At 48.2% G+C, this 72,089-nt stretch overlaps 1 long non-coding RNA gene across 1 annotated transcript; it reads right to left on the bottom strand.

Moving 5' to 3' along the window:
- Window positions 1-21,697: 21,697 nt before the first annotated feature.
- LOC142310317 (uncharacterized) lies at window positions 21,698-44,393 on the bottom strand. Its single transcript, XR_012754126.1, has 4 exons — window positions 44,259-44,393; window positions 39,906-40,229; window positions 39,637-39,778; window positions 21,698-21,776 (listed from the first exon to the last, which is right to left on the bottom strand). It is a non-coding gene; the product is annotated as an uncharacterized LOC142310317 (long non-coding RNA).
- Window positions 44,394-72,089: the final 27,696 nt, after the last annotated feature.

Below are 72,089 nucleotides of genomic sequence, written 5' to 3'. Positions count from 1 at the left end.
CCCGGGGCCCAGTGATGAGGTGGAGGATGAGGGATGGCAGGCCCGGTGCAGGGCTTGGTGAGGTGCAGGGTCGCGGGGGCAGCGCTGTGCCTCACGGCACGGTGGTACTCACTCAGCCTGAGATGATGACACAGTTCTCGGTAAAACACACGGCTGGAAAGACGGTTCCCACGGACGGCTGCTGTTGCTTTTCCCTGGTAGTTAACGGTGACTGTCTCTTTCCCTGCACCTATGTTCAATGTTGGTAGCGATGGATTCCCAGCGGTAACCCGCTCCCCGACTTGGATATGGGCCGGAGGAGCCCCTCTTTGCCCGCAGGCGCTGGCCCTGAGAAACTGGTGCCTTGGCGGTGGCGGTGTCTCTCTCATACGGTTGGACTGTTGCCTTCAATCGGGACTTAGTTGTTTGGAGACCCGGAGGTCCCCTTCACTGACGGATTTGGCAAATTCACGGCGACTCCTAGCCTTGCCGGGATCCGAAAGGCCCCTGCCAATGGTGCTGGCTTCTCCTTGTGTACCGGTCCGGTACCGCCGGGCCACCACCCGTCCGCGGTCCTTACGGTAACTCCGATCAGCCTCCACTGCAGACGGTCACCACCATCTGCCAACCTTGCTGTCTCGGTCCGGGGCACACACCCGGACCAACTTCAGGCTTTCAAACTGTCACTTTCCTCTTTCTACTTTCACCTCACAACTCCTCTCCTTCCTTTCCAAAACTCAACTCTAACTCATCTGCCTGGTTTTCCCGCCTCCAGGACTGTGAACTCCTTGGTGGGTGGAGCCAACCGCCTGGCCCACCCCCTGGTGTGGACATCAGCCCCTGGAGGAAGGCAACAAGGATTTCAGGTCTAGCTTAGGTGTACCTAACCGGGGTGTAGGGTGTGGTGATGTCATTACCTGTGACCCCTGGCTTGCCCAGGGCGTCACATAAGTACCCCAGCCCCGTTCTTCACTGGGCCCCATCAGTAAGGATGAAGGCCCTGGCAGCAGGTGCCAGTGTCAGGACCCATCCTCCGATTCCGCGGTGGCCAGTTTGATCCTGGCTGCGACTAGTCACAGCCCCCATTAGCATCTCATAAACAAACTTTAGAAATACTATTCTAAAGATCTCCTTATGTATGCTATTATAGGCTGGGAAAGTCAGGCAGGAATCCTATTTATGTACTCAGAACTGTGCGTGGTTCTAGGTGCACTGGTGACCTGACAGGTTCCCTTTAACTGCTCACAATACAAGTAATTTTGACCAGGGGTGCCCAAACTTTTTGCATGCCACTCTATTTCACATGACGGATCAGATGTTTTATCTGCTGCTGGGATATCTGTCGCTGAGCCAACCAGATACACTTCATACCAGGAATGTGTCTGTCGCGGGCGGAGGACAGATCACAACCGGGGGGCCGCTGGAGGCACTCGAATCCGGGTGGTGGCTGTGGCTCGAGTGGCAGCTGGATCCGGGGCTCGCGCAGCTGTCCGTCGCCCACGAGTGAAAAGGGGTTATTTACAGGAGATAGAGTCTTTGTCAGTGACGCCACCCGTGGGTTGCAGTGAGATATGGTGACACCGCCGCTGCCTGGTGATGGGGCGCCTGGGGCTGATGGAGCGGGGCAGCAAGGTGGGATCCCCTCCACGGGTAGGGGAGGTGTAGTCCCGGGGCCCAGGGTATTGTGAGGGATTGCAGGGAGCAGGAAACTCACAGTTCGGTTGTCGTGGTGCTGGATGAGGTTGTACTCATGTGGAGGGTCAGTAAACACAGAGGCCTTTTGTAAACCAAACTGCCAATGGCCGGTCACCTTTTGGCGGGTGTCTTCGGGTCCCACACCCAGATATACAGCCAGGGGCCCTTTATTCCACACTCTCTGTCTGTCTCTTTCTTGTCTGGACTAGTCTGCTTGAACGGCCTCCGGATCGGGTCCCCTCTCTCGGCACCGGCAGGCTACAACCCTGTCCTGATCGGCCTCAGGTTCCCTGCGACTGGATCTCTGTGCCTGTGGTCCTCACTGCCACCTAGTCCGCTAGTCCAGGGCTCCAACCCCGACTACCACCTTCTCCAGGGAGCTCCAGCGCCCTCCTGTCAGCTCTTCACTGACTACAGCTCAACTCAAACTAAACTCTGCTTTGTCACTTCTCAAGCTCTCCTCCCTCCCTCCCATTTTCCTGGGGAGGGAGTGAGTAGGGCCTGATTGTCTGGTGTATATCTGTGTTGGGACTGTGTTGGTGCCAAGGAGGATTAACTCTTTTGTGACTACCTGGTTTTGCCAGGGCATCACACTCCTCCTTGGTTGAACACAGCCCGTCCGCGGGCTTTCCGGCCTCTGACGTTTTTATTTTTAACTGCTTCTGAAAAGCAAAAACGAAGATTACATGTAAAACATTACATTCCCCAGAGGGAAGGCACATCACTTTAAACGTTACGAAACTGTCCTGTCACCATCCACCTGCGGATCCAGATGGCCTCCTCCTGGAACATGAGGATGTTCAACAAGGGTGCAGTCCTTAAACAGTCATTCTTTAAACCTTCAACTTGCGGGTAGCCGTCCATGTTCCGCTACCACTGCTGCCGCTCCCAGTATGGGGCACGGGTTCCGTGCTCTGCCTCCTGCTCAGGAGTCAGGTCCACTTGGATGCCCTCGGCGCCGGCTACGACCGGCCTCTCATACTGCCGTGGGCCCCATCGCTCAGTGACCTGCTCCTCCTCTCTGCAGGTGCACTCCGGCTTCTCCACAGCCGGGACGGGGTACCTGGGAGCATCTGGTGCCGCATCTGGGGCAGACTTCTGGTCAGGTGCCGCCTCCGTTGTGGCCGGGCGGACCGCCGGAGCCGCCGTCATCACCGTTGCGACCGGGCGGACTGTCGGAGCCGACGTCATCACTGCTGCGGCCAGGCGTACTGCCGGAGACGACGTCATCACCGTTGCGGCCGGGCGGACTGCCGGAGCCGACGTCATCACCGTTGCGGCCGTGCTCGGGGCCGGGGGAGATGTCTTCAGGGTTGCAGCCTGACTCGGGGCCGGACGGGATGTCATCGGGGTTGCAGCCTGCTGTGACATCTTGCCCCTCTTGTGTGCAGGAACAGAATTTTGCAGAGTCCTGGCATCCCTGCACTTTACAGTTCTGTATACATTATGTTCTGGATGACGCTGTTGTTGTTTTGGCGCCAAAGATGGTGGCGGGCAAGATGGCGGCAGTCCAAAAAACGGTTCACGGTTCAAAAGAAGGCGCACGTCATCCAGGTCACGGATGGGGTAAGAATCCTGTTCGTGACGCCAAATTGTCGCAGGCGGGGGACAGATCAAAACCGGGGGGCCGCTCGAGGCACTAGGATCCAGGCGGTGGCTGTGGCTCGAGTGGCAGCCGGATCCGGGCTCGCGCAGCCGTCCGTCGCCCACGAGTGAAAAGGGGTTGTTTACAGGGGATAGAGTCTTTGTCAGTGACGCCACCCGTGGGTTGCGGTGAGAGATGGTGACACCGCCGCTGCCTGGTGATTGGGCGCCCGGGGCTGATGGAGCGGGGCAGCAAGGTGGGATCCCCTCCAAGGGTAGGGGAGGTGTAGTCCCAAGGCCCAGAGTATTGTGAGGGATTGCAGGGAGCAGGAAACTCACAGTTCGGTTGTCGTGGTGCTGGATGAGGCTGTACTCATGTGGAGGGTCAGTAAACACAGAGTCCTTTTGTAAACCAAACTGCCAATGGCCGGTCACCTTTGGCGGGTGTCTTCGGGTCCCACATCCAGATATACAGCCATGGGCCCTTTCTTCCACACTCTCAGTTTGTCTCTTTCTTGTCTGGACTTGTCCACTTGAACGGCCCCCGGACCAGATCCCTTCTCTCGGCACCGGCGGGCTACAACCATGTTCCGGTCGGCCTCAGGTTCCCCGCGACTGGATTTCCGTGCCTGTGGCCCTCACTGCCACCTAGTCCAGTAGTCCAGGGCTCCAACCCTGACTACCACCTTCTCCAGGGAGCTCCAACTCCCTCCTGTCAGCTCTTCACTGACTACAGCTCAAACTGAAACTAAACTCTGCTTTGTCACTCCTTAAGCTCTCCTCCCTCCCTCCCAATTTCCTGGGGTGGGGGTGAGTAGGGCCTTATTGGCTGGTGTATATCTGTGTAGGAACTGTGTTGGTGCCAAGGAGGATTAACTCTTTTGTGACTACCTGGTTTTGCCAGGGCATCACATGTTCTTCCTCTGGCAGGTAGCATGTGCCTCGATATCATAGACTTCTGGGTCAGCAGATTGGACCGGTGGCAAGAACTGGCCCAATTTGACATGGGAATCATGTCTTCTCCAATCTCCAGTATAATTTCAGTGTATGAACAAAGCCAGCGACCGTGCTGGCTTTGTTCATATTCTCCAATCTCCAGTATAATTTCAGTGTATGAACAAAGCCAGCGACCGTGCTGGCTTTGTTCATATACACCAACCGACCCGGCCATCAATTAGCCATTTTCTGTCTGACCGGGATGACTCTTTGCACATGCAGGCTGCAGTTTGCGATGCATAGGCCTCAGTTTGTGATGCATAGGCTGCCATTGTTCTCAGAAGCACAAATCCTCTGTACACACAGCAATGTGCAGCCGAGAACGATGATCTTTTCTGTAGCTCATAATATAATTTCCCCCAATGACAAGTGTTTTACTTATTCACTGGGTGATTAGCAGCCTGATGATACAGCCCTAGGAGACTTCAGAGTGTTACACACATCTCTTCCCCACAGTTGGAGGCTTTGAGGTATTGGGATTTGACATCTATGGATTTGCTGCAAACAATTCGTTTTGAAAAATATTACGAAACTGGTGAATTCCAACGTTAAACTAATACAGACCTATAAAATATGGATGTGTGATAATAGAATGTGCGGCTGAACCGGTTTTCATTTTATTGGTTTGTCGCGGGCGGAGGAGGGGACGCTGCGCTCTCCCACGGCTCGGGTCCGGTTGCCGCTGCTGCTGCGGCCACTGCTGCTCGGTGGCTCGAGCGATGGGCCGGATCCCGGGGACTCGAGCGGCGCTCCTCGCCCGTGAGTGAAAAGGGGAATTGTTTTGGGGAATTATTGTCCATGACGCCACCCACGGTTGTTGTGATTGTGTGGACACCACTGCTGCTCTGAGCGGGGATCCCGGGAGCGGTGACAGGGAGCAGCTGAGTTGTTATTTCTCCCCTCCGTGGGTAGGGGGTTGATTGTCCCGGGGCCCGGTGATGGGGTAGGTAGGGAGGACAGCAGGCGGGTTGCGGGGCCTGATGAGGTGCAGGGTCGCAGGGGCAGCGCTGTGCCGCACGGCACGGAGGTACTCACTCAGCCCAATGATGATGACACAGTTCACGGTAAAACAAGCAGCTGGATGGACGGGTCCCTCGGACGGCTGCTGTTGCTTCTTCCCTGTAGGTTGGTGATGACTGTCTCTCCCTGCACCTAAGTTCAATGTTGGTAGCGATGGGTTCCCACCGGTAACCCGCTCCCCGACTTGGATGTAGGCCAGAGGAGCCCCTTTTGCCTGCAGGCGCTGGCCCTGGGAAACGGTTGCCTTTGGCGGTGGCGGTGTCTCCCCTTCACGGTTGGACGGTTGCCTTCTATCGGGACTTGGCTGTTTGGAAACCCGGAGGTCCCCTTCACTAACGGATTTGGCAAATTCACGGCGACTCCAAGACTTGCCGGGATCCGAAAGGATCCGAAAAGGCAATGGTGCTGGCTTCTCTTTGTATGCCGGTCCGGTACTGCCGAGTCACCACCCGTCCACGGTCCTTACGGCAGACTCCAATCGGCCTCCACTGCAGGCGGTCACCACCGTCTGCCAACCTTGCTGCTCTGTCCGGGCCACACACCCGGACTCACTTCAGTCTGCTCTCTTGCCACTTCACTCCTGCTCACTTTCACTCCTTCCACTTCCACTGTCCAAACTAGACTCCTCACTCCTTCACTTCCCTAGCTTAACTCTAACTGCCTGTGTTTTCCCTCCTCCAGGACTGTGAACTCTTCGGTGGGTGGAGACCAACCGCCTGGCTCCACCCCCTGGTGTGGACAACAGCCCCTGGGGAAGGCAACAAGGATTTTGTGTTCTGACCTCGATGTGCCTACAGGGAGTGTGGGGTGTGGTGGTGTTGTGCTCTGTGGCCCCTGGCTTGTCCAGGGCGACACAGGTTAATAATGATTACTTTTCTAATTGACAAATTATTGTAATGTTTTATATTTTTGTAATAGAAGATCTACAGGATGTTACTCAGGATCAGTACAGGATATGAAATGTAATGTATGTAGAAAGTGACTCCACCAGCAGAATAGTGAGTGCAGCTCTGCAGTATAATACAGGATGTAACTCAGGATCAGTACAGGCTTAAAAATGTAATGTATGTACAGAGTGACTCCACCAGCAAAATAGTGAGTGCAGCTCTGAAGTATAATACAGGGGGTAAATCAGGATCAGTACAGGATAAGAAATGTAATGTATGTACACAGTGACTCCACAAGCAGAATAGTGAGTGCAGCTCTGAAGTATAATACAGGGTGTAACTCAGAATCAGTACAGGATAAGAAATGTAATGTATGTACACAGCGACTCTACCAGCAAAATAGTGAGTGCAGCTCTGGAGAATAATACAGGATGTAAATCAGGATCAGTACAGGATAAGTAATGTAAGGTATATACACAGTGACTGCACCAGCATAATAGTGAGTGCAGCTCTGTAGAATAATACAGAATTTAATTCAGGATTAGTTCAGGATTAGAAATCTAATGTATGTACACAGTGACTCCACCAGCAGAATAGTGAGTACAGCTCTGGAGTGTAATACAGGATGTAACTCAGGATCAGTACAGGATTAGTAATGTAATGTATGTACACAATGACTCCACCAGCAGAATAGTGAGTGCAGCTCTGAAGTATAATACAGGATGTAACTCAGGATCAGTACAGGATAAGTAATGTAATGTATGTACACAATGACTCCACCAGCAGAATAGTGAGTGCAGCTCTGAAGTATAATACAGGATGTAACTCAGGATCAGTACAGGATAAGTAATGTAATGTATGTACACAATGACTCCACCAGCAGAATAGTGAGCACAGCTCTGGAGTGTAATACAGGATAACATTCAGGATCGGTACAGGATAAGTAATGTAACGTATGTACACAGTGACTCCACCAGCAGAAAAGTGAGTGCATAGTGAGTGCAGCTCTAGAGTATCACACTGGTAAAATAAATGGATATTTGCTGTATTAGGATTGTAATATGTGATGTTTTATACATTTTGTTCCGTTATTAATAAAAAATATGAACAAGCGGAAACTTGCAAAGAAATATTAATCATAAGTGGAATGTATTGCTTAGACTCCTCTACATGAGGATGAGAACATTCAGTATTTATTACTTCCTTGGCCATAATAAACACTATCCCGGGTTCTTCATTCTGCCCAATGGGATCCCATAAACCCTGCGCCCGGTCACAGCACCACACATGGGCTTCTTTTTATGACTGCTATAAAGAGAGGACGGAGCATTGCCCCCCCCCCCCACCCCGGGGCATTTGCGGAGGCCGGCATGACCCCTGATTGGTGGGGAGGTCAGGGTGTCATGGGTGGGGGAGGGGGAGTGAGCCCGTTTTGAAAGGATTGGATGGCCAAAGGGGAGGAGCGGCACTTTCCCGCTCCCCTGGCTGAAGGAAGAGTCGCAGCCACCTTACCTGCGACTATGGAGTCTGTGGAGGAAATCCTGGAGCGGCTGAGAGCGGCGGCGGGCGACCGTCCTCCAGGCTGGCTGCAGGCGTCTGTGCAGGGACTCATCGGAGGGAGTCTGGAGGCGGTGGGGGCTTCCCCCCCACGTGAGCGGCGCCTCCGTAAATCCAGACCGCCGGAGCGGTTATCCCCTGAGGTGACTCCCCGGGCCCAGCGACGCACCAGAAGCCCCTCCGGGGACCCTCCAGGCCGGGCGCCATGTGCTAAAAAGTCCAGCAGGCCCCGGTCTGGGAGGAATTCTAAAGCGCGGCCGGGTCCAGCGGCGGTGAGCAGGCCTCTGCTGGAGTTGGGGGCGGGGCCTGCTCCCACTGTGTCAACGGTGGATGTCGGAGCTGCGGCGGGGCGCTCTGGTGTTGTGCCTGCCGAGCGCCCTGAGCCCTGTCTGCAGCGGAGGACGGATGAGGGGGCGGGCCCCAGCGGAGGGGGCGGATCAAGACGGCTGGGATCAGTAGTGCACCGGGCCTGGCGCGCAGGGCCTTCATCAGCAGAGGCCCGGAATGAATGGGGGGCCCCGTGGAGTGGGATGGGGGAGCTGCGACGGCAGGATCTGGATGACCGCAGACAGCCCCCTGTTGCAGCCGGCTGGGGGGGCGGACATCAGCTGCAGGATCAGCTCCTGGAGGGATCTTCCGGCCCTGCAGCAGCAGGGGCCAACGGCGGCGAAGCGGAAGTGAGGAGCCGTGAGTCTACAGAGCAGCCGGAGGGACGTCAGGAGTCCGGTGGTCCGGCTGGCGGGGCCTCTACCCTCGTGCAGCCCGGTGAGTATGCCTCTATGTCTTGTTTGTCTGCTCAGTATTGTCAGGTCCAGAATGCAAGGGGGGAGGTAGGTCACCCAGGGTTTAGTCAGGGGGTACCCGCGGGGGGTGGAGGATATGTGTCAGGAAGGGGGAAGCTGGGAGAGCTTATTGGTTGTGTGCGTACGTTGCTGGAGCGGATTGGGGGGGCACGGGAACACTCAGGGCCAGTGGGGGCTTGGATTAATCCACCTGTCCTGGGCATTAGTGAAACGCCGGTTGTAGGTATTTCTTCCCCGGTGTCGGTGTCGGTTCAGACGGAAAAGAATAAGGAGGACAGGATTCATTTAGATGATCGGGCGCGTGGCGAGGTTTTCGTCTGTTTTGAGGGCCCCTTGGGTTCCCATCTTAAGAAAGAGGTGAGGGAGAAGATCTGGAAGGATGAATACGTCGAGATCTTCTCCCTTCTGCCGTTGGCAAAATTTAATTTGGACAAAGGGAAAAAGGATGATAGCAAGAAAGAAGATGAGGAGAAGCGGCGATGGCGCTTGATCCCTCAGACGTTTAGTAATTGGTTACAGGCTTTTGCTATTTTGTTGAGTGTGATAGGCGAAAAGGCGCCGGAGAACTGCTCACATTTGTTTTGCTACATGGATTCAATTGGGGAGGCGTACAGGGTGTATGGGGGGCAGACGTGGCTTCGGTATGACGAACAGTTTCGTCAGCGGAAGGCCGTTCGACCTTCTATTAGATGGGACCAAAAGGACATCGGGTTGTGGTTGCGGGTTATGGCGCCGTCGAGGTAAGGCCAGCCCTTTCAGGGCGGGGCCGGGTCGGCCGGCCAGTCGGGAACACAGGGTGCCGGTAGTCAACAAGGTCAGGGGGGATCGCAAAAGCCCGGCGTGTGTTGGCAATTCAATGAGGGGCAATGCAAGTTTGGGGCCACCTGCCGTTTCAAACACCTCTGTACCCATTGTAATGGGACCTCACATGGAGCGGCAAAGTGCTTTAAGAAAGGCAAATCCAAGCCCGGAACAACTCATACCCAAGGGTCGGACGCCGGTGAGCTTAGCCGCGATGCTTCCGTACCTAAATAGGTACCCTGATAAGGAGAAAGCTGAAGTTTTGCGGTTGGGATTTGGGGAGGGTTTCAGAATTCCGGCTCCTGATTTTGTTGTTCCGGCGGCAACAAAGAACCTCTTGTCAGCTTACCAGCATTCGGCGGTCGTGGCGGAAAAATTAGGCAAGGAAGTGGCTTTGGGGAGGATGGCGGGGCCGTTCCAGGCCCCTCCTTTTCACGATCTGGTGGTCTCGCCGTTGGGGGTGGTGCCAAAAAAGGAGCCGGGAAAATTTCGGCTGATTCACCATCTGTCGTACCCCAGAGGTAGGTTGGTAAACGACGGGATACCGGCTGAACTGTGTTCGGTGGTATATACGTCATTTGATGAGGCCACAAGGTGGGTAAAAAAATGTGGAAAGGGGGCGCTTATGGCTAAGAGAGATATTGAATCAGCTTTTCGGCTCTTGCCAGTGCATTCTGATTGTGTCCGGTTGTTGGGTTGTTTTTGGGGGGGGGCTTATTTTGTAGATCGCTGTTTGCCCATGGGGTGCTCAATCTCATGCGCATTTTTCGAAACGTTTAGTTGCTTTTTGGAGTGGGTTGTTCGGGACATTTCGGGCTTGTCAGCAGTGGTACATTACCTCAATGACTTTTTGTGTGTAGGTCCTGCCGATTCGGCGCAGTGTGCCGGGATCTTGGCAACTGTGGAGTGGGTTGCGAACCGCTTTGGGGTGCCATTGGCTCCTGAAAAAACTGTGGGGCCAACTACTAGCTTAAGTTTTCTGGGCATTGTAATCGATTCAGTGGCTTGGGAAGTCCGGCTTCCTGAGGACAAGGTTGCTGCTATGAGGGACGAGGTGGCAAGGGCACGGCGGGTAAAGAAGTTGCAGTTAAGGGAGGTGCAGTCCCTACTGGGAAAACTTAACTTTGCATGTCGGGTGATGCCAATGGGCCAGATTTTTTCGCGACAACTTGCTAGGGCCACGGCGGGCGTGCTTGCTCCGCACCATTACGTTCGGCTATCGGCAGAACACAAAGCGGACTTAGCAGTGTGGGGACAGTTTTTGGAGCACTACAACGGTCGTTCCCTGCTCATGGAGGATGTAGTGGACAATTTTGATTTGGAGTTGTTTACGGATGCGGCGGGCAGTTCAGGTTTCGGAGCTTTTTTCCAGGGTCAATGGTGTGTGGGTCGGTGGCCGGACAACTGGACGGCTGAAGGCCTGACAAAGAATGTGGCGCTATTGGAAATTTTTCCAATAATGGTGGCACTTCATCTTTGGAGAGACCAGTTGGCAAACAGGAAGATTCGTTTTAACTGTGACAACATGGGGGTGGTGCTGGCGATTAATCAGTTTTCGGCGTCCTCTCCTCCGGTAGTTCGGGTGTTACGGGAATTGGTATTGGTTTGTCTGCAAATTAATGCATGTATTACGGCGGCTCATGTGCCTGGTGTTCAGAACCTAATAGCTGATTCCCTCTCTCGTTTTCAGTGGGATCGGTTCCGGGTTTCCGCACCAGAGGCAGAGGCCAGCGGGTTGGAGTGCCCAGCACACCTTTGGAACGTGGTCTTCGGGCAGCGGGACCGCTAATTCGGGCGTCATTATCGGGTACCACGTGGACAGCATATCAGGCAACATGGGGGCTTTGGGAGCAATGGTTGCAGGGTGGGGATTTTTCTGAAGAAGATCAGTTGGGAATATTGTTGGAAAAGTTGGGGGAAGTGGCGGTTGCAGGGTGGTCAGTTGCGAAGGCAAATCGTTTTATGGCGGGGTTAGCATTTGGTTTCCGGTTGCGAGGGTTACGGGATTTAACGAAGTGTTTTTTGGTTGTCCAGGCGTTGAAGGGTTTTCGTAGAGGACGAAAGGTGCTGGATGGTAGACGGCCAGTGTCATTCGGCTTATTGGAACGGCTGGGTGGGGTGTTGGGCGAGGTCTGTACATCTCCGTTTGAGGCACATTTGTTTAGGTTGGCGTTTTCCTTGGCGTTTTTTGGAGCCCTGCGGGTGGGGGAACTGGTATCTCCCAGTAAGTTGTCCCCTGGGGGTTTGAGTCGTGGTGACATTATGGCGGTGGACAGGGGAATTGAATTTTGGATAAGAAAATCTAAAACTGATCAACAGGGGACAGGGAGGCAAGTGTGTTTGGGAGCGGTTGGGGGATCGGATATGTGCCCGTTGAGGTGTTTCAAAAATTTTGAACAGATACGTCCAAAGGTGGACGGCCCGCTGTTATGTCATGACGATGGGTCTTTCTTATCACGATACCAGTTTGTGAGTGTTTTCAGGGCGTGTTTGAAGTCGCTGGGGTTAGATCCTAAGTCTTTCGGATCGCATTCTTTTCGCATAGGGGCGGCAACAGAGGCATCCATGTGCGGTTTGTCTGAGGACACAGTTAAGCAGATTGGTAGGTGGAAGTCGGGGCGTTTTAAGTTATACGTCCTCCCTCAGGCGGTGGTCGGAAACTGAGTAGGGAGTCTTACAGTGAATGGGGGGGGGGGTGGCCGGGGTGTTGGTGTTTCGATTTGAGGGTATAAGGCACTAAAATAGTTGTTTGTTTGTGCTTTTGTATTGCAGAAACACCCCTTCCACCCCCCCCCGCTGGTCTGGATCCTGGGCCATTCTTACGTGTATTGGGGAGCCCGGCGAGCGGATGCGAGAAGGAACGGGAGACAGTTAGGCTTTGCCAGGGACGTGGCTCTCGTACGATGGCTCGGGGTTCGGGGGTTAGGGTGGAGTAGGGTGTTACAAGAGGTGCATAAACATGCCCGATTAGACAGGCCTCCTGAAGTTTTGGTCTTACACGTTGGGGGGAACGATCTAGGGGAAAGGCCTTTTAGAATCTTAATAAAAGACATCAAGCACGACTTGTTACGGCTATGGATGTCCTTTCCAGGGATTACGTTGGTTTGGTCTGAGATGGTGGCGAGAAGGAGTTGGCGGAAAGCGCGGTCTGTTGATAGGCTGAACAAGGCGCGAGCAAAGGTTAATAGGGCGATTTCAAAGTTTGTTAGTCGGAATGGGGGTGTTTGTATCCGGCATGTGGAGTTGGAAAGGACGGAAGAGGAATTTTGGTTGGCTGACGGGGTACATTTAAATGCGGTTGGATCGATTTGTGGGCCCTCGGCTTGCAGGGTGGTATTGAAAGGGCCCTGAGGTTGAGGGGGGTCTCGGGCACTTGAAGGTTATCAAGGTGCCTTCGTTGTGGCGTGTTATTGGTGGGTCCTTGAAGTTGGTTTAAAATTGTTCGGGGAATCCATACGGGTGTGGATCCCCTCATTGGCACAATTGCTGGTCACCTGGTGATTTGGAGGGGAATCCCGACGGGGAAGTCGGGACCCCTGTGGGTGTGTTGGGGTTAACGAAGGATTAACCCTTACAGTGTGGTGCGCCTGAGCCAGTGTGGGTAACGGCTGGGAGCAAGTTGGTTTTATGGTTCGGTTTATGGGAATCACCAGGGTTGTAGCTTCAAGGACCTTACCATATTGCAATTTTATTGGTTATGTATTTATGTTAATAAATGGCTGCTATGGCCAGAATTATCCAAAGATATTCGGTGTCTGTGTAGTCATTTTAGATAAGAAGGGGAATGGAGGGAGGAGATGTGAGGAAGACCGGAGTCAGCAATTCCAGGGTCATGGTAAGTAACTTTGTAAATAAATTGCATAATTTTGTCTTATTGATCTTGTGTTACATTGTGTTAGGCAGTGAAAAAAAGAGATTGTTACTGAGTGCAATCAATATTGTTGTCTCTAGTCACCCCTAAAGCTGCAGTTCTGGAACATAGGAAATGTGCATAGAGCTGAACTCTAATGATCTGGGATTCCAGGTATAGGAAATCAGGAGAATTTTGAGCGCAGCTCTGGATGTCATAGAACTTTCCCATCATATCTCAGTGGAGGTTTTCATACTTTGCACATTCCGGCAGTGAAGGAGTTACCTCCAACATCTTCATCCTTTCAGGAACAGTTTGTTGTGTCATATGTTTATCTGGGGATGAACATATTTGTTTCTGGGAGATGCGGAGGATGCAGATGACATGGCACATCCAATCAATGTTCTGTTTTGTGTCTCCAGCAAAGCGCCATGTGCATAATTAGAGGACAATAGTGCGCTGCTCCGAAAACTAAGAGCAGCTGAAAGTCAGTGCACCCCAAACCTATAGTCACCCAGTTATTTGCTGCAAACACACCCATAAGTGCAACAGTCACCAATCCAACCTTAAGTAACAAACAGTTAAAGACATCCACAGTGTCCTCATAAGAGTGAAAGCCATACTACCCCATAATACTGAAAGCGACAGTGCCTCCATAATAATGACATCTGCAGTGCCCCATGATTCTGAAGGGCACAGTGCTTCCCTCTACAGTGACAGCCATATATTTTCATAATAGTCACAGCACCCCCATAATAGGGACAGCCACAGCTTCCCCATAACAGTGATATTCACAGCCCACCATAACAGTGATAGTCACAGCACCCCCATAACAGTGATAGTCACAGCTCCCCCATAACAGTGATAGTCACAGCGCCCCCATAACAGTGGTAGTCACAATGCCCCATAACAGTGATGGTCACAGCGCCCCATAACAGTGATGGTCACAGTGCACCCATAACAGTGATAGTCACAGCTCCCCCATAACAGTGATAGTCACAGCGCCCCCATAACAGTGGTAGTCACAATGCCCCATAACAGTGATGGTCACAGCGCCCCATAACAGTGATAGTCACAGCGCCCCATAACAGTGATGGTCACAGCGCCCCATAACAGTGATGGTCACAGCTCCCCCATAACAGTGATAGTCACAGCTCCCCCATAACAGTGATAGTCACAGCGCCCCCATAACAGTGGTAGTCACAGCACCCATAACAGTGATAGTCACAGCTCCCCCATAACAGTGATAGTCACAGCGCCCCCATAACAGTGATAGTCACAGCTCCCCCATAACAGTGATAGTCACAGCGCCCCCATAACAGTGGTAGTCACAATGCCCCATAACAGTGATGGTCACAGCGCCCCATAACAGTGAGGGTCACAGTGCACCCATAACAGTGATAGTCACAGCTCCCCCATAACAGTGATAGTCACAGCGCCCCCATAACAGTGGTAGTCACAATGCCCCATAACAGTGATGGTCACAGCGCCCCATAACAGTGATGGTCACAGCGCCCCATAACAGTGATAGTCACAGCGCCCCATAACAGTGATGGTCACAGCGCCCCATAACAGTGATGGTCACAGCTCCCCCATAACAGTGATAGTCACAGCTCCCCCATAACAGTGATAGTCACAGCGCCCCCATAACAGTGGTAGTCACAGCACCCATAACAGTGATAGTCACAGCTCCCCCATAACAGTGATAGTCACAGCGCCCCCATAACAGTGATAGTCACAGCTCCCCCACAACAGTGATAGTCACAGCGCCCCCATAACAGTGGTAGTCACAATGCCCCATAACAGTGATGGTCACAGCGCCCCATAACAGTGATGGTCACAGTGCACCCATAACAGTGATAGTCACAGCTCCCCCATAACAGTGATAGTCACAGCTCCCCCATAACAGTGATAGTCACAGCGCCCCCATAACAGTGGTAGTCACAATGCCCCATAACAGTGATGGTCACAGCGCCCCATAACAGTGATGGTCACAGCGCCCCATAACAGTGATAGTCACAGCGCCCCATAACAGTGATGGTCTCAGCGCCCCCATAACAGTGGTAGTCACAGCACCCATAACAGTGATAGTCACTGCACCCCATAACAGTGATAGTCACAGCTCCCCATAACAGTGATAGTCACAGCTCCCCCATAACAGTGATAGTCACAGCTCCCCCATAACAGTGATAGTCACAGCTCCCCCATAACAGTGATAGTCACAGTGCCCCATAACAGTGATGGTCACAGTGCCCCATAACAGTGATGGTCACAGTGCCCCATAGCAGTTATAGTCACAGCGCCCCATAACAGTGATGGTCACAGCGCCCATAACAGTGATAGTCACTGCACCCCATAACAGTGATAGTCACAGCGCCCCCATAACAGTGATAGTCACAGTGCCCCATAGCAGTTATAGTCACAGCGCCCCCATAGCAGTGATAGTCACAGTGCCCCATAGCAGTTATAGTCACAGCGCCCCATAACAGTGATAGTCACAGTGCCCCATAGCAGTTATAGTCACAGCGCCCCATAACAGTGATGGTCACAGCGCCCATAACAGTGATAGTCACTGCACCCCATAACAGTGATAGTCACAGCTCCCCATAACAGTGATAGTCACAGCTCCCCCATAACAGTGATAGTCACAGCTCCCCCATAACAGTGATAGTCACAGTGCCCCATAACAGTGGTGGTCACAGTGCCCCATAACAGTGATGGTCACAGTGCCCCATAGCAGTTATAGTCACAGCGCCCCATAACAGTGATGGTCACAGCGCCCATAACAGTGATAGTCACTGCACCCCATAACAGTGATAGTCACAGCGCCCCCATAGCAGTGATAGTCACAGTGCCCCATAGCAGTTATAGTCACAGCGCCCCCATAGCAGTGATAGTCACAGTGCCCCATAGCAGTTATAGTCACAGCGCCCCATAACAGTGATAGTCACAGTGCCCCATAGCAGTTATAGTCACAGCGCCCCATAACAGTGATGGTCACAGCGCCCATAACAGTGATAGTCACTGCACCCCATAACAGTGATAGTCACAGCTCCCCATAACAGTGATAGTCACAGCTCCCCCATAACAGTGATAGTCACAGCTCCCCCATAACAGTGATAGTCACAGTGCCCCATAACAGTGATGGTCACAGTGCCCCATAACAGTGATGGTCACAGTGCCCCATAGCAGTTATAGTCACAGCGCCCCATAACAGTGATGGTCACAGCGCCCATAACAGTGATAGTCACTGCACCCCATAACAGTGATAGTCACAGCGCCCCCATAGCAGTGATAGTCACAGTGCCCCATAGCAGTTATAGTCACAGCGCCCCCATAGCAGTGATAGTCACAGTGCCCCATAGCAGTTATAGTCACAGCGCCCCATAACAGTGATAGTCACAGCGCCCCCCATAGTAGTGATAGTCACGGCGCCCCATAACAATCCCAGCTGCGGTTCCCCTATATACAGCACTAGGCCCATGCTTCATAATGAGGACTGCTATGATAGTTTGCCCTTAACAATGACAGGATCCCTGAAAATGAAAGCTGTAGACAGTGTCCCCTGCGCAGATTCTGGGGCCCCTGCGGTGACTCCATTACTATATAATACAGCCTCAGGATACCAAGAAACTGAGGCTGAAGAACCTCCTTGGAGCCTGAATGTCTTATCCGTCTGGCTATGAAGCAATTGGACCAGGGGCTGTCGGCAATACATAAAGAATCAGATATTTACATTTTGAAATCCTGAAAAGAAGATGGACTTTTTATTTTAACTCTTTCATTGCTAGCAGGAGTAAGGTTCCCACCTGGCACAGTAAGAGTTAATAGCGCGGAGAATACATGTGTGTGCTGGGCTGCAGCGCCAATATTTGGACATCACACCAATGAACAGATGGGGGGAAAGACTGTTCTTTATTTCAAAATCCACATCATGGGCCAAGTTGGTTCCTCTTGGACTAGGACTGAATTGGCAGACGTGGCGCGTTGGAACTTCTGTCTTTGGAGAAAACGAGGACATAGAGATGACAACTGGCACACGAGCCGCACGGCCGCAGAGAGCAGTGACATTCATGGCTCCTGACTTTGATTTTAGGAGAATATGTAACCTCAGCGTAGCGAGTATTTCACTGCTGCTTAATCCAAGATCTCCATGAATACGAAGTTTCCCATTCCTTTCTTGTAGGACACCTGTCCAGAAACAGCAAGAGAGAAGCTGTGTTACTAGTATGGGGGCACCCACAAAGCAGAGTGCTGAGCCTACAGTTTAGGATCAGGGGATATGACGGTGCAGAATACTCACTTCTCCAGCCCTTATGCTCCTCACCATCGTCTGTCTGGTCCTCGTTGAATTTTCTGACCACTACTGCTCGCGTTGAAATCCGCAAGGGCGTGAACAGTCATGGTGCCGTAATGTCACAGCGTGCATCGTGACCTTATCACTGTCTCATCGGAGCCATAAGATGCAGCTCAGCATTAGAGGAGCAGAGAATTCAGCTCAAGCAGTGGGGATCAGAAGAAGCAATGAGGAGCGGACAGATGATGATGAGGTGTGAAGGGGCCAGAGAAGGGAGTGGTAAGGTGGGTATAAGGCTATGTGTCCACGAGAGAATGTAGCATCAAAATCCGCAGCTTTACCGCAAAATCCGCACCTTTTCAAAGGTGCGGATTTACTGCGGATTTGCCGCGGATTTGATGCGGATTTTGGTGCGTTTTTTTTGTTTTTTTTCCCCCAATTTTAAAGCCAAAATACGGATCAAAATCCGCAACAATAATTGACATGTTGCAGATTTTTCCGGATCAAAATCCGCACCAAATCCGCTGCGGAAAAATACGCAACATGGGCACAGCATTTCCAAAATGCCATAGAAATGGCTGGGAAGTGCTACTGCTGCAGATTTTCGGGAAATCCGCGGCTTTTCCGCGAGAAATCCGCGGCAAAATCCGCGCATTTTCCGCAGCGTGGGCACATGGCCTTAGGTTGTTTTTCTCAAAGTTCAAAAAAATGGTGAACAGGGAACACCCTTTTTTTGAATCTGCATAGAATCGAGTAACAAAAAATTCTGCAACTTGGTGAAGGTGGATTTCAATAAAACTCAAGTAGAATTCAATTCCACTCAAATTTATTTGCTCATCTCTAGTGACAATCTGTTTTGAGCCATATTTTTGGTCATGCAGCAGAGATATTAGTGAGAGGGCCAACGCAATATCAGGTTGTAGAAGGTTAGAAAATCAAGGCTGCTCTCTGTCAAGAATGGCACGAGACCAGTCCATAGGTTGTAATTAGTCATGAGTGAGCACCACCATACTCAGGTGCTTGGTTCTTGAAAAGAGGAGGTCAGACGGGTGCAACTCGAGTACAGAACATAATGAAAGTCAATTGAAAACTTGCCCATGTTTCCGGAAGATCTTCCGGAAAAATGCTTGAGTTTCCCTATGACTTCCATTATACTCAATAGACGCTGTCTGAGCGTCCAACCTGTTCGTTTTCAGTACCGAGCTCTGAGGATGGTAGAGCTTGGTCATCACTAGTTGTAATTCTTATTGCAGTGAACACGTCTTAATCATTGAATTCAGGTTTTTCATTCAGTCTTATGGTCCCTTTACACGCAACGACATCGCTAACGAGATGTCATTGGGGTCACGGAATTCGTGACGCACATCCAGCCTCGTTAGCGACGTCATTGTGTATGAAACGCAGGAACGACTGTTAACGATCAAAAATACTCACCATATCGTTGATCGTTGACACGTCGTTCGAATCACAAATATCGTTGCTGCTGCAGGTACGATGTTGTTCGTCGTTCCTGCGGCAGCACACAACTATGTGTGACACCGCAGGAACAAGGAACATCATCGTCTCTGCGGCCGCCGGCGATGAGGAAGGAAGGAGGTGGGCGGGATTTTACGGCCGCTCATCTCCGCCCCTCCGCTTCAATTGGGCGGCCGCTTAGTGACGCCGCACGGACCGCCGCCTTAGAAAGGAGGCGGTTCGCCGGCAACAGCGACGTTGCTAGGCAGGTAAGTTCGTGTGACGGCTGTTAGCGATGTTGTGCGTCACGGGCAGCGATTTGCCCATGACGCACAACCAACGAGGGCAGGTGCTTTCACCAGCGACATCACTAGCGATGTCGCTGTGTGTAAAGTGCCCTTTAATGTCCCACCAGAAACTTACCAAGTAATTTGCCTTTATAAACATGCGACAGAACGCCTGGTGGTAAATATCTCCCTGATTCCCACACGGTCCTGTAAAATGAGCCACCGGTGTAACAAGTCCATTCATGAATTTTTTTCCCTCCTAAATATTTCCCCACCACCTTTGAATGATAATATTGAGAAAGTGGAAGGAACTGCAGCAAGTCAGGCATGAAGTGGAGACCACATAATGTTACAGAGTGGGGTCACCGAGTGCTGACTCCATAACTGCAGAGTCAAGACCTGCTTTGACATTAACATCAGCAGAAAAACTTTGCACCAGGAGCTGCATGACTTGGGTTTCCATGACTGAGCTGCTGCATGTAGCCTTACGTCACCAAGCAGGGTACCAAAGCACCAAATGGAGTGATGCCACCATCACTGGACTTTGGGGAAAGCATGTTCTGTAGAGTGATGGATCATGCTTATCTATCTGGCATCTGATGGACGAGTCTGAGCTTGGTGAATGCTGGAAGAACGTTACCTGCCTGACTGCAGTGTGTCAGATGTAAAGTTTGGTGAAGGAGTGATAATGACATGGGCTTGTGACTCAGGTGTTGACCTCATCTCCTCAGGTTCAATGAAGAAAATATTAATAGTTGAGCTTACAAGACATTTTGGACAAATGTAGTGTTCTCCTTTGTGGGAACAATTTGGAAAAAGCCATTTTATGTTCCCCTTGACTGTGACCAGTGGACAAGGCCCATAAAGACAAGATTGGGAGATTGGTGTGGTAGACCATGACCCCCTTCACGGAGCCCAGAACTAAACCTCATCCAACACCTTTGGGATGAACTAAAACAGAATTTGTGAGCCCGGCATCTCCTCCAACATCAACATCTGACTTCACAAATCCTCTTCTGGATGAATGGGCAAAAATTCCCACGGACACCATCAGAATCCTTTAGAAAAACTTCCCAGGAGAGTTGGGGCTATTATCTTGGCATAAGGTAATCCAGATCTCCCTATTCACACCGTATTAATGCCTATGGATTTTGAACGGGATCTCAAATCTCCAGTCAGATGTAGCGTAGGTGGCCTACTACTTTAGCTCCAAAGGATTCATTGAACGTTTGAGACTCGAAAAATAAACAAAATAATGAAAAAAAATCCTAAAACGATGGAGAGACAAAGACTAAGGCTACTTTCACACATCCGGTTTGAGCTGTGCGGCTCAATCCGGCTGTGAAACCTATGCAACGGATGCAGCGAAAACACCGCATCCTTTGCATAAGTTTTTACATGCGGCCCGTCCGTTCTTTTCCGGTTGCGGCATGCTACTGAGCATGCGCAGTGGAAGAAACCGCATGCGGCGGCCGGATGCGTTTATTTCCGCATCGCGCCACATCCGGCGTCCATAGGCATGCATTGAAAAATACGCCGCAGCGACCGGATGCGGCGCAATGCGTTTTTTTTGCTGGATCAAAAAACGTTGAAGGCAACGTTCCATCCAGCCGCGGCATCGGCTAAATCTGCTGCATGCGGCAAAAACCGGACCGAACGCAAGCCCATGCGGCAAAATACGGCACTAATGTAAGTCTATGCAAAAAAAACCGCAACCGGCGGAAAAAAAAACGGTTGCGGTTTTTCTGCAGAGCGCCGTATTGTGCCGCAGAGCAAAAACCGGATGTGTGAAAGTAGCCTAACAATCCCCCTAAAGAATTAAAATGTCATCTCCCTGACCAAAAATAACAATCCAATCCCTCCCCCCCAAAGAATTCACATCTTGCCATAAAAATAATGACCCCATCACCTAAAAAAAATAATCTGCAGAAGAAGCTGATAAAGAGAACATAATGATTACTAATCAGATTTCTTCTAATCTGCTTCTAATGAAAGTGAGAACTGGTTCACGTCAGCGATTAATTCACCCCTGTGTTGATTTGTCTCTTATGCACAACAAACAGCCATATGTCATCAGCCTAAAGAAAGTACGCCCCTCCCCGCTGTGTAAGTGACCACGCCATGGTCCCCAGGTGCCAGCGCTCACTGAAAAGGCTGCTCGGAGGGGCTCACATATATGTCGTGGGGGTGGTGTAGCCATACTTTACAATTAATCACTGATGGATAAACTAAAGAGGGAATATTTAAATATAATACAAATGAGTATTTTTTCCTTAAGTACATACAATGCAAAAATATTCAAAAATTAAAGAAACAACCATAAAGAAAAACGAATAAATTAACAAAATGATTAAAGCCTTCAAATAAAGCATTAACTATTAAAATGATAAAGTAATAAACCCCCCCATAAATTTAGTAAAATATAATGCATAATTTGAAATAATAGAATGTAGACTAAAAGCCATAATAATAGTATTTCCTAATGCCACAGCCTGAGTTTCTGTTCCTAATGTTTCATGGTATTGTTTTGTCTGCCGTTTGTTCATTGCCTTCGCCATTTCTTGCCTGAAAAACAAATTATCAAAACATTTGAGATTTGAAACCACTAACAACGTTCTGCGCTGCGAGTCACTTTCCAAAATAGACAATTTATTCAGCGTCTGGAAAGTTTTGAGCTTCCTTTAATACTAGGTACAATGTATTCATGTGAATCTGTTAATTAGCTCATTGCACATCCCCCTTCTTCCTCTTCCTCATTCACCTCCCCCCACCACCACCTTCATTTGTTACTGGGTTAGGCTACTTTCACACATCAGTTTTTTCCCATCAGGTACAATCCGGAAAAAAACGGGTAAAACGGATCTGGTACCGCATCCGTTTTATCCCCATAGATTTGCATTGTTACCGGATTGTACCTGATGGCTTTGCGTTGCATCCATTTTTTTCCGGATGCGGCAAAATTTATCAAAGCGGCGGCCGGAGGCAACGTGTCTTGCAACGTTTTTTTGTCCGGCAAAAAAAACCGCATCGCGCCGCATCCGGCAGCTGCGGCGCATTTTCAATGCATGCCTATGGACGCCGGATGCGGCGCGATGCGGAAAAAAACGCATCCGGACGACGCATGCGGTTTCTTCCACTGCGCATGCTCAGTAGCATGCCGCAACCGGAAAAAAACGGCCCGGCCGCATGTAAAAACTTATGCAAAGGATGCGGTGTTTTCACCGCATCCGTTGCATAGGTTTCACAGCCGGATTGAGCCGCACTGCTCAAACCGGATGTGTGAAAGTAGCCTTATTGACCAGTAATGTACAAAAGTTGTTTGGGATATAATCATTAGAAGGAAAAACAGGGAGGGAAACAAATCCAGCACCGTTGTCTTTAAAAATCTTGAAGTTTATTGGGTCACATTAAAAAAATGTTAGTGGATAAACAAAATCTCTCCATATGCCTTTCCACGCCTTACGCGTTTCAGAGAAACAACTCCTTAATCATAGGCATTTGCCGTCTGTACCCCAAGAGCATCATAGGCTATGTTGTGAGGCGAAATTTTAACCCCACGCATTCCAATTTACCAATCAATTTTGCCCCTATCTACATAATGGGGAAAAAGTGAAACGAAAAGTGTATCCACACCGTCGTATTTACAATCACGAACTTTTGCACAGACACCTCATGTGACCCAGGGAACGTCGTAGACTATGTTTTGACAGGAAAATGTAACCCCGTGTTTTACAGTTACTCTCCAAAAAACATGCCTCCATTAAAGTAAATGGAGCCTGGAACTACAGGATATTAGTAGGAGCTGTGATTGGTTGCTATAGGAACAAAAGACATTCATAGTATAAGAAGCTTATATGTGAGGTAATAAGATGTTGGTGGGGAGAGGGATAGAGAGACAGACAGAGAGACAGACGGGGAAAGAGACAGACGGGGAAAGAGACAGACGGGGAAAGAGACAGACGGGGAAAGAGACAGATGGAGAAAGAGACAGACGGAGCACATTACTTGGCCAATTTAGTTAAATCTGTGTGGAATATCTGTGGTGTTGAAATACATGTTGTGAAATGCTTCTATTAGCTTAGTTTTTACCTTTTAATAATTATATTTCCATCTATTTGTTTTGTGGTTTTTGTGTGCAGAATTAATTTTTGTTAATACATTCTATTTTGTTAACAACAGTTATTACCCCGGGCAAATCCGGGTAGTACAGTTAGTATATATATATATATATATATATATATATATATATATATATATATATATATAAAGAAATAATGTGCTGCCTCCAATAATGTAGTAATGTCCCCCATCCATCCTGGGTCTCGTTCTGGTATATATGTCCCCTGTTCTGCTGCCTTTTAACACAGAAACAAAGAAAAAATAACAATTTTCTCCTTACTTTTCTCTGCTCTCACGACACACGGGACCCTCTTCTGTAGCTGATGCAGAGGCTGGCATCTGACACTGTTGTGGCTGCTATGGGTGACGCGTGATGGCACTGTCATGTGGCGCCAAAGTCTGGCATGCCGATGATAGCTGCCGACCCCTGATTGGCTGGCATGGTGTATTTTGGTGCAGGTACCCAAGGGGTCTCTGCACTGCAATACACTTCAGCTGAAAATGTATCCAAGAAAGCACATCGAATTGAAATAGACACAGGTGTGCCCCCTTATAAAATGAAATGACATTTCTTGTATGCTATCACTTTACATTGTATTTCATATTCAGCTACATTATATTGTTTATTACATTGTGCTATGTGATATTATATTGTGCTATGACAAGGGTTTGTGTTATTGCAGGTTTGCATCATTGATACGTTTTAGGTAACCAATTATATAACAACCCAAACCTGCCATAACACCTTTTTGTTTATTTGCAGCACCCTGAACCTCCGTCTATTATCCTGGGAAATATTAACCAAGATGGACGTCCCAACAGATGTCTTTACATCAAGTCAGTTTCATGAATGTCGCTGAGCTGAAATTAGGTCACCCATTGTCACAGGAAGCCAAATATTCCCTCTGCTTAAAACCCCCTCATATCTGTAGAGAATTCACTGCCGACCCTGGATGTTGAAGAGATCGTGATTAGACACCTTTACAGTATTGCATCAGTGACAGCCACATATCAGAGATTGCACACCAATAGCTAATAAAATGCTGGAGGTTCATTTTTTTAATTTAATCTTTTTTTGTGAGTTTATATTTTACGCTTTTTTACGCTTTAGGTGCATTAAAACCTGGAAAATCCAAATCATGCCATGTTTATTAATGAGGAACAGCCCTTTGCCCTGTAACCCATGGGTTACATCTGTGCCGCTCCCTCGTCAGCAGCCTGCCGCCGCTGCTCGGATCCAGATCCGCGGTGGCTCGAGAGGTCTCCGGACCCGGGGGTCGGGGTCGCGCGGCCACTCGGAATAAAAGAGGGGATATTTACAAGGGAGGATGTGGAAAGTTCGTGACGCCACCCGTGGTGTGTGGTGAGGTGGAGTACCACTGCTGCAGTTGGGAGTACCTGATGGCGATGGTGTGGACAGCCAGGTGTTTAACCCCTCCACGGGTAGGGGGGATGCCCCGGGACTCGATGAGGGTAACGGGGAGATGCCATTGGGCTGGTAGGGGTCATTTATGTACTTACTCAGTCCAATAACGCTGAAACAGACAACTATGGTAAATCAAAGTTCTTGACACCGCTGCCGCTTGGAGGGAGCACACCTGATCCCGTGCCCCTTGGTGTTGCTTGTTAGCCTTTTGACCTTTTCCTTGGCACCTTTTCTTCTAACTGGTCCCTTTAGCATAAAACTAGTCGGGTCCCGCTCACCAATGTGGCTAACTAGGTGAGCTTGCCCTCAGGGTTCACGCTGGGGATTTTCTGGACTATGTAGTGGGAAAGTCCTATCTCCCTCGTTGCGCTAGTACCCCGATTTTGGAGCGGGTGGAGAACGGATTTTGAAGGCTCCGTCCTCGTCGGGTAAATTACCAGGATGCCTGAAGCTACTTCCCGGTGTAGGGTCCACGTACCCACTCGTGCCCTGGCCCCTGCCCGGTGATGGCACAAGGCCATTGGCTGTCCTCCTCGACAGTCCGTGCCCCTTGTCACGATTCCATGTGAGCGGGGTCCAGCTCCTACCTGGCCAGGCCAACGTCTGCCACCTAGTAGTCTCAAGGAGCACAGCTCCTGACCTCTCCTCTCGATAGTCACTACTCAACTGCACTGCTCCTTACACTCCTGACCTCGCCTTAACCAACCCCCCAAGTGGGCGACCCTATTCCCTTCAGGTCCGCCACTGGTGTGTCTGGTGGGTGTGGTGCAGAGTGTTCCTAGGATTTTGATTAGCTTGTTCTTGGCAACACCAAAGGTCAGGGACTCGAAACCAAAAAGGATGTGGATATTGTACAGAAGGGCAGATTGCACAATACCCTGTGACGGCCTGATAGGCCAGGGCGTCACACATCCACATGGATTTTGGCATCTAATTTGTACCAAAATCTACAAGAGAAAGAGCCACAAAGTGGTTTACACAGATTCCATCAGAAGCCGTGGTGGACAGCCGCACACAGTTTCCACCAGAAGCCGTGGTGGGCAGCCACACACAGATTCCACCACAAGCCGTGGTGAGCAGCCACACACAGATTCCACCACAAGCCGTGGTGAGCAGCCACACACAGATTCAACCACAAGCCGTGGTGAGCAGCCACACACAGATTCCACCACAAGGCGTGGTGGGCAGCCACACACAGATTCCACCACAAGCCATGGTGGGCAGCCACACATAGATTCCACTAGAGGCCATGGTGGGCAGCTGCACAAAGATTCCACCAGAAGCCGAGGTGGGCAGCCACACACAGATTCCACCAGAAGCCGTGGTGGGCAGCCACACACAGATTCCACCACAAGCCGTGGTGAGCAGCCACACACAGATTCCACCACAAGCCGTGGTGAGCAGCCACACACAGATTCAACCACAAGCCGTGGTGAGCAGCCACACACAGATTCCACCACAAGGCGTGGTGGGCAGCCACACACAGATTCCACCACAAGCCATGGTGGGCAGCCACACATAGATTCCACTAGAGGCCATGGTGGGCAGCTGCACAAAGATTCCACCAGAAGCCGAGGTGGGCAGCCACACACAGATTCCACCACAAGCCAAGGTGAGCAGACACACACAGATTCCACCAAAAGCCGTTGTGCGCAGCCACACACAGGTTCTACCAGAGGCCATGGTGGACAGCCTTACACAGATCCCACCAGAAGCCATGGTGGACAGCTATACACAGATTCCACCAGAAGCCGTGGTGGGCAGCCACACACTGATTCCACCAGAAGCCATGGTGGGAAGCCACACACAGATTCCACCAGAAGCCGTGGTGTGCTGCCACACACAGATTCCACCAGAAGCTGTTGGGGGCAGCCACACACAGGTTCCACCAGAGACCATGGTGGACAGCCACACACTGATCCCACCAGAAGCCGTGGTGGACAGCCACACACAGATTCCACCAGAAGCCGTGGTGGGCAGCCACACACAGATTCCACCACAAGCCATGGTGGGCAGCCACACATAGATTCCACTAGAGGCCATGGTGGGCAGCTGCACAAAGATTCCACCAGAAGCCGAGGTGGGCAGCCGCACACAGATTCCACCACAAGCCAAGGTGAGCAGACACACACAGATTCCACCAAAAGCCGTTGTGGGCAGCCACACACAGGTTCTACCAGAGGCCATGGTGGACAGCCTTACACAGATCCCACCAGAAGCCATGGTGGACAGCTATACACAGATTCCACCAGAAGCCATGGTGGGCAGCCACACACAGATTCCACCAGAAGCTGTTGGGGGCAGCCACACACAGGTTCCACCAGAGACCATGGTGGACAGCCACACACTGATCCCACCAGAAGCCGTGGTGGACAGCCACACACAGATTCCACCAGAAGCCGTGTTGGGCAGCCACACAAGTTCCACCAGAGGCCATGGTGGGCAGCCGCATACAGGTTCCACCTGAGGCTGTGGTGGGCAGCTGCATAGATTCTATGCCAGTTCAAATACAATTCTGGAGCAGAAATCTGCAGGATTCAGTTGCAAATACACAGGATCCTTCCCCATAGAAAAATCTGATCCTAATGGCTTTATGGGATTTGCTGCAGACTTCATTCCATGCATTGCCAAACAAGAGACTTCCACTTTGATAATCTGCAGCATAAATTGACTTAATATCTGCAATGTAGGTTAATTTACGCTTTGCCATTTTTTTACTCGGCGTGTAGATGAGATTTAAAAAACTTCCACCCACTTTACTGGTAACTTGTTGTGCTACAGATTATCTGCCAACAAGATCCAGATGGAAAATATGTCATTTTTTTCCTAGAGGTGTGATCATAATGTGGCGCCCCTGACCTGGTCAGGCACCACAAAGTATTGCACCCATTCTGGGGCAGTGCTTCCAGGTAATCTCCAAAGGCCAGGATGAGGTGTGCACATACAAACACTTAGCAACCAGGTCTCCCACACCATTAGGAGGGACCTTGGGTAGCCCTGTAGGGGTTAACTTTCAATTCCCTGCAAGGGGTGTAAAGGAGGGGCTGGAAGATGCAGGAGAGACAGGAAGAGGAGGAGGAGTCTGGAGCAGAGTGTTCAGGAGTGTGGAAGGGAGCAGACGTACACCCCTGCTAGCCAGACCCTGGAGAGTGTGGTAGCTGGAAACGGGGAAGAACGGGTACCTGTGGGTCAGCCTGAAAGACACCTACAGAGAGATGGCCCAGTACAGGGACCGCTGGTATTCCAGCACGCACGGGGATACAGGTCCCCAGAGCAGAAACCCAATCTGATTGTCTGGAGTTGCTTAACCTGAAGGTGGGGGTAATTTATGCCTTAACCACCATAACACAGAGTCCGAGCCCAAGCAGCAACAAGGGGACTCACAAGGGGACGGGGCCAGAAGCCATCTCACCAAGGTCTACGCTGCCGGCAGAAGGGCCAGAGAGGGGAGCGGGGTCAGAAACAGCTTCCCTGGAGGAACCCCACCATACTTTAAGTGAGGGGTCCTCCCAAACAAAACAAGAGTGCAAGGAGGGCGAGTGGACAGCTGCCCTCAGAACGGTCTTCTGGAATTCCTGGTTCCACCTGGTTATCACTGCCGCCTGGGCATCTCACCGAAACAACTAAAAAGTGAGTAAACACGTTAAAAGGCTATCTGGACTGTGTTTGAGTCATTCTGCGACCGGTGGTCCCACGCATAGACACTCGAGCCCCTGGGGTCAGCCTCACTCTCGGGAGGCCACACCACCCATCTGCACACAACACCAGCCCCAGGCATCCCCTAACCTGCAGCTGCGGTCTCCTGACCGCAATACCGAGAGTGGCGTCTCGAAACTCCTAAAGAAGCAACCTACCTGTGACCAGACCGTCACGTGGAGTCCTTGAAGGTAATGCACCGCTACACCTGTGGGGCTTCACATCTGGCGTCACGAACAGGATAAGGACTAGACCTGTTAGGCAGGTGACCGTGCGCATCGGAGGTCCGGTCGCGAAATTTGAACGGCCGCCATATTGCCATCATCAAAATTGTGCGCTGCAGCCTGCGCAAAAGAGAGGCGGCCCATGAAGAGGTGTGGCCGCCCCAGAATCCCCGGAGCGCTCTGACCCCGGAAGAGGAGGAAGTGCATAAATTCAAGAAAAGAAGCGGGACGGAGAGGAAAGATGGACGCCGCGAGAGCTATTGCCCCCAGCCAGGGCGATGCCGCCCAAGCGATGCCAGGCCCCGGCACGGATGAACGCAGCAGCGCCTGGTGCCGGTGCCGCGGTCGCAGCTGCACCGGCCGAAGTCTCCCCGTTCATGCCAATTTCCTTACCGTACGTCCCAGGGGCGCACTGGCTGCCCCAATATGCCGGTAAAGTAGACACACTGACCGGATTCAAGAAGATTAGCACCCTGCTGGACATGTATGCAATGACCGGTAAGCAGAGGGCCGTGGTAACTGGGGCAATTGACTGGAGCAGCAGAACTGGAGGCTGAAGCCTGGACCAGTGATAACCGGGGCTCTGTAGAAGACATTTTTGCCAAACTAAAAGCTGCTTTTGAGAACCGCACTGAGGCAGAGCTGAGAAAGGGCTTCTATAACTGCCGCCAGAAGCCCCAAGATAGCATAAGGGACTATGCCCTCAGGCTGCAAGCTGCACTACGGGCTCTCAAGCTTGTGGATCCTGTCTGTGATCAGGAAGGAAACCGGATGATGAAAGAACAATTCTTGCAGGGCCTGCACTCCCCTGAGGATAGAAAACAGATGAAGCTGTGGTCCCTGGAACACCTTGATGTGGACTTTGCCAATCTGAAAGACAGGGCAGTGAAAGCACTCCAAACCCTGATGGACGCAGACCCCATCTCGCCAGCAAAAGGACTCAACACGCCAGCAGAGGCCATAAATACACTATCCTCCCAGGTGCAGCAGCTCAGCAAGGACGTCGCCCGGCTCCTGAAAGCCGTGCAACTGCCCTCAGAATCCAAGGCCCCTCATCGGATCCTGCTAGCTGACAGCCCAGAGGACGTCCCTTGGATGCGAGGAAGAGGTCCTACAGCCCGAGGGAGGAGCAGTGATCGCTATGACTCGTCTGGACAACCAATCTGTCGTCATTGCCAGGAGGCAGGCCATTATGCACGGGCCTGTCCTTTAAATGGGCCAAGCCTGGGGCCGAGGGCCAGTCCTCAGGATTCGGACCAGTTCACTGCCATGATCAGTACGTGGGTGGACGTTTGGTCCTGTCCATCGTCCTGGATGGGATCCCTACCCCGGCATTATTGGAGTCCGGTTCTCAGGTAACCACAATCCTGTATGTCCTTTATCGTAGGTTTTGGTCAGACGACGACCTCCGACCACCGGACCCTGACCTCACCATCTATGCAGCCAATGGACAACCTATAGACCAGATTGGGGTCAAGGAGGTAACCATACAGGTAGGAAGGCAGGAAATGAAGGGACAAGGACTGATTGTTGTGGATAATGATGTTAGAGAAAGGATCCCACAAGTGATTTTAGGCACTAATGTCATAGAAAATTGCCTAGGGGAAGTGTTGTTGTTGCTTCACCAGATTGCTGAAGGTGCAGAGGGTGGACCGCGGAGAGCCTTGCAAAAAAAGATCCGAGTCATTCTGAGGAAGCAGCAGGTAAACCAGACTTGCGGTGAAATTGGTAGTGTACGGGTGATGGATGCTAACCCCATTGTGATACCCCCACGGAGTGAAATGATGATGTGGTGTAGAGCACCGATAGGTCTCAGAGGACACTGGCCCACGATTCTGACAGCCAGGGGGGTAGTAGATGTACACAAGGGACGAGTACCTGTACGAGTGCTGAACTGTGGGGAGGAGGAAGCCACACTACCGAGATACGCTACCATAGCCAAACTGTTTACTTGTCCAAATGACGCTATAACACCTGTAGGTCCCCTGACACAAGCTGACTCAAAAGAAGACAAGACCTCTCAAAAGCAGTTAGAGGACTGGTACTAAAAACTCTATGTGGGGACTGACTCTACACCCATCTACCAGAAACACGGGGTTCACAGGGTCGTGCAGGATTACGAGCAGGTCTTTAGTAAGAACCCAGTAGACTTTGGTAGAATCAAAGGGGTGCAGCATCACATACCCATGGGCAGTCATCCACCCATTAAGGAAAGACATAGGCCTATACTACCAGCCCATTACCAGCGCACAAAGGACATGTTGAAGGACATGAAAGAGGCAGGAGTCATAAGGGACAGTTGCAGCCTCTGGGCAGCTCCCCTGGTCCTGGTGAAGAAGAAGGATGGCACAATGAGGATGTGTGTAGACTACAGACGGATAAATCAGATAACACACAAGGATGCCTACCCTTTTCCACGGATAGAGGAATCTCTTGCTTCCTTAAAAGCTTCTAACTACTTTTCTACCCTAGATCTCACTAGTGGCTACTGGCAAGTATCTGTAGCAGAGGAAGATCGGGAGAAGACGGCCTTCACCACCCCGATGGGCGTTTGTGAGTTCAACAGCATGCCATTTGGACTCTGCAACGCCCCCGGGACCTTCCAGAGGCTGATGGAGTGCTGCCTGGGGCACCTCAACTTTGAAACCGTCCTGCTCTACCTGGATGACGTCATGGTGTATTCCAAGACCTATGAGGACCACCTGAAATACCTGGCTGAAGTCTTTGAAGCACTATCTCGATATGGGATGAAGCTGAAGCCATCCAAGTGTCATTTACTAAAGCCAAAGGTCCAGTGCCTGGGTCATGTGGTCAGTGCAGAAGGAGTAGCGCCAGACCCAGAGAAGGTCACAGTCATCCAGGAATGGCCCACACCCACCACCGTCCGGGAGGTATGTCAGTTCCTTGGCTTGGTAGGCTACTACAGAAGGTTCGTCAAGGGCTACACGAGGATGGTAGCGCCTTTACAAGAGCTTTTAGTAGGCCAAGCAAAGAAGGGGAAAACCTCCGGTCCACTATTTCACTGGGGAGAAGCGGAAGAACACTCCTTCAGACAAATGAAAGGGGCCTTGACGGGTGAAGAGATCCTAGCCTACCCTGATTACAACCTACCATTCGTACTATATACAGATGCCAGTAATGTGGGACTGGGAGCAGTGCTTTCACAGGTACAGGAAGGCAAGGAACGTGTGATTGCTTACGCTAGCAGGAAGCTCAGGCCTACTGAAAGAAACCCAGAAAATTATAGCTCATTTAAGCTAGAGTTTCTGGCCATGGTCTGGGCTATCACAGAGCGATTCAAGCACTACCTGGCAGTCGCCAAATTCACCGTCTTCACGGATAACAACCCCCACTTGGATACTGCTAAATTCGGTGCCATGGAGCAACGTTGGGTAGCCCGGCTGGCAAATTATGATTTCACTGTCAAGTATCGAGCTGGCCGCAAGAATGGCAACGCAGATGCTCTGTCCAGGATGCCTCACCTAGCAGACGAGGGTGAAAATGTAGATGACCTTGAAGAGATTGAGCTGCCAGCGTTCCATCGCCAAGGAGCCAAACAGTGTCGGCAGTCACGTACCAGCCACCAAGAGGTGACCCTGAATCCGCTACCTCACTACAACTGGAGGGAGATACAGGAAATTGATCCAGCGGTAGGCTTGGTAAAGACGCTGATCACCCAACCTGGCGCCAGCCTTGACCCAGGAGCCCCACTTGAGGCACAGTACCTATGGAAAGAGAGGGGTCGATTATTAATCTACCAGGACAAACTCTACAGGAGCATCATTGACCCGAGGACGCATGAGAAGGTGTGGCAGGTGATTGTACCACAGAAAGATATACGGAGGGTGCTGGAAGCCTATCACAATGGTGCAGGACACTTTGGTTGGAAGAAACTGGAGGCACTACTTAAAGTAACATTCTACTGGGTGGGCATGAGATCTGCCCTAGAGAAGAGGTGTCAAAACTGTGGGCCCTGCAATCTTAGAAGAAAAGACCATCACAGCCAGAAAGCACCGCTCCAGCCAATCCAAACCAAACGACCCCTGGAGATCGTGGCCCTGGCAGACAAGGCTACAACTACGCTCTCACTATGGTTGATCATTACTCCAGATTCCTGGTGGTAGTACCAGTCAAGGACTTGACAGGTCAGACTGCAGCCAGAGCTTTCCAGACACATTTCTGTCGACCACATGGCTACGCAGATCAAGTGCTCACTGACCAAGGCCCAGCCTTTGAAGCTGAGGTGTTTAAGGAGTTTTGTAACCTTTACGGCTGTAAGAAGATCCGTACCATGCCTTACCATCCTCAGACCAATGGCATGTGCGAAAAGATGAATTGTTCTCGACCTCCTGAAAACTCTCCCACTAGAAGAAAGGAGCCACTGGCCTGAAAAGCTGCCTGACCTGGTGGACATGTATAACAACATTCCTGTGAGTTCCACGAACTTCCCCTGGCATACCTGATGAGGGCCAAACCTGGAAGACTGCCAGTGGATCTGGAAAAGGGAATTGAGACCCCTGAAGACCCTCTACAAGGTGCTGATTGGGATTCCACTCGCCAGGCCCAGTACAAAAGAGTACAAGAGTGTGTGGAGCGAAGCTTGACCCAGCAGCGGGAGAAACAAGAAAAGGCCTACAATCAAACTGCACCTGCTGTTCCCTTGATGCCTGGAGAAGTAGTCCTCAAGAGAAAGAGAAGGTGTCATAAACTCGACAATCACTGGGAAGCAGAACCCTACACTGTGTTACCATCAACGCTTAGCCGTGAAAAGACATGCCTCATCAGCAAAGATGGAGGTAAAACAACAGCTGTAGTTTCCAGAGATCACCTTAAGAGATGTCCTGAACAGCTAAGAATCCCTGAAGAAGTTTCCAACCCTTCACCAGTCAAAGAACCAAGCGAAAAGATGATCCATACTGTACTTGAAGATTTTCCAGCAAGTTGGCCTCAGTATAATGGAGCAGTTGTTATTCCAGTCATTACTTTCCCTCAACCCAGAGAAGACGCAAGAGAACAAGAAGAACCTGTCCAGAACCTTGAAGAGCCAAGTGAAGCTGAATCGCAAGACCATGCACTGGTATCAGCACCCAGTACACCTATCATTCACAGTGAGACACATACACCGGGTGAGAGGACACAACCTCAGATAGATGACAGTATAGTACTGCGTAGATCGACCCGCAGCAACTTTGGTCAGCCCCCATTACGGTATAGAGAAAGTACAGTTTAGTCCAAAATGTCAACATGTAATGTTTAACCTGTTTACAGTTAAGTAACGTTTAAGAATGTGCCCGCAAGGACTATTGCGAGAACTTTGCTGCTAAAATGTTTTCTTTGCACTTGGTTACATGCACCTTACAAAATGGACCACAGTTTATGAACTGGCTATAACCACGAACTCTCATTGTAAAAAGTTACCTCCTTGGTACCGACCCAGAGTCTGCCTGTTGAGGGGCATGGCTCTGCACCAACAAGGGGGCACGCCTGTTTATGGGGCCTGCCCTCCAACACTCGGAAGCGGGTACGCCTGTTTATGGGGCCTACCTTACACCACCCTCCTCAAGAGAGGAAGATTGGAGGAAAGGTCTGGGGAAACGGATGGCCCAGACCTGGTTACCAAAACGACCGGTGACCTACCTCCTGGAGGTTTTTGGGTGGGTTTTGGACTTGTGGGTGGTTGGTGATGGAATGGTACCTGGTATGTTTCAATGTAAATAGTTGCCCCTGTGTGGGAAAAGTTGTATTTACAATGTTGTTCTTGTCTTTGCAGCCCGAGGACATGCTGATGATAACTAAGGGGGAATGTGGCGCCCCTGACCTGGTCAGGCACCACAGAGTATTGCACCCATTCTGGGGCAGTGCTTCCAGGTAATCTCCAAAGGCCAGGATGAGGTGTGCACATACAAACACTTAGCAACCAGGTCTCCCACACCATTAGGAGGGACCCTTGGGTAGCCCTGTATGGGTTAACTTTCAATTCCCTGCAAGGGGTGTAAAGGAGGGGCTGGAAGTTAGATGCAGGAGAGACAGGAAGAGGAGGAGGAGTCTGGAGCAGAGTGTTCAGGAGTGTGGAAGGGAGTAGACGTACACCCCTGCTAACCAGACCCTGGAGAGTGTGGTAGCTGGAAACGGGGAAGAACGGGTACCTGTGGGTCAGCCTGAAAGACACCTACAGAGAGGTGGCCAAGTACAGGGACCGCTGGTATTCCGGCACGCACGGGGCTACAGGTCCCCAGAGCAGAAACCCAATCTGATTGTCTGGAGCTGCTTAACCTGAAGGTGGGGGTAATTCATGCCCTAACCACCATAACACAGAGTCCGAGCCCAAGCAGCAGCAAGGGGATCCACAAGGGGACGGGGCCAGAAGCCATCTCACCAAGGTCTACGCTGCCGGCAGAAGGGCCAGAGAGGGGAGCGGGGTCAGAAACAGCTTCCCTGGAGGAACCCCACCATACTTCAAGTGAGGGGTCCTCCCAAACAAAACAAGAGTGCAAGGAGGGCGAGTGGACAGCTGCCCTCAGAACGGTCTTCTGGAATTCCTGGTTCCACGTGGTTATCACAGTGTCGCCTGGGCATCTCACCGAAACAACTAAAAAGTGAGTAAACACATTAAAAGGCTATCTGGAATGTGTTTGAGTCATTCTGCGACCGGTGGTCTCACGCATAGACACTCGAGCCCCTGAGGTCAGCCTCACTCTCGGGAGGCCACACCACCCAGCTGCACACAACACCAGCCCCAGGCGTCCCCTAACCTGCAGCAGTGGTCTCCTGATCGCATTACCGAGAGTGGCGTCATGAAACTCCTAAAGAAGCAACCTACCTGTGACCAGACTGCCCCGTGGAGTCCCTGAAGGTAATGCACCTCTACACCTGTGGGGCTTCACAATAATATCTAGTGATGACTGAGCACTACCATGCTCGGGTTCTCAGTACTCATAATGAGTAGTTGGACACTCAGACGGGCTCGAGTAATGAGAGTAATGGAGGTCAATGGGAAACTCTAGCATTTTTCTTGAATGAGTTCCCCATTGTTTTCTATTATACTCAGGAACTCGAGTCGCACCTGTCCAAGTGTCCGACTGTTCGTTATGAGTACTGAGCACCTGAGTATGGTAGTGCTTGCTCATCACTAGTAATATCCCAAGGCTATTGCATTTGTGGCGCCCCTGAGGCTCCAGTCGCCACAGAGTATTATAGCTCATTTAAGCTGCGGTATTCGCCTGGAGATAAGGAGTGGGTTAATCACCGGTGTTCCACATTCACACTTTACATAAAGCTTAGGAGCCTTCACTCAGGCGAGCTGGACTAGGGAAGGTAGAGGGGTGGCCAACACAGAACTTGGGACTCCCCTTTCACTAGGACAACCACCTGGGGGGCGGGTTCCACTTGGGGTAGAAATAGGAGCAAACTCACACAATCACTAGTCAGTCTCCCCGGGACATCAGTTCTGGGACACGACACCACCTCTTTCTTCTCTTCACAGGACCTGGGGCTTGGAGCGGAGCGCTCAGCCCAGGTTCCTCCCGGCAGGAAGGGCAACTTTGGGAAAGAACTTTCTTCTTCTTTCAAACACCGGTGGCTTCTCCTAACTTATTCGAGGTTGACGGGGCACATCATAGCGGGTGACTGGTACTTTCTGGGCGAGCGGCACTAAAGAGTGAGTAAAGACACCTGGAACTGCAGCAGCAGACTCGGACTGTTTATTACCGGCACCGCCGCCACTGACCCGCACCTCGGCGCTAAACGCCATCACTTCTCCCATCATCATCCTCCCCGGGACACGCTCCACCTGTGGGGAGCAATACCATATCTGGCTGCTACTACCATCCGCCCCACAGGACAGCGACAGCAGCGGCGGCTAAATCCCTGGTCACTTACCACAGGTGGCGTCACGACATTCATCCTACTACTATCCACATCATTATCCCTCTTTATTGGTGTACACCTCGGGGCACGAAGCCGGGCAGGCCATCGTGACATCCCAGATTATCACACCGGCCCGGTGACGAGTAATTCAGGTATGAGATTCCCTGTGTCTGCCCCCCTGGGTGCTACACATGCAACCTCTAAGTTTAGAACTTCAGTTGTAGGAGAATATCTCCATAATAAAGCTTCATCTCCATGGCACACAGCAACCATAGACTTCTCTGTCACTGTACTGTAGTAACAAAAATTAGACTACCTTCCACTGATCATTGGATTAGAGACCTATAGGTACTCTGAATGACTGTTCTGAAAGATGGAACAAATTTTTTGAGGTAGAGATCCATTATTGGATACTTCTTCCAAAGCTTAAGGGGCACTTTGCACACTACGACATCGTAAGCCGATGCTGCGATGCCGTGCACGATAGTCCCCGCCTCCGTCGCAGCTGCGATATCATGGTGATAGCTGCCGTAGTGAACATTATCACTACGGCAGCTTCACATGCACTCAACTACCCTGCGACGTCGCTCTGGCCGGCGACCCGCCTCCTTATTAAGGGGGGGGGCCGTGCGGCGTCATAGGGACGTCACACGGCAGGCGGCCAATAGAAGCGGAAGGGCGGAGATGAGTGGGACGTAAGCATCCCGCCTACCTCTGTCCTTCCGCATAGCCGGCGTGAGCCGCAGGACGCAGGTAGTAGATGTTCCTCGCTCCTGCAGCTTCACACACAGCGATGTGTGGTGCCGCAGGAATGAGGAACAACATCGTAACATCGGTCCTTCCGAAATTATGGAAATGACCGAAGCTACACCGATGATACGATTTCGACGCTTTTGCGCTCATTAATCGTATAAAAAAGGATTTACACACTACGATATCGAGAGCGACGCCGGATGTGCGTCACTTTCAATTTGACCCCACCGACATCGCACCTGCGATGTCGTAGTGTGCAAAGCCCGCCTAAGTATTTGGAACATTATTGATTGATTAGAACTATACTTATGGCACATCAGAATGGATATACCATTGGTGCAACAGATGCACAGGGACCTAAGAAGTAAGGGGGCCCATTTCTACCTCCAAAGCAGGTGGGATTGTGCATTATGATGAGTTATTGGACTGCAAAGGGCCCATATATTGTTCTTGCAAAGGGGCCCTCTTCTGTCAGTGTCCAGCAGCGTGGTGCATGAGGTGTAGGCCATATTTAGCTTTACTCCACTCCCCTCCACTCCCCCCCTGCATGTATGGTCTCCATCGATTGAGCATAGCTTTGCAACAAACCATATGATGCTGTGAAAGGGTTTATATGGGTAGATTTGACTGCGGTTTAACTGTCTCCAGTCCCTGAAGGTTTGCAATTGTTGGAGTTTGTTTGAAGGACCCCTTGTGTTGTAAAAAGTAGTCAATAGTGATGGGTGAATGGTAACTATTCAGGTCCTTGCCAACACACAAGCTCAGACTGGCCCACAGGAGAGCAGGTGAATCCGCCAATGGGCCTCAGGACAGAAGTGAGTCTCCTGTAATAGGGTGTCCAGTGCCCTACTGCCCCCGCATCTATGTGGTGACTTGTGGTGTTGAAGTGTATGTGTTTGTATTGCATTGAATTAATGTATGGTATTCTCCTGTAATACAGCCGGCTGCCACCAGGTGTCACTGGTTCCTGGGTCCCTTAGTAAGAAGGGAGGGATAGGGAGTGACAGAGCAGCAGGGGGTTAAGTGAGAGGGTGGCTCACCAGCACAGGAAGGGATATAGGAAAGGCAGCTTCCTGTTTCAGGCAGATAGAGACATTGCTGTAGTGTGCAGAACAAGAAAGACAGGACCAGAAGGGTCAGAAGAAGCGGAGTGGAGTGAACAGGGTGGAGGTGGATGAAGCAGAACAGAGACGGCAGAAAGGAGAAAAAGAAGGAAGCAGCAAAAATATTTCAAGGGTGCTCATCTGCAGTGGAGTGTAAGACCAGTGTGTCATGGAGACATAAAAGGAGTTGCGGCACACCTACCTTAGGCTAGCATCTGCCGGTACCTGTGGGAAAGTGAAATGCCGGCGCCGGGGCCATGGGGCGACTCGTTACCGGGCCACAGTTAAGGCCCTGGGATGGTGCGGCGGCGAGGCCTGATTCTGTGACCCCGGCAGTGTCGTTTAAATATATAAAGGGATTATGACAGTTTATTTGTGACGCCACCTGTGGTATGCAGTAAGTTAGGTGCCGCCGCTGCAGGATGGGAACCTCTGGGGCAGATGGTGACGCAGCTGAGATGGTATAGCTCTCCACAGGCAGAGCTGGGCCTCAATGCAAATGGGGTGGTAGTAGTAGTTTATGATGGCGGGGGGTTGCAGGGCCAGTGGTGCAGGTGAATAACGGACCGATACAGGGATGCAGTCTCAAGGTTTTTACTCACTGTAGCAGGTTCCAAGGTAACACAACATGCCAGTGACCGCCTTTGGAGTGCTGGGGTTTCTCTGTGATGGGCTCCAGCCAATCCTGGGTAGTTCGAAGGTCGAGTCCGGTGCACCTTTCTCAAGTGTACCCTTCCCTGGCCGTCTTCCTGTGCTTGCTTCTCCCTCCTGCTTTGCGCCTTTGCTCACTGAACCCTGTGCCAGTGCTCGTGGACCCTGTTGGGTGGCGTTAACCTCTATCCTTGGTCCTTTAGGGTCACCTTCCAGTGAATTTGTGTGCGGATGTGGCTTCGATGCTTGCAGTCACCTCAGCTGCTGGTTTTAATAGTGAAGTATGTAGGTTATTCTCCTCTAGCCTAAGGATCAGTCCCTGTGTTGCAGCCAAGTCCTTCCACCCGTGAATTATATTTGGAACAAGGCCATGGGAGGATTTTGCACTTCTAGTGGTCTCTAGGACCACTTCTGTCTGTGCCCGAGCGGTACCAGCTCCAGGCCACGGGTCTTTACTCCTCCACTGCTCCTACTGACTCCTTCACTAACTGACTCCCCACTTCACACTGTGTTCCCACTTTTTCTATTGTATTCCCACTCCTAAGACTCAACCCCCAGCCTGGCTTCGGGTATAATCACGCCCTTACCATGTCTGATGAGGTGTTTCTGAGCCCACGTGTTGTGCTTTGATGGAATACCACACCTCTGGATGAGGTGCAGTACCTCTGTGGTGACTGAAGCCTCAGGGGCGCCACACTCCCCCACAGCAAATCCCAGCATGTCCTCGGGCTGGAACAAAACAAAAATACAGTGGTGTTAAGACTTGCAAATTTTTGTATGCTCTAAACATTGTAAACATTTTTTTCCCTTTACGGGAGGCATCATCTTGAACGTTACCAACATGATAAACTCTTACATTACACTATAAAACTTGACAGTATAAAACATTATCTTTTGCATAATAAACTTTTGTTGAAGAGCACGATGCCAAGTGTCCTTGCACCGGTCCTGTGATGTGCAAACTTGTAGCAGTGACTGAAGCCTCAGGAGTGCCACAAAAGCAGTTACAGCGGGTGGGCAAGTGGGTCCATCCATCTGTGAACTGAACTGAACAATCCACCACCGTGCTGGGAAGTGGGTCAGAAGCGGGAGGATAAGTCGCCCAATTACGGTCATCCTAGCAGAGCCGAGCCAGGTACAGAAGATGATGTGCTTGAAAGATGATGAAGGTGACTCTGTGCTGAGAAAATGGAAAACGACTGTTAAACAACTGTTCAGTAAAATCGTTCAAGTGTTACCTGGTAGTCATCTGCTTACTGAGCACACGGGGTATCAGGCCCATGGAAGTGAAGTGGCAGAATCTCATCACCAAACTCCCCAGGTAAATTTATGAATTAGAGTAATGAAATATCTGCACATAGCTTACCCTTGGCACCCCAGTCCAATGCTGCCGACATATACCAGCCTAATGTATACCACGAGGACATCTATCTGGCCAGTTGAAATACATGTACATGATATATGTGCACACTGAACATAGAATGTAAATCTAAATGGTGCACTAACACACAACCATATAAAAAACAACAACAAAAAATTGAAACAATAAAAGAACAAGCTACAAAATCTTGGGATTTCTAGTATTAGTCCTGAATTTATTCCAGCTATATAACAATAAAAATCATGATCTAAAAAGGATAATAAATAATCTAATAATGATAAGAAATGTGAAATATGAATGATGAAAAATAATAAATAATTTATTATATGCATTATGATAAATAGTATCCCTAGTAATAATGACAAATAATACAAGTGTTAATAAATAAAAAAAAAAAGTAGTAGCTATTATCGTTCATGTGATGTATAAACGATTGTATGGGGCGCTCCATTCCGGGATCTGCTGATTAGCAGTGGGAGACGGAGTATCAGACGTCGGGAGTTGTGTTCTCTGGCCATCAAAGTGAGTTTTTCTTGCTTTTCCTCCCTGCTTCACTGCCCATTACTCGTAATGACTGAGCACTGAAAGACTCTCACAGAGAATTGCTCTCTCATAATGGCTTTGCAGCAGTGGAAAATCCAATGTTGTTCAGGGCGTTTGCTATGAGATGTGCTATCCACCAAGACATCTGCCTGAAGGCTTAAACCACACAGCTACAGGCAAAGGCCCTCTGGGCCTAGTGATTGGGCATTTATGCAGAACTAAATAGGGGAACAGCTGAGCAGCAAGAATGGTACGTACGCCCCACAGCACAGGAAAGAACTTCTCCCGAGGTGGGAGCCTTGATTCAAGCTGACATCTTGTATGTCAAGTTCAGAGCATCCTCGTTTTGCGTATCCCAATACCGTGTTCTCGTCCCAATAACTATGCCCTTAACTAACTTATTAGTATGATTATCCTGCTTCCGAAGATTTATCCGCCTCTGTAAAGCAAGTCTTCACGCCTCTTTAACCTGTGAAACTCCTCAGATGAGGTGTAGGATATAGTAGCTGAATATGGTTTTATCTTTCATGTGCACCTTTCAGGGCCATTTTAGGACAGAAGGACACCGCAACATGCGATGTCAATGTTGAATATAATGCCTGTGAGAAGTAACATCACGGAGATTCCAAGAAATGATGCATGGGACAGGGCAAGCAGCTTTTGTGGGTCTGTATTGATTAGGTGTCTGGTCCAGGTCTCTAGTAGTTTAGAGGGTCTGCTCTGTGGTACGTATTGGTTTAGAGTTTGTTCTAGGGTCCATATTTATGAGGTTGGGGTAAAATTTGTATATTCCTGTCCATACATATTGGGCACGTTCTAAGCATTAGTAGCATATATAGTGAAAATGCCCCCACAAAAATTCAAATATAAGCCCTAAGCCATGGCAGACCTAAACCAGACCCCTAATTAATACAGGCCCAGACCTGACTTCTAAACAAATACAGACTCAAGACCATACCGCCTAAATAAATATAGCCCCAGACCAAATCACCTATTCAATCCAGACCCAAACCAGATCCCCTCAAACTAATGAAGACCCAAACTAGACTCCTCAGCTAATACAGGCCCCTACAAGATAAGAAGGATGCACGAATGGAAAGTGCGCACGCGCGGGATCTCCAGGAGCTGATAGTGACGTCGCTCATGTAAATCCATGGTATCACGCCCACAGGGCGTAATACCATGGATTTACGCCCACAGGGGATACCACGTGAAGCAATGCCCTGGGGACTACACCCTCTGCTCATTTACATAGGGAACATGTAAGTTATAAAATGTTTTTTTTTTATAAATTCATATTACACAATATTGCAACACAGGGATGGGTAGGAAGGGGTTTCTAGGCCACACATCACCCTGCTTGTAGGTTAGAACGCATATGGGACCTTACAGGTTCCCTTTAAAATTGATGATTATGGCTTACAGCCAATGAAAACCCAAAAGTCATTATCTCAGAAAATTAGAATATTTACAACAAAACACCTGCAAAGGCTTCCTAAGCGTTTAAAATGGTCCCTTAGTCTGGTTCAGTAGGCTACACAATCATGGGGAAGACTGCTGACTTGACGGGTGTCCAGAAGGCAGTCATTGATACACTCGACAAGGAGAGTAAGCCACAATATGTCATTGCTAAAGAAACTGGTTGTTCAGAATGCTGTATCCAAGCATATTAATGGAAAGTTGACTGGAAGGAGAAAGTGTGGTAGAAGAAGGTGGACAAGCAACTAGGATAACCACAACCTTGATAGGATTGTTAAGAAAAGGCCATTCAAAAATTTGGGGGAGATTCGTAAAGAGTGGACTGCTGCTGGTGTCAGTGCTGCAAGAGCCACCACACACAGACGTATCCAGGACATGGGCTACAACTGTCACATTTCTTGTGTCAAGCCACTCATGACCAATAGACAAGTCCAGAAGCATCTTACCTGGGCCAAGGAGGTAAAGAACTGGACTGTTGCTCAGTGGTCCAAGGTATTGTTTTACGAATAAAATAAATTTTGCATTTTATTTGGAAATCAAGGTCCCAGAGTCTGGAGGAAGAGTGGAGAGGCCACAATCCAAGCTGCTTGAGGTCTAGTATGAAGTTTCCACAATCAGTGATGGTTTTGGGAGCCATGTCATCTGCTGGTGTAGGTCCACTGTGTTTTATCAAGACCAAAGTCAGCACAGCCATCTACTAATACATTTTAGAGCACTTCATGCTTCCCTCTGCCAACAAGCTTTATGGAGATGGAAATTTCATTTTCCAGCAGGACTTGGCCCCTGTCCATACTGCCAAAAGTACCAATACCTGATTTAATAACCACAGTATCACTGTGCTTGATTGGCCAGCAAACTCGCCTGACCTAAACCGCATAGAGAATCTAAGGGAATATTGTCAGGAGGAAGATGAGAGACATCAGAACCAACAATGCAGACGAGCTGAAGGCTGCTATCAAAGCAACCTGGGCTTCCATAACACCTCAGCAGTGCCACAGGCTGATCACCTCCATGCCACGCCACATTGATGCAGTAATTCATGCAGAAGGAGCCCTGACCAAGTATTGAGGCATTTACTGGACAGACTTTTCAGTAGGCGCCAACATTTCTGAGTGTAAAATCATTTTTTCAGTTGGTCTTATATAATATTCTAATTTTCTGAGATAATGCCTTTTGGGTTTTTATTGGCTGTAAGCCATAATCATCAACATTAACAGAAATAAACACTTGAAATAGATCACTCTGTGTGTAATGACTCTATATAATATATATGAATAAATCACTCTGTGTAATGACTCTATATAATATATAGGAATAGATCCCTCTGTGTGTAATGACTCTATATAATATATAGGAATAGATCCCTCTGTGTGTAATGACTCTATATAATATATAGGAATAGATCCCTCTGTGTGTAATGACTCTATATAATATATAGGAATAGATCCCTCTGTGTGTAATGACTCTATATAATATATAGGAATAGATCCCTCTGTGTGTAATGACTCTATATAATATATAGGAATAGATCACTCTGTGTGTAATGACTCTATAATATATAGGAATAGATCCCTCTGTGTGTAATGACTCTATATAATATATAGGAATAGATCACTCTGTGTGTAATGACTCTATATAAATACATAGGAATAGATCACTCTGTGTGTAATGACTCTATATAAATACATGGGAATAGATCACTCTGTGTGTAATAATGACTCTATATAATATGCGTTTCCCTTTTTGTATTGAATTACAAAAATGTCACTTAACTTTTTGATAATATTCTAATTTATTGAGATGTACCTGTATGTGGTTGAATTTCGGTGAAAGACAGAATTGAAACCAGCTTTTGTCAAACGTTTCTTCAGTCATTATAGGATTCAGGTCGATCATTTAGATCCCATGCTCCGTTTTACTGGACATATTGTGGGCTCTGAGAAAAAAGCCATCCGGTGCTCTGCCCTGGCAGGACAGCGATGCTGCGTGGCCAGCCTGGTGTGTGGGAACAGATCAGGGTTTCTAGGCCTGGGAAGTGTTGGTGTATCTAAGTCCAGCCCATATGCTGCTTCTCATAGTAATAATTAGCGTGTGAATCTGTGTGATGAATCCAGGTCACGTTTGCATCGTGTTACACTCTCCTGTATGCAGCCGAGTAATGGGCAGGAGGGGACGTCGTGGTCAGCCAGATGTCACATTAATGCGTCCTCATTACTAGGAGATGCTATAATCTGTCTGGACTCTCCTATGTATCTACAATACCGTATAACCCTGTTACATTACTAGAACAGTGATCCTCAAATATTCGCTTAGATGGCGTCATTAATCTTCAGAAAGAGAGTTCTAGAAATATTACCTTTTTTTCTTCTTTAATTTCCATGTATGACAATCATACTTTAATGTAAAGTACATATTTGTATTCTTTTATTTCCTCTTTGGTTGTCTCATGTGCTCAGTATAAGCCATGAATCTACTAGTATTAGGTGCATATGTTAAATACTGTAATGCTACTTCTACTCTGACCAAAATATAGCATATTACCACAGCCTGTGAAAAAAATATAGGTATTAAATGTCTCCTATGTACAAGAACAAAACTACTATAATACTGCCCCTTAAGTGCAAGAATATAATTACTATAATATTGCCCTCTATGTACAGTACAAGAATATAACTACTATAATACTGCCCTCTATGTACAAGAATATAACTACTATAATACTGTCCACTATGTAAAAAGAATATAACTACTATAATACTGCCCTCTATGTACAAGAATATAACTACTATAATACTGTCCACTATCTACAAGAATATAACTACTATAATACTGCCCCTTATGTAAAAGAATATAACTACTATAATACTGTCCACTATGTACAAGAATATAACTACTATAACACTGCCCCTTATGTACAAGAATATAACTACCATAATACTGCCCTCTATGTACAAGAATATAACTACTATAATACTGCCCCTTATGTAAAAGAATATAACTACTATAATATTACCCCTATGTACAAGAATATAACTACTATAATACTGCCCCTATGTATAATAATATAACTACTATAATACTGCCCCTATGTATAAGAATATAACTACTATAATAGTGCCCCTATGTACAAGAATATAACTACTATAACACTGCCCCGTATGTATAAGAATATAACTACTATAATACTGCCCCAATGTGCAAGAATATGACTACCATAATACTGTCCACTATGAACAAGAATATAATTACTATAATACTACCCCATATATAAGAATATAACTACTATAATACTGCCCCTTATGTGCAAGAATATAACTACTATAATAGTGCTCCTATAGACAAGAATATAACTAATATAATACTGCCCCTTGTGTGCAAGAATATAACTACTATAATACTGCCCTCTATGTGCAAGAATATAACTACTATAATACTGCCTCCTATGTGCAAGAATATAACTACTATAATACTGCCCCCTATGTACAAGAATTTAATTTCTATAATATTGTTCTTGCGCTGTCAGATTTGGTTCCTGGACCGCACTTTCATAACAGTGATGATATCCACTGAGCCCGAATTTAGTTACCATATCTGGGCCGGCTGCTGGCAATGTGCTCACATCTCACATATGTAGCCCGGCAGGAGGTAACTGCGGATTCCTTGCTGGATGAAATTAATGTTCATTAAGAAACAGGATGTTAATAAGGAAATCTCATAGCAAGACTTGGATGTTGTTGGCCCATGTGACTAATCTGGTGGGAATGTTTAGGTCTCCTGCAACCACTTCAAGACTTAAGGCATGGTGCTGTAATACAGTAGTATGGTTAACCCTTTCAGCACAACAACTGGGAATAGAGTATGTCATCTACGACAGGACATAACCTTCTCTAACTGGGAAGAATTAAACCCTCTACTACAAGATTGCATAATGTGAACAAAAGGCTGGAGAACCCATTGCTCTAATTTACATTTTTTTCTAATGAGAAAAGGGAATGCAAATCGGGATATGATCGCTACCTCCATAGGCAGAGTAGAAGAAAACGAAGAGTAACATGTATGTAAAGCATCAAATTAAAGATCTAGCAAAACTAATACAATATGTTATTGTTACGTCACCACCGGAGTCTGCTCCAGCGACTTCTACTTCGATCACCAGGCGACACCGTGTTCCTGCCGTGGATGGTGATGGGAGAGGAGTCGATGCCAGCGGCACCGGTGGGCGCAGGCTCCGATCATCCACTGGGCTGGGTTATCTTGGGATCTGCAGTACCACTGGCTGACTGTGGGTGGCGTGTGTCTTCCAGCTGAAGTTGCCAGCGTTCAGCTACAGCCAATAGGAAGACACCACACCCTTCTTATTCCCCCTCCTGTCTGCTGACCTCTGCCAGAGATAGTTCTGATTTCCTGGCTCCTGGTCTGCCCTATTCTGTTTTGTGATTCCTGTGTGCTGACTTCTGTGTGTTTTCTGACTACCCTTCTGCCTGCTGTTTTTGTACCTCGCTGCCCGATCCGGATTTAACCTCTGCTACGTTTTCTGATTACGTCCTTGTCTGCCGATTCTGTCCCTGTTCTGCTATTCCTGGTTTGACCCTGCCTGACGACTACTCTCATCGGACTGCAGCCTTCCACGGGTAGTGATCTCCAGGGCCCTGTGTAATTCCAAATCCCTGTATAGGGGTTAAAGGGTTTCAGGGTTCTGGGGGTCCTGCTTGGTGAGTGGCTTCTCTCTAGTCTGTCCATTACATCCCACCTTAGTTTGTTGATCCAGGCAGGTGTTACAGGGCACAGGGCCTGAGAGTGTGGAGCTTGGCACAGGGATTCTATCCTTGCTGTTTTTTATGCATATCCTCGTCAGACCTAGCACCAGAGATAATACAGCGTATCAATTTTGTTTGCTGAACTTATTCTTTTCAAAAACTTTTTTAATGGTCCCAGGGTACTATATAAATAAAGTACTAAAGTACTTATTGGGCTCCTGGCTTCCCCTTCTGGTAGGGATTGTCACATGGTAACTGCAGCCAATCAGTGGCTGCTGATTGGCTGCAGCCTTGACATTTCATCCAAGCCGAATAAGTAAATATCCTATTCAGAAAGGAAGAGGACTGCAACCCTAGAGCCACAAATTGGAGGTCGCAATACTAAAAGTCCATAACGACCCTTTAATGAGAATTACCACATATATAAAAGCTGAGTGTATGTATATATGTGTGTGTGTGTGTGTGTGTGTGTGTGTCCTCTAAAGGAATCCACACCGTCGCATGTACAATCACAAAATTTTGCACAGACACCCCAATTGACTTAGTTGAACAAAGCAGCGAAAGGATCCAGCTGGACTCCAAAGGATAAATAAAAAACGTATTTCTTTATTTCATCTTGATTAAAAAATATCCATAGTAAATGTAAAGACACCGGCTTGTACACACTGATAGATGGCAGATGTATACCACACTACGCGTTTCGGCGGGACGCCTTCTTCGGGTCCATTCTTTCCTGAAGGAGTCCCGCCAAAACGTGTAGTGTGGTATACATCTGCCATCTATCAGTGTGTACAAGCCGTTTATATCCATTTACTATGGATATTTTTTTAATCCAGATGAAATAAAAAAAAAATTATTTATCCTTTGGAGTCCAGCTGGATCCTTTCACTGCTTTGTTCTACTATGATATTCGGCTGGCTGCCGTGAACCTTGCTGGACTTTGGTATTCACCTTGAGGATTTATACAGGCTTACTCCGACAGTAGTGAGCAGTTTTGTTTCCATTTTTGTACTGTATATTTGTCCAATTGACTTAGGGAACATCATAGACTATGTTAAGGGGAAATTTTAACCCCGCGCTTTACAGTTATTCGCAAAAAAACCCTTAAACATTAAAGTCAATGGTGCTGGGAGCCACAATGCAGACAGAACTTCAGAAGAATGCGCAGCCAAGCCAGCCCTTGAATAGAATGTTGGCATGTCACAATGCAGCCAGGGAAAGAAACAGACAGACACAGACAGAGACAGACAGGGAAAGATATAGACAGAAACAGGCAGAAAGGGAAACAGACAAACAAAGAAACAGGCAGACAGAGAAAGATACAGACCGACAGAGACAGGCAGAGACAGGCAGACAAAGAGACAGGCAGACAAAGAGACAGACAGACACAGATAGAGACAGACAAAGAGACAGACAGGGAAAGAGACAGACAGGGAAAGAGACAGACAGAGACAGATAGGGAAAGAGAGAGATAGAGAGACAGACAGACAAGGATAGAGATAGAGAGACAGATAGGGAAAGAGACAGAGACAGACAGACAAAGAGATAGAGAGACAGACAGGGAAAGCGATAGACAGACAAAGAGATAGAGAGACAGACAGACATAAAGAGAGAGATAGACAGACCGACACAGAAAGAGAGAGGGAGAGAGAGAGAGAGACTGGGAGAGAAACAGAGAGACAGTTACTATCCCGGGCAACGGGTACTACAGCTAGTTAATGATAAAAAGCCAAAGCAGTCATTCCATTTACAGACACGTGTCTAAGGATGTTTGCCCCTCATCAGTGCAAAGCAGGAGGTCTGATTTGGCTAGGTGAGAGGCCTCTGACAGTGAAGGGCAACGTTTCACCTTGAGACGTAGGAGACATAGAGTACATGCAATGCTCTTCTTTACAGGGGAAGATGAGTAGAAGCCTACAGCCACCTATTAGGGGTAACAATCAAAAAAGTCAATTTAAACCCTTTAATGATCATTTCCAAATGTGTTAAGATAAAAAGCCAAATTAGATACTTAATTTTTAAACATGTGTTTCAGGGTGTTTGCCCTCTCATCAATGCAAAACAAGAAGTTTGATTTAGCTTGGTGAGAGGCCTCTGATAAGAGGTTCAGAGAAGTAACATTTCTCCTTATGGAGAATGCCATGCAAATGGAGTTTCTGGTTTGTATTTTTATCCTAAGTGATATGGCAAAGCTCATTAAAGGGTTGATATTGACTCTTAGGATTGCGACCCCAATAAGTGGCATTAGAGTTTAAGGCATCTTTTATGAAAAGGATATTTGCATACGGAGCATTGCATGGCCTATACATGGCCTATACCGACTTGGCACTGTTCACAAGGAGAAATTATCCCCCTTAGGTCCCTTTCAGGGAGCCCTCACCTAAGCAAATAAGTCCTTCTGTTTTGCCCTGATGATGGGCAAACATCCTGAAACAAGGCGCTGTTAATGGAACATCTGCTTTGAGGTTTTATCCTACCCTACTCCCAATAGATGGCACTGGAGTCTTCCTCTTCCGCTATTCCATATATTAATTCCCAGAGGTGCATCGCAGGGCCTATAAGGCTCCTTTTGCTGGCTTAGCACTCTTCACAAGGAAAAAGCTTGTCTTGTTATCTGAGATGAAGACATAGTATATAATGCAGTGTACTATTTAAGTGGTAAAAGGGATCAAATGTCTGCTTCTTTACTTTTTGGCTAAGATCAAATGTAGTATTTTTCGAAAAGCTGGTTTATGTCTGGGGGCCGACCCAGTAGATTGATACACTATGCACACTGGGCACGGTGCGCTGGTTAGTGGTTTATATAGTCATCTAGGGGAAAACCTGGCCCTCCAGGATCAATGCCATTAGACTGGGTAAGTTTGAAGGCCCGAAGTGTGAAATGCCCCAGGAGTGGTAACCCGGGGCTGCCTAAAGCCTGCTTTACACGTTGCAATGTATCTTACAATGTGTCGGCAGGGTCACGTCGTAAGTGACGCACATCCAGCATTGTAAGTACATTGCAGTGTACATGCGATTGCGATTGAACGTTGAAACGTTCATCACATACACATCGTACCTGTCTCTAGAATTGCACGTTAGATTGTTCATCGTACCCGGGGTAGCATACATTGCAGTGTGTGACACCCCGGGAACGATGAACAGATCTTACCAGCGTCCTGCGGCTCCCGGCCCACAATGCGGAAGGAAGGAGGTGGGCGGTATGTTTACGTCCTGCTTAGCTCCGCCCCACCGCTCCTATTGGCCGGCTGCTGTGTGACATCGCTGTGTCGCCGAACGTCCCTCCCACTCTAGGAAGTGGACGTTCGCCGCCCACAGCGAGGTCGTATGGACGGGTAAGTACGTGTGATGGAGATTACTCGTATGTGTGGCACGTTCAACAAATTGAACGTGCTGCACATACGATGGGGGCGTTGCAAATCGCATACGAAATCGTATGCGAAATTGCAACGTATAAAGCAGGCTTAATTCACTAGAATTGGGAACTCCATTTGAATTCGGCACTTTGCACTTTCACACTTATTTAAGCACACACCTTTAAACTGGGCCTTCTGGCAAGGATTGGGGAATTTCCTTATGGGGTTCAACCAGATTGTTTTAGGGGGTAGTGAGTTTATGGCCATCAGATTGTGATCCCCCAGCACAACCCCCGACTCTCCTCCTTCGGGAGAGGAGCCAGCTCCTGGTTTCACTTGGGTGGCACCCCAATTGGATGTCAGGAGAACAATTTGGGCTTTCCCTGAGCTTTGGCAAAGGGGAGCCACTTGTCCTGGTCCCTCACTGTAGCCTTATGGCTTGGAGGGATAGGAAATAGTTTGTGGGGGCCTTTTCCTTTCGGAGTGGGCAGCGATAGACCAAATTCTTGTGCACTGTCTTTTTTATGTGGCGCCGTCACATTTTCATTTTTCAGATCACTTTGGTGAAGAGAACACAGTCTTGGGTTTTCCAAGAAGGAAAAGGTTCATACTGTATGTTCATGTTGACTTCTGTGCAAAAAAACTACAACTTTTTAGTTTTTAAAAAATATTTAAAAAAATCTCTCAAATCCCAGTCATCCCTTTTTAAAATATGGATTTAGCTAGGAAAAAAAACAAATGTACTAAAAAAGCCGCTCATTTATTATTGCTGTGTTGATAACAACCCGTGGTATACAAATATTTCATTATTTATCCTGCTTGGCGTACGCTGGAAAAAAATCCGATAAACTATGCCAGAATTGCTGTTTTTTGTTTATCTTGCCTCACAAAAAAACTGAAATAAAAAGTGAACATAATATGATGTGTTCCAAAATAAAAACTACAGTTCATTGAAACAGTCAGAGCCCTCACACAGCTCTGTAAACAGACAAATGGAAACGCTATGGCTATCAAATGCTGGCAAAAACTAGGAAAAGAGGAAAAAAGGAAATTTTTGGGATCAATGTAATCGTATCGACTTGCGAAATAATGTTACAGTGTAAATCATAGTGAACGGCAAAGATCGTGGTAAAGTTGTGTATGGGTCATCCTTGTTACCAAAAAATGGAATAAAAAGGCATAAAAATTAGTGAAAATAATTATTTTTTTTCCTCGGACAGACTAGTTCCAAATACAAAAATTGGACCTCATAGAATAACATTGCTCCTATGTTTTGTAAGATCACACTCTGACCGAAAATATAAGCATCTGCACGAAACCTAATAAAAAGTCATTAAAAAGTCATGACGTAGGACAATATGGTATTAATGGAAACTACTAATTGTCATGCAAAAACATAAGCCTGTATTAGAAATAAGTAAAACTTTAGATTATAGAGGAAAAAAAATATTTTTTTCCCCCAAAGTTTATGTATTATAGAAAATATACATAAAAAAATATAAATTTAGGATCGCTGCAGCACATGAAAGAATAGAAATGAGAACTGTGCCACACACAGATTAGGGTCTGAAAATCCATGGTAAAAATCCAATTATCAGCCTCGGACTTCTAACACAGAATTAGGCTACTTTCACATGTCCGAGTTTCATGATCCGTGCCGTAGAGCGTCTACAGAAAGTGACAATGCTGTGTAAAGGAAATACTGCCATACAGTGCTCAAATATTTCCACACAGTTGTGTGTTGTGGCCCCTTGGCATGACGCTGTTGGGGCCCCACTACCTGTGTGAAGTGTAGCTGTGCTCTTGATGGCTGGCACTTGGGATTTCAATTGGGCTGCTTTTTATGGCGAACCCTATCCCCCGCGATGTGCTGATGCCTTCAATCTCTGAGCTCTTAGGGAAATTCATGAAGATACTCTCCCTCCCAGGTTAATTATCAGGATGGATGAACCTGCACCAGACCAAGGGTCCTGTACCCCGTCGTGCTCGGAACCGGTCAGTTCTTTTGGGGTTCTGATGCCGACAGTCCTCCTAGGCTATGTCCGTCGCACCCTTTCCAATGTTACTGCCACGGGTCCCCGACTCCTGTGGTCCCGGACCACCATCTGTGACCCAACCTTAGTCTTGCTCCCTGGGAGCTACTACTCCCAGCTCCTCACTCTTTGAGGGCTTCTCTCGACTCTCTGACTCCCCTGAACTCACTGGAACTTTCCTCCCACCAGTCTGCCTGACCCCTAGGTGGGTGGCCATACTCAAGCTTGACCATCCCACTGGTGTGTCTGACAGGTTTGTTGTGAGGTGTGGTTGGGATTTGTAGTGCTGATGGTGTGACACCGGTTATTGGGAACCTGGAACCACAGGGGTTGGGTCCTGCACCCTGGGGGACAGGATGCAGTTCCCTGTAGCACCCTGATATAGTTAGGGGCGCTAAAATTATACACACACAGAGAAGACAGGCACAGTTGCTTTTTGTTTTTGTTTTTTTTAACCCTTACAGCATGCTGTCCTCAACTTACATAGCAAAAACCTGCTGACAGATCCCCTTTAAAGAGGACCAACCACCAGGATTTAGCTATATGAGGTAATGGCAGTGCCATACAGGCACTAAGATGCTGAATTCAGGCATACCTGAAGAAAGATAGAAAGATCCAATACTTGGTTACAAAAATATCTTTAATCAAAGTCGCAGAAATGCAGTGCACTTTGATTGACAGGTGTGGGCCTTTGTGGTCGGATCCTCAGTGTAAAGTGCACCTCCGGCATCCTCTATGAAGTGCCCATTTTCTTTATTTGAATCTCGCTGTTGCTATTGTTGGCGGCGCGTGTGCATTGATACAGTGATTCTGTCTTCATTAAAATGACGCCGGAATTCATGCATACGCATACCGCGATCTCTGGCGCCATTTTATTGAAGACACTTTGGTCAGATTATGAGCAGCAGGGGTGCATGTGCAGATGTAAAAAAGAAATCTGCACATGCGCCGATGCCTCTCATGGTCTTCACTGCACTGTCTTCAATAAAATGGCGTGGACTCTGCCCCATTTTAATGAGGACAGAATCACTATGTCATTGCATACGTGCCGCCAACAAGAGCAATGGCGGTGCGGTGTGAGATTCTGATAAAGAAAAGGGGGCACATCATAGAGGAAGCTGGAGGAAGACTTTACAGTGAGGACCCGACCCACAAACACCCGCTCATGTTGCACCCATCAATCAAAGTGCACTGCATTGCTGCTACTTTCATTAAAGATATTTCTGCAGCCAAGCATCCGATCATTCTACAAGGTATGCCTGCAATCAGCATCTTAGTGCCTGTACAGCACTGCCTTTAGTTCATATTGCAAAATCTTGGTGCTTGGTCCTCTTTAAGTAATTCTTCTATACAATTAATCTTTAAAATACAACTAGCCAGGACCTCTGCAGCACCTCCTGGTAGAAAAGTGCGTAGTGGTATTTTTGGGACTTCATTGGTTGTATGTACCTCAAGTTAAGGCCGCTTTACACGCTGCGACATCGCTAGCGATGTCGCTAGCGATCGCACCCGCCCCCATCGTTTTTGCGTCACGGGCAAATCAGTGCCCGTGATGAACAATATCGCAGGTACGCGTCACACGAACTTACCTTCCTAACGACGTCGCTGTGGCTGGGGAACAACCTCTTTTTTAAGGGGGAGGTTCGTGCGGCGTCACCGAGACGTCACACTGCGGCCCACCAATAGAAGCGGAGGGGCGGAGAGCAGCCGCATTAACGACACACCCACCTTGTTGCCGGAGGACGCAGGAACGCTGTTGTTCGTCGTTCCCGGGGTGTCACACGTAGCGATGTGTGCTGCCTCAGGAACGACAAACAACCTGTGTCCAGAACAAGCAACGATATTTTGGAAATAAACGACGTGTCAACGTTCAATGATTTGGTGAGTATTTCTGATCGTTAGCGGACGCTCGTAGGTGTCACACGCAACGACGTCGCTAACGAGGCTGGATGTGCGTCACGACTTGCGTGACCCCAGTGATATCTTGTTAGCGATGTCGTTGCGTGTATAGCAGCCTGTAGTTTGGCTGTCATCCAACTATACTAATGAAGTCCCCAAACAAATCGGCCAGCAGTCTAATGTGTATGGGGGCCTCCAAACTCTCCCCTAATCGGGGATGTCAGGGAGAGCTTGTTGGGTAACCAATAGCTAATCTTTTTGTTCTCAGAACTCAGTGGTTATGAAAGGATTCTGGCCTTAGCTCTCACCCAGAGAACACAGAAGCGCCTGGCCAGGATGAACATCCATGTGTTTGGGGGATTCGAGAAGATAGGTTTCAGATGAATGATCGTTTGCATTACAGTGATCTACTGTGTGAGGTCCCTAAGACATTAAACTATGAAAATAGCTAAAAAGGATATTACATGTTGATTCAATGCTGTTCTTTACACATTTGTTTTCCAGAGAAGCCCCCTGCCCCCCATTATGGTCTACACAAGTGCAGCTGCAGTTATTGTACAGCGAGATCAAGGACGGGTAACGACACAACACTTGTGATCATATGTCGCACAACACACGTGGTGACAATACTGTGCTCAGCAGGAGATCCCATAATTATCTTGTAGGGAGCCAAGAACAGATAGGCCACAGCTCTGAGGACAAGGAGTGTTGTTAAAACACAGAAAACAATGTGATGGTTCTATTGCCATGACCACTACTCCTCATCTTCGTGTCTATTTTCAATTCTCTTCCTTCCTGTTTTCCTGCCATCAAAGGCCACATCTCGAGCATCGGGCTAAAGCAGGCAGCACATCTGGTCACCATGTCCTCCGACCAGTTCTCATTGATGAAGATAGATGATGCCTGGTGCCTCCTTGGAGGTTGCTCAATGTTTCTGCTCTCGTCTACCCTAAATGTCAAGACGTTAAGCGTTTGTGGCACGTTTAGCACTTGGCATGGCTATAAACCATCATGTCAGCTCTGGTTTTAGGCTTTAATTAAGGTTTAAATTCATAAAAGGGGACGAGTGAGGAGGATGATCTGGTTTCTAGACTGTTTCTGAAGAGAAGGTGCTATGACTTATGGAATGGGACCCGATATTAAAGATCAAGCTCAGGTGAGTGTTAACTATAATAGCCATATCAAGTGTCATAGTCCATAAAATTGTAAAGCGATATTTCCACAACTCTTAAAGGGGTTGTCTACTGCTTTTATATTGATGGCCTATTCTTAGGATAGGTCATCAATGTCTGATCAGCTGTGATCCAACATTCTGCACCCCTACCAAACAGCTGTTCTCGGTCCCGCTGTGGCAGCAGGTAGCAGGAAGTGCTCAATCTTCTGATAGTGGATGCGACCGGGTACAGCACATTCGCCCTCCATTCTAATCAATAGGAGGCGGATGTGCAGTACCCGGCTCTGGCCGCTATCAGAAAATGGAGCAGCTCCGGAACTGAGCATATCTGGCTGCCTGTTGCTGCCGCCGGGACTGAGAGCATCTGATCGGCGGGCGTGAGGGGTACATGACCCTCGTCGATCAGACATTAATGACCTATCCTAAGGATAGGCAATCAATGTAAAAGTAGTGGACAACCCCTTTAAATAGACTATTCTCTTTCGATCACATTTATCCATATGGATGAGTTTGGACCTTTTCATGTAAATCAGTGGATAGGGCATGCTAACCCTTAGGGTACACACAATGCCCAAAAAATGTGAATGTTGTTTTTAGCCCCTTAGATTTAGCATGCTTTTGCGAAGTAAGCAACTCAACAAGATATTTGCCAGTGAAATCCCTATTTAAAGTATGCCAACTCATCCACTGACACCGAGTGAGCCTTCTCTGTTTTCACAACCAGCAGCTAAAGCAAGAAAAGCAGATCGGAAATTTATCTTTTGAAGATTTTCAATGTTTGCTTCAGACTTAATCTCCAAACATAAAATCCAACCGGAGGGAGGATAAAAACTCAAGACGTCTTACAAGAACCAGGAGAATGCAGAGCATGTTTGTGATGAGAAGGCTTAGGAGCTTCTCAGGTGCCAATACAACCCCGTACACTTTCCATTCTTATAAGACACGAGTAAAGAGGCCGCGCCGCTGAGTGACGACGCTTTTCATTTGATGCCATTGGATTCATGCCATCTTTGGCCTGTGTGTTTATTGTATTATTTCTAAGAGGTGCTTAAGTTATTCCTATTTTGGCCTAAACAAGAAATCACGTTGCAGTTGTGACTACACGTCCGTCAGTCTGAGTCACCATCGCGGTGTTAGGAGATCTTCTGCTTACTATTGATTCATTAATATGTGGTCACAATGACTGAGATAATTCTATGCCAATTTTAACACGTAGCATGGCAAGGCAGAGATTGTAGTTGAAAGGGTGTAGTACATACAGTGTGTCCACCCATATCCTGTCCACCGCCATTAACTTGATAACGGCGACAGTTATAGGCATTGAAGTGGTGTCTAGGTATAGTAAAGTAGCCATGCGCTACGTAATGAAACCACCTATAGCTCCACCTGGGGGAAAACAACGGAGTGAGCATTTTTATCTCGAAAACAGAACGAGATAGAGAAAAAAGTGAATTACAAAGTTGTAGGTCATCATCAATTCAATACGAATCGACAACTTGCATATAGAAATGCTATGATTAGAACGTGTAAAACTCACAAGGCAGCGGACGTGAAGCTATACCTCATGGATACTTTCCTACAAGTCATTGGGTATGGTGGCTGTGTGGATTGTCCTCCACGCTCACCTGACCTGACCCCATTGAACTTCTTTCTGGTAGGTCACAGCAAACAGCCGGTGTATGTGACCCCTCCACCAACATTGCAGGATCTACGACGACGTATCACAGATGCTTGTGTAAACGTGTCACCTACCATATTGCACAACGTGCAGCAAGATACAGTATGCTGTCCAGAGTCCAGATGTGCATTGCAGCTGACAGTGGCCACTTTGAGCATCAAAGTTAAATGAGCGCCATATGCGTGACCAGCATTCAATGTTTTGGGGGGGTCATGGGTTTCATATCATAGAAATTTCTGTATGCAAGGTATCGATTCGTATTGAATTGATGATGCCCTACAATTTTTTAATTCACTTTTTTTCTCTATCTCGTTCCGTTTTTAAGATAAAAAGGCTAACTCCGTTGTTTTCCACTAGGAGGCGCTATAGGTTGTTTCATTGCGTAGCGCATGGCTACTTTACTATACCTAGACACCACTTCTATTCCTATAGCTGCCGCCGTTCTCAAGTTAATGGCGGTGGACAGGATATGGGTGGACACACTGTATATAAAGCTATATTGTAAAAAACAATCCTATCCAAAACTTGGTGTTAATCATCTCCTACGCACCCCTCCCTGATATCCGCAGAACCGCAGTGGAACAGAAATGTCACATAAACACAACAGTTCTGCAGATCCTGTGACAAATTACTATGGGGCACAATCAGATTTTTGTGTTAAAGCAGTATTCCCATCTCCAAGAACCTATCCCATTATATAGTAGATGTAATAATAATAATATAAGCAAATACCTCCAATTAGAAATGTATAGTTCCTCTGCTTAGTTATGTAGCTTACTTCATGTTCAGGGCATTGCAGCACCTTAGGTATCCATGGTTACGACCACTAGCAACTAACTGCACTGCCCTGCACATAAGGTAAGAGACATACAGTTAGGTCCAGAAATATTTGGACAGGGACACAATTTTCGCGAGTTGGGCTCTGCATGCCACCACATTGGATTTGAAATGAAACCTCTACAACAGAATTCAAGTGCAGATTGTAACGTTTAATTTGAAGGTTTGAACAAAAATATCTGATAGAAATTGTAGGAATTGTCACATTTCTTTACAAACACTCCACATTTTAGGAGGTCAAAAGTAATTGGACAAATAAACCAAACCCAAACAAAATATTTTTATTTTCAATATTTTGTTGCGAATCCTTTGGAGGCAATCACTGCCTTAAGTCTGGAACCCATGGACATCACCAAACGCTGGGTTTCCTCCTTCTTAATGCTTTGCCAGGCCTTTACAGCCGCAGCCTTCAGGTCTTGCTTGTTTGTGGGTCTTTCCGTCTTAAGTCTGGATTTGAGCAAGTGAAATGCATGCTCAATTGGGTTAAGATCTGGTGATTGACTTGGCCATTGCAGAATGTTCCACTTTTTTGCACTCATGAACGCCTGGGTAGCTTTGGCTGTATGCTTGGGGTCATTGTCCATCTGTACTATGAAGCGCCGTCCGATCAACTTTGCGGCATTTGGTTGAATCTGGGCTGAAAGTATATCCCGGTACACTTCAGAATTTATCCGGCTACTCTTGTCTGCTGTTATGTCATCAATAAACACAAGTGACCCAGTGCCATTGAAAGCCATGCATGCCCATGCCATCACGTTGCCTCCACCATGTTTTACAGAGGATGTGGTGTGCCTTGGATCATGTGCCGTTCCCTTTCTTCTCCAAACTTTTTTCTTCCCATCATTCTGGTACAGGTTGATCTTTGTCTCATCTGTCCATAGAATACTTTTCCAGAACTGAGCTGGCTTCATGAGGTGTTTTTCAGCAAATTTAACTCTGGCCTGTCTATTTTTGGAATTGATGAATGGTTTGCATCTAGATGTGAACCCTTTGTATTTACTTTCATGGAGTCTTCTCTTTACTGTTGACTTAGAGACAGATACACCTACTTCACTGAGAGTGTTCTGGACTTCAGTTGATGTTGTGAACGGGTTCTTCTTCACCAAAGAAAGTATGCGGCGATCATCCACCACTGTTGTCATCTGTGGACGCCCAGGCCTTTTTGAGTTCCCAAGCTCACCAGTCAATTCCTTTTTTCTCAGAATGTACCCGACTGTTGATTTTGCTACTCCAAGCATGTCTGCTATCTCTCTGATGGATTTTTTCTTTTTTTTCAGCCTCAGGATGTTCTGCTTCACCTCAATTGAGAGTTCCTTAGACCGCATGTTGTCTGGTCACAGCAACAGCTTCCAAATGCAAAACCACACACCTGTAATCAACCCCAGACCTTTTAACTACTTCATTGATTACAGGTTAACGAGGGAGACGCCTTCAGAGTTAATTGCAGCCCTTAGAGTCCCTTGTCCAATTACTTTTGGTCCCTTGAAAAAGAGGAGGCTATGCATTACAGAGCTATGATTCCTAAACCCTTTCTCCGATTTGGATGTGAAAACTCTCATATTGCAGCTGGGAGTGTGCACTTTCAGCCCATATTATATATATAATTGTATTTCTGAACATGTTTTTGTAAACAGCTAAAATAACAAAACTTGTGTCACTGTCCAAATATTTCTGGCCCTGACTGTAGCTAATCAGGAGAACTATGCTACATTTCTAATTAGAGGTATTTGCTAATATTATTATTATACCTACCGTGTTTCCCCAAAAATAAGACACTGTCTTACATTATTTTTTGCTCTGAAAAATGTGCTAGGGCTTATTTTCGAGTTATGGCTTATATTTGGGGAAACACGGGTTAGGGGTAAGTTTACGCCCCAAAAAATGTAGACACTCCCCAGGAAAATCATACTTACAAGACCCCGGACATCTGCGTCGCTCCAAGGTCCTCCTGCGATCCTCATGCGATCCCTGTAGGTCCTTGTGTGCTCCACAGTGGTCCTTCCCTGTTTCCGGCCGGCACACACACACACACACACACACACACACACACACACACACACACACACACAGACACTTCAGATCGCAGGAACATCATACACACACACACACACACACACAGAAACATCCAGTGATACCGTACTCTTTCCGTCCGGTAGCACTGTGGAACGCGAGGACCTGCAGTGGAACACATGGAGGACCGGCGGTGGAACGCATTGTTGATGCATTCCACCGCAGGTTGTCACGTTCCACTGCGTCACAGGTCCCCAGAGCAGTATGGTATCTTCGTGTGTGTTTGCGTTCCCCCACAGGTCCATGCATTCCACAGCATTCTGTTTGTGGGTCTGGTGAGTATGATTGTGGGGTATGTCTTCTCTTTTTTGGGGCTGTCTGCTTTCTTTAATGAAGTGCCCTGCAGTATTCCTTATCTTTTTTTAGCTGCACGGACACTTCATTATTGAACCACATCTAGGGCTTACTTTTGGGATAGGGCTTATATTTAAGCCTTACTCCGAAAAGGCTGAAAATTCCTGCTAGGGCTTATTTTTGGGGTAGGGCTTATATTTAAGCCTAAATCTGAAAATGCCAAAAATTCCTGCTAAGGGGTATTTTCAGGGAAACATGGTACTACATATTAGAATATTATCTTGGAGGTGGGAATAACCCTTTTTGGCTACTTTACTATACCTAGACACCACTTCTATTCCTATAGCTGCCGCCGTTCTCAAGTTGACAGTGGGCAGGATATTTGGTATCAGGTATTTTTTTTTCATAAATTATCATTTTTTTCCTTCCCATATCACAATCTGTATTAAAAGTAAAAATGTGAAGTTTTGACATTTTCACACTGGCCACTAGGGCTACTTTAGACTCTAAAGGCCACTTTACACACAGAGATAAATCTTTGGCAGATCTGTGGTTGCAGTGAAATCATGGACATATTGTTCCATTTGTACACAGCCACAAACCTGGCACTGATTGTCCACAATTTCACTGCAACCACAGATCTGCCGCAGATTTATCTCTGTGTGTAAAGTGGTCTTACCTCCTCGTTGTTTCAAGAAATTAACACTTATATGAGCAGCAATAGTCAGATTCCAACCTTTTCTTTTGTATTGAAGCATCTAATGTGAGTGTGCAAAAGTCATTGTGAAGGGAGGGCGGAAGTAGCGTCTGATGGGACATTTTTTCCCTCTATTGACTATGTTTACTATTTATCTATGATCCTTTCATTCAAATGCTTATGGCACTGTGTAATTGTTTTGTCAGGTAATGAAATTCTCAGCTGCTGTTATGCATAATAAAAGGATGTTTGTGAACCGATATTACCCTGTCTTCATCCCAATTTACTTTATGTAAATTTATTAATTCACTAAGAATGTATGTTTGCATTTGAAATGCGTTAGTGCCTTTTCTGATACTTTTTGGACTACAAAGTTTTTGATAAATTTTATATAAATTTTGAATGTTTTTATCCTTGTCAAACTAGAATAATATTTGGAATTTTGCACTAATCTGGACTCCTGGTCTTGTTTCAACTATGATATTACCCTTTGACATTTTGGATCCTGTGTTATCAGCGGTGTATATACGTGCTATTGTAAGGGTATGTGCACACGCTGCAGATTTAATGCAGAAATTTCTGGCAGAAAAACACACTAAAAAATGCATCAAAAAACACATGCGTTTTGGTGCGATATTTCCCATTCGTTTTTTATTAAGTCATTGGCTGGAAGGGCTAAAAAACGCAGACAAAAACACCCCAATGTGCAAGCAATGTGCGCACAGCACTTCAGAAATCTCATAGACATTGCTGGCTTCAGGATAGGAGTGCAAATTTTGGTGCAGATTTCTCAAGACTGCATAAAAAACACACCGTGTGCACATAGCCTAATTCTTTGACTGATATTATGTAAATTGCTGTAAACTCTTCCTGAAAGAACAAGACGGCCAGAGAGCCCCATAGGGGTGAACAGGCCCATGACGATCGGGAGGGTTAGGGTAGGAAAGAGTTAAGTGCTAAGGTTGGAGGCACATAGGGGCTGCCTGATTGGTGGGAGAGTCGGGAAAAGGGATTGGGTGAGGGACAAGATATGGGAGGGTTGGTGTGGTGGGTATAAAAGGGGCTGTGCAGAGGTCACTGCCCCTTTTGACCTACAGACAGCGTGTCCCCCCTGCGCTGCTGCCTCCCTGACTGAAGAATGGTGGCGGTGGCGGTGCTGGAGCTGGGGGGGGGGGCATCTGAGGACATCGGCGAGGACGCGTCTGCAGGGCTGGAGCGGCTTCTCTGCTCCTGCGCCCGGACCTGCGCTGCACGCTCGGCGGGCGCGACCGCCGGAGCGTTACTCCCCCGTCGGGGGGGGAGAAGACAGATTTAGGAGCCCCTTCGGGGACCCTCCGGGGCAGCGGAGTGCACCTCACCTTCGGACGTGTCTCCGGCCGCCGGGAGGAATCCTCGTCGGAGATTCCGCGGGCCGGGGGTGGGCGGAGCTTATGCGAGGCCTACTTCCGGTCTGCGGCCTGCACGGCCACGGACCAGAGCAGCGGCAGCCCCCAGTGAGGTGCGGGCTGGGGGTGGCGCCCGGCACCACAGAGCGGACTGGGAGACTCCCTGCAGACGGCAGGGGAGAGAGCATGGATGGAGGGACGGATCGGAGCGGTAGTCGGAGGGGGCTGGTGGCAGGGTCATGCGGTCGGCAGGGCCCTTGCGGCGGTCTGTTATTACGGTACCTCCCAGCAGGGATCAGGCTGGGGGGGTGTTCCTGGCATCCGGACGGAGAGGCACGGCCTTCCTGCAGTCGGCAGGGAGGGGGACCACCGGGAGCTACAGAGATTACAGCGGTGCAGCAGGAGGGGGCAGCAAAGAAGGATGGCGGCAGGACGCCGCGCCGCGGCATGAAACAGAGGACAAATAGGAGGTGCACGGAGGAGCAGGGTGCGGTGACCGTGGGGGTTGACGGCCGCAAGGTGCGGGCTGTCCCCTCGCTGGTCCCCCCAGCAGACTTCAGCAGCTCCTCTTATTCGGGCGAGGAAGAAGGACCGTAGGAGGCGGCAGGACGGATGAACGGCAGCAGGATGTTCGCGGTACGGCTGCTCCGGATTCGGTTCAGAGGCAGCCCGGTGAGAGAACAACCAATATGTTTAATGTTGTGGGTAGTGTTAGCAGGGACGGGGGTTCCACCGCGGGGAGTGGTTTGCCGGGGGTTTAGTGCGGTCGGTCAGTCGGGGTTACCCGGGGCGGAGTTTTGGGGGCAGCTGCTAAGGGTGTTGTAGGGATTGTCGGCTGAGCGGTCAGGTCGAAGCGGGCCTGGGTCCCTGGCGGGGGGCGTGGGTGGGTCCCACGGTCGGGGTGGCTGCCGGTGGTACCGGTGCGCGAGGTAGAGACTTAGGAGGTTGTGCCGGCGGTCGTTGCGGGTCAGGCGGACGGCGCGGCGGCCGTGGCGTTGGTTAGCGAGGACGTGGAAAAGGATGATGAGGTTGTGCGTTTGGATGATAGGGCACGGAGCGAAGTTACGGGTGCTTTGGGAGTCCGTTAGGGGGGCATTTAAAAAAGGAGGTGAGGGAGTAGATAAGGAAAGGGGAGTATGGGGAAATATTTTCACTGCTTCCCTTGGAAAAGTTTAATTTGGATACAGTGAAGGCAAGTGAATCTAAAAGATAAGGAGGATAAAAAAAAAAAAAAAAAAAAAAAAGGGGGAGGTGTAGGTTGATCCCGAGGACGCTTACTAACTGGCATTGGAAGGCTATGCGGCCGGGCATCTGGTGGGAACACAAAGATATATGTTTTGGGGATGCGTTTGATAACGGCTCCGGCGCAGCCCCTTTTGAGGTGGTGCCAGGGGCCCGGGTGCAAGTGGCGGGTCTTTGGCTAGGAAAAAAAAAAAAAAGGGGCGTGTTGAAAATTTAGTGAGGGGCAATGTAAGTTTGGGGGCAGCGTGTCAGTTCAAACACGAGTGTTCCGGTTGTGGAGGTTTCCCACTCTTTGGCCAGGTGTTTCAAAGGGGGAAAGAAAAGTCGGGGGAAGGTTTTGGTAACAGGGAGGACGCTAGTGAGGGTCGAGGGATGCGTCCCTATTTAAATAGATATCCGGATGACCGGGCGGCGGAGCTGTTTGCTACGGGTTTTATGGTAGGTTTCCGGGTTCCGTTTGATTTTGGGGCGCCGGTGTTTCGCCCGGGTAATTCGGGGTCCGAAAAAGGACATCCGGAGGTGGTGACGGAAAGGCTGCAGAAGGAGGTGGAGCGGGATGGATGGCGGGTTCTGGTCCAGGACCCGTCACTCCCCAACTTGAGGGTTTTTCGCTGCTGGGAGTGGTACCCAAGAAGGAGTCGAACGAGTATCGGCTCCTTCATCATCTCTCTTACCCGGCTGGGTTGTTGGTGAACGGCGGGATTTCACCCGAGTGCCGGCGGTCGGTTATGTATCATTTGACAAGGCGTTGGAGTTAGTGTGGGTAGTGGGCAAGGGGCCCCGATGACCAAGGCGGACGTGGAAGCAGCTTTACGGTTACTTCCGGTGCACCCGGAGAGTTTTTTCACCTTTGGGTGCAGGTGGGATGGGCAATACTATGTGGATCAGTGCCTGCCCATGGGTTGTTCTATTTCGTGCGCTGAGTTTGAAGCGTCAGTTCGTTTGTGGAATGGGTAGTCAGGGATGTGGCGGGTGTCCACTCAGTGATACACTATTTGGATGATTTCTTTTGCGTGGGCCCAGCGGGCTCCTCGGTTTGTTCCTTGCTGTTATTTACATGAGAACGCATTGCAGGAAGCCTGGGGATTCGGTGGCACGGGGGAAGACAGAAGGGCCAGTGACGTCCCTGTGTTTCTTGGGCATTGAAATTGACACGGTGGCTATGGTATGCCGATTGCCGGAGGACGAGCTGTGTGTTTTGAAGGTGCCGGTGCAGTTGTTGCACTGGGCTAAGAAGGTGCGGTTACAGGATTTCAGTCGGTCCTTGGGAAGTTGAATCTTGCCGGTCCCACTAGGCCTATGGGGCGAATATTTAACAGGCGTCTGGCGAGCGCAATGGCAGGGGTGATTGCTACGAATTATTTATCAGAGTGACAATGACAATGAAAGAAGGTTTGCTGGTGTGGGGCTGCATTCCTTGAATGATACAACGGACGGACGTTATGGGTGAGCAGGGCAGTATCAGATAGCCAGCTGGAACTGTTTATTGATGCGGCGGGGGCATCAGGTTTTGGGGCAATTTTAGGACGCATTGGTGTGTGGGCTAATGGCCACGGCTTTGGGTGGAAAAAGGGGTTTGTGACATATTTGGCGCTGGTGGAAATGTTCCCCCATCATAGTGGCGATGGAGTTTTGGGGCCCAGAATTTGCGGGCAAGAAGCTTGGTGTGCATTGTAATGACATGGCAGTGGTGTATTTCGATCAATTCATGGTCATCAAAATCGCCCCCGGTGGTGTGCTACTTGAGACATCTGGTGTTGGGTTGCTTAGAACTCAACAGGTGCGTGGTGGCGCAGCATGTGCCCGGAATGCAAAGTGAAGTGGCTGATGCGCTCTCGGTTTTCAGTTCCACAGGTTCAGGCGAATGGTGCCAGGAGCGGACAAGGTGGGAGAACTATGCCCGGCATGGCTGTGTTACCTGGCGTCGGGTAGCATTTGAGGGAATCAGGAGACCGGTGACTGAGGCTACTTGTGCCGATACCAGGCTGTGTGGCGAGAATGGGAGGAATTGGAGAAGGGGATTTTATGGAGCTTGGTTAGACAGGCCAAGTGCTGGGGGTTTTGTCAGTGATTAGCTGGGATTTTTCAGCAGGCCGGTCCGTTCCGGTGATGATTACAAGTTGGGCGGTGTTGGCCTTCTTGTTAAAATGCAAGGGGTTCGGGACGTGGCAAAGGATTTTCTGGTGCGGTAGGGGATAAAGGGCTTTCAAAGGGCGCGTGGTCGCGAGACAGGAGACGGCCACTATTGTTTCCGTCGTTGATTGGTTGGTGATGTGTTTGGGGGGATATATGCTCGTCCGATTAGGTACGAGGCTGTTTAAGGTTGCCTTCGTATTGGCATTTCGGGGCTTTCTACATCAGAGAATTTGGTAGCCCTGCCAGGCATGCGGTAGGCGGGCTGTTATTAGAGGTTGTTACGCTTGGTAAGGATGGCGCGAGTGCCGGTATGGTTTTCGATAGACAGACCAAATAGGTGGGGGACGTCTGGTGACATTATTTGAATTGCCAGGGCACCACCTATGCCCAGTGGTTCAGGTGGCGGAATTCTTGCAGGTGTGGGGTGGCTACCCCGGTGTTTCTTTAGACATGTGGATGGATATGCCTTATCGTGATTCCAGTATGGCAGTGTTGAAGAAGGCTTTAGTAAGGGCCGGGGGAGTAGCCAAGGGATTATGGGTCCCACTCCTTTCGGATTGGGGCAGCGATCGAAGCGGCTAAGTGGGGGGGCTGAGTGAGGATTGGACCCGGTGGATTGGGAGCTGGGATTCCTCCAGGTTTCGTTTGTATATTAGACCACATCTGATTAGGTGATGTTTGGTGACAGGGGGGGGTCCTTTATTGAGGATGGTTTGGTGGGCAGTCTCTTCGTACGGAGCGGCGATGTAGGAAGCCCGTGTGAAATGGCTCGGAGTTCGGGGCATGACTTGGAGTAGAGTTCGCCCTGAATTGGTGTATTATAGCCGGATTGACAAGGAAACTGTGGTTTTAATGCTGCATGTGGGGGGGGAATGACTTTGGAGTGTGGACGGCGTGAGAGTTAAAAGGGAGAGCAAGTTGGACTTACTTCATTTGTGGAGGGCGTTCCATGGCATTGTGATTGTGAGGTCCGATATGGTAGCCCGAAGGCAGTGGCGTTTTAGGAGTGGATCGGATTAACAGGGCCTGGGAAAAAATGGAACCGGGCGATTGGCAGGTTTGGAGCGTGGAACGGAGGTTGGTGGTTCGATTCGAGGAGTTGGAGAAGTCCACCGAGCAGTATTTGAGGCGTGATGGGGTCCATTCTCACGGATGGCGGTTGGATTTGTGGACGTTGGGTTTGAAGGATGGAAAGGAACGAGCATTGGGGGTGTGGGGGGCCCGGGCCAAGTAAGGTGTCACTTGGCCGGTCTGTGGCGGGGTGATAGGTCCGTTCAGAGAGGTTTGGTGTACCGACAGTAGGTTTTTTGGTATGAAGCCACTCAGGGGGAGTGGCTTTGAGTTGGATGGGAACTTGTAGGCGGAGGTCCTGCAGGTTCTGGGGAGGGGTAATTAACGATGGAACGTTAATTACCCTACACCTCGGGTCGGTTGGTCACGGCCGAGGTGGTCCCCTGGGCCGGTTGGAGGTTACGGCCGGGGGATAGGAATGATGGTTTGGCTCTCGGATGGACCTATCAGGTGTCATTTTGTGGAGAATATGTATATATGTACAGGTTCAGGTGTTAATGGGGTGGCATGTTGAGCCACAAGTTTGGTACATATATACTGTTGAATAAAGCTGTGGCCATTCGGCAATAAAGTTGGAGTCTGTGTCGTTACTAATAGGTTTAAATTAAGGGGAAGTTTGTCACTGGAGACCCGTTTATCCCTTATAGATACGTCAAGACGGCCAGAGAGCCCCATAGGGGTGAACAGGCCCATGACGATCGGGAGGGTTAGGGTAGAAAAGAGTTAAGTGCTAAGGTTGGAGGCACATAGGGGCTGCCTGATTGGTGGGAGAGTCGGAAAAAGGGATTGGGTGAGGGACAAGATATGGGAGGGTTGGTGTGTGGGTATAAAGGGGGCTGTGCAGAGGTCACTGCCCCTTTTGACCTACAGACAGCGTGTCCCGCCCACCCGCCCTGCAATAATGTAAAAAAAAAATAAAAAAAAAAATAAAAAATAAAAATATATATAAATAAATAAATAAATAAAAATGATAATAATAATAATAAAAAGAATAACGAGTATATATATAATAAAAAAAAAAAAAAAAAAAGAAATTAATAAAAAATGGAAAATAAATGTGAAATATATAAAAAAAAAAAAAAAAAAAAAAAAAAAAAGGATGTTGTTTTCTTTTGAGTTGTTGTCACAGCGGGGTGATAGGTCCGTTCAGAGAGGTTTGGTGTACCGACAGTAGGTTTTTTGGTATGAAGCCACTCAGGGGGAGTGGCTTTGAGTTGGATGGGAACTTGGAGGCGGAGGTCCTGCAGGTTCTGGGGAGGGGTAATTAACGATGGAACGTTAATTACCCTACACCTCGGGTCGGTTGGTCACGGCCGAGGTGGTCCCCTGGGCCGGTTGGAGGTTACGGCCGGGGGATAGGAATGATGGTTTGGCTCTCGGATGGACCTATCAGGTGTCATTTTGTGGAGAATATGTATATATGTACAGGTTCAGGTGTTAATGGGGTGGCATGTTGAGCCACAAGTTTGGTACATATATACTGTTGAATAAAGCTGTGGCCATTCGGCAATAAAGTTGGAGTCTGTGTCGTTACTAATAGGTTTAAATTAAGGGGAAGTTTGTCACTGGAGACCCGTTTATCCCTTATAGATACGTCAAGACGGCCAGAGAGCCCCATAGGGGTGAACAGGCCCATGACGATCGGGAGGGTTAGGGTAGGAAAGAGTTAAGTGCTAAGGTTGGAGGCACATAGGGGCTGCCTGATTGGTGGGAGAGTCGGGAAAAGGGATTGGGTGAGGGACAAGATATGGGAGGGTTGGTGTGTGGGTATAAAGGGGGCTGTGCAGAGGTCACTGCCCCTTTTGACCTACAGACAGCGTGTCCCGCCCACCCGCCCTGCAATAATGTAAAAAAAAATAAAAAAAAAAAAAATAAATAAAAATATATATAAATAAATAAATAAATAAAAATGATAATAATAATAATAAAAAGAATAACGAGTATATATATAAAAAAAAAAAAAAAAAAAAAAAAAGAAATTAATAAAAAATGGAAAATAAATGTGAAATATATAAAAAAAAAAAAAAAAAAAAAAAAAAAAGGATGTTGTTTTCTTTTGAGTTGTTGTCACAGCGGGGTGATAGGTCCGTTCAGAGAGGTTTGGTGTACCGGCAGTAGGTTTTTTGGTATGAAGCCACTCAGGGGGAGTGGCTTTGAGTTGGATGGGAACTTGTAGGCGGAGGTCCTGCAGGTTCTGGGGAGGGGTAATTAACGATGGAACGTTAATTACCCTACACCTCGGGTCGGTTGGTCACGGCCGAGGTGGTCCCCTGGGCCGGTTGGAGGTTACGGCCGGGGGATAGGAATGATGGTTTGGCTCTCGGATGGACCTATCAGGTGTCATTTTGTGGAGAATATGTATATATGTACAGGTTCAGGTGTTAATGGGGTGGCATGTTGAGCCACAAGTTTGGTACATATATACTGTTGAATAAAGCTGTGGCCATTCGGCAATAAAGTTGGAGTCTGTGTCGTTACTAATAGGTTTAAATTAAGGGGAAGTTTGTCACTGGAGACCCGTTTATCCCTTATAGATACGTCATGAAATGGGTCTAAAATAGCTTGACTGGCCAGTGTAAAAGCTGCAAGATTACTAGTTTTATTAGACAAAAAAGGAGCAAAGATGGATGTAAAGCCTGATCCCTCTATTTAGGACTGATTCTTTGTTTTCCCCACTTGGAACTCGGTTTGGGTACCTATGTGGGGACTTTATGAATAGTGTTTGCTAAATACTATATGTATGGGAACATGTGCTATACCCTAATATTATTTCTTGCTGCTGAGGCCCTACTTAGGGATTACTCTGATTCTTTATCTCCATCTACTTATCTGTATTTTACCATCTTTTATGTAAAATGAAAGTGCTTCTTGTTATACATATCTATAATAAATATATTTTGCATTATATAGTTGCACTCCTTAATTGTTTATTATGTGTGGCCAACAAAAACTCAGTATATGTCTTTCTTGTCTATACAAGATTACTAGTTTTGTTCTTTAATATGCAAAAGAAAACATATGCCTTTCAGGTCAGCTGTGAGGTTTAAGGTATTTAAGGCACCTTCCCCTTAAGGAAGGTACCTGGGCCGGCCGCCTCCCATGGTACCCACTGCCTCAAATATCTCCATCGCCCTCTGGTACCGAATCCATCCATACCAGCAGCTGCTGCTGTTCCTATCTTCAGAAACTGTCTGTGTCCGTACCCCTGGGGCCAGCCATTGCAGCATCAGATTTCCCGAGTGGCACCCGGTCTCACACCTGCAGCGCAACACCCTCTCCATTAGAGGCTCTGGGGAAAACCAGGTGTGGTTCCATAGTCAAGCTCCTCTGGGTTTTCTGTGTGCTGTGGTCCAGTGGGTCCGCTAATCCCTTGCTCGCCTTGTGAGCATAATATATTGAGGAACTAGCCTTCAGATCTTCAGACACCTATAGGATAAAAACACAGGGATGGAGATAGGGCTTTGCTATTCCAACAGATCATGGAACCAACCAGACATGAAAACTTAAGAGAGGGTTTGCTCAGTGGCACGCAGTTTTACTTTATTGACTACATAGCATTACAGAACATCACTCAAGAGTAGTGCTCCTGCCTTTTAGAGATTCAGATCTATGGTATGATATATGTAATATCAGAAACAGGGCTTCAGTATAACCCCATTACAGTTCCTACAGTGTATGACATTAGAAATTAAAACTTGGTAGAGAATATCAGCTTTGCTTTACTGAACTCCTGGTAAGAAGAAATCTGCACAACTAAAGTAGATATGGCAGAGGATTATAGTCAGGGCTTAGGCACAAGCCCATCATGATACCTATTTTTTCCATTCTCCCATATGCAAGTGAGGGTATCAAACCAATTTATCAGAGGTTTCAAGAAATGTCAGCTAGGTTAATTTCCAAATTATGACATAATCTTTAGCATTGTTCATTCCCACTAGTGTATGAATACAATTACTGAACTACAGTAAATACTGACATTTCCACTGACAGCGAGGTAGAAAAGAGACCAAGAAAAGGGGAAAGACTCTGGAAAAGAACTGCCATGCGCTGTCCGGATCTGCACACGCGGATTATGTCTACGGCGTCGGACACTGTTCACATTGCAGTATCCGACATGTAACCTGGTCTCTCTTAAGTGCTCAGCTTGGCAGTGCATCGGCTGAGTTGTTTCATTGCTTCCAGCCATGCAGGAGTTAATCATTTTAAGGCTATGTGCGTACTGTGCGTTTTTCGTTGCGTTTTTGCGCGTTTTTCGAGTTTGTTTTTGGTCTAAAAACTGCATGACTTTGCTTCCCCAACAAAGTCTATGAGTTTTAATTTTTGCTGTTCACACAGTGCAGTTTTGTTTTAGGTACGTGTTTGTGGTGACCACAAGGATGCAACATGTCAATTATTTCTGCGCTTTTGCGAGCGTTTTTCACCCATGCAATGCATAGGAAAAAAAAGCAGCAACAAAATCGCAGCAATAACGCGCAAAAATGCATGCTTTTTTATGCGTTATTTACCGCGAGTGCGTTTTTTGTGCATTTTTTAGCGGCCAAAAACGCACAAAAATGCATCTTTGCGGTCACAGAAAAACGCAGCATGCGCAAATAGCCTTAGAGCAGTGTGACACTCTTCTGAAAGCCAGGCTGCTGATTACCTTCCACAGCTGGTCTTCTCCTATAGGGGCTGCTGATAAGTCTTTGACTTTACCCAGAAAGTAACAAGAAAGCATGATGAAACTTTACATGTATTCCACATACTCTCCACTGATGTCAACACACTTCTTACATCAGTATTCCAAGTTCTGTAAGCCTAGCAAAATGAAGGATTTCAGTTATGCCTCAAAAAAGGCATCCATAGCAGCCATGGCATCAGAAATTATGTGAAATTTGGTATCCTTGAGGTGTTTCTTCAGGTTTGGAAACTGACGATAGTGAGAGGGAGCTAGATCTGGTAAATAAGGTGGGTGGTCAACCAGTTGGAAGCCCAGCTCTGCCACTTTTGCCGTTGACGCTTGTGCAGG

Source organism: Anomaloglossus baeobatrachus, chromosome 5 (assembly GCF_048569485.1).
Source record: "Anomaloglossus baeobatrachus isolate aAnoBae1 chromosome 5, aAnoBae1.hap1, whole genome shotgun sequence".
In the NCBI taxonomy this organism is placed as follows: domain Eukaryota; kingdom Metazoa; phylum Chordata; class Amphibia; order Anura; family Aromobatidae; genus Anomaloglossus; species Anomaloglossus baeobatrachus.
This window is presented reverse-complemented; position numbering and strand designations above follow the sequence as displayed.